General features: G+C 36.0%; 1 protein-coding gene and 1 long non-coding RNA gene across 2 annotated transcripts; both read right to left on the bottom strand.

Moving 5' to 3' along the window:
- Nucleotides 1–130: 130 nt before the first annotated feature.
- On the bottom strand, nt 131–6,640 carry LOC135156612 (uncharacterized). Its single transcript, XR_010295655.1, has 3 exons — nt 6,443–6,640; nt 2,437–2,703; nt 131–1,665 (listed from the first exon to the last, which is right to left on the bottom strand). It is a non-coding gene; the product is annotated as an uncharacterized LOC135156612 (long non-coding RNA).
- A 21,540-nt stretch (nt 6,641–28,180) lies between these two features.
- LOC129253560 (uncharacterized) lies at nt 28,181–44,316 on the bottom strand. The gene is made up of 5 exons (XM_064106167.1): nt 44,296–44,316; nt 42,346–42,664; nt 34,755–34,856; nt 32,751–32,993; nt 28,181–28,230 (listed from the first exon to the last, which is right to left on the bottom strand). The coding sequence occupies exons 1-5, from the start codon at nt 44,314–44,316 to the stop codon at nt 28,181–28,183; spliced, it is 735 nt and encodes a 244-aa protein (XP_063962237.1).
- Between the last annotated feature and the right edge of the window lie 24,892 nt (nt 44,317–69,208).

Here is a 69,208-nt window from a genome sequence, read left to right as displayed (position 1 = left end):
CTTCGTTGGCGGAGGCATAAAAAAATCATAAATATTCTAAATAAATTAAGAGTTAGCACAGATATGTCAAGCTTAATTAAGTATGGAATGCAGAATGATGTCATATACTCCTGAAAACTGTTTTTTTTTTGCTGTTGATCTTATAAGATTTGGTTTGACTGAGAAGACAAGGTAGAAAGACTATATGTATATACAAAAAAAAAATCCCTGAATAAACTAAATAAATTAATGTACTTTTCACACACAGAGGTAGCACAGATATGGCAAGATTAAAGGACAAGTCCACCCCCCCAAAAAAAAAAAAAAAAACCTTGATTTGAATAAAAAGAGAAAAATTCAACAAGCATAACACTGAAAATTTCATCAAAATCGGATGTAAAATAAGAAAGTTATGACATTTTAAAGTTTTGCTTCATTTCACAAAACGCTTATATGCACACCTCAGTCGGTATGCAAATGAGGGAACTGATGACATCACTCACCCACTATTTCTTTTGTATTTTATTATATGAAGTATGAAATATTTTGATTTTCTCGTCATTGTCATGTGAAATGAAGTTTCATTCGTCCCTGAACACGTGGAATTCAATTATTTTAACATTTTGTGCTTCAGGCAAGGAGGTCCTAATCATCAAATTCGTAAAAATTGAAATATTGTATAATTCAAACAATAAAAAACAAAAGAAATAGTGAGTGACATCATTGGCTCACCTAGTTGTGCATATCACTGTTTTGTTGAAAATAAGCGAAACTTTAAATTTTCATGCTAGTTTGATTTTTCTCTATTTATTCAAATCAGCATTTTCCTGGGGTGGACTAGACCTTTAATTTGAAGATTAGAGACATTGAGTCAAATTTTCAAAAACAGTCAATGAAACATACACTACTCAATGCATCCTCTTCCCAGTGATACATGCTAGCAGGTTTTACATCCATATTTCATACTGTTAAGGTGACATTGCATTAACAAAGATATTACCTGAATTTCACAAATTTACTTTCGAGCTACATATTCCAAAATATATCCAGATCATCTCCTATAGTGGTACATGTTAGCACCAAGTTTCACATTTATATTTCAAATTGTTAAGGTGACAATGTGTTTAAACAAATAAATTTCACAAATTGACCTTTGACCTACATATTCCAAAATCCATTCAAATCGTCTTCCTAATGATGGTACATGTTAAACACCAAGTTTTTACATCCATACCTCAAGCTGTTTAGGTGATATTGCTTTGACAAGAAAATAACCTGAATTTTACATACAAGGACCACATATGAAGTTCACACCTTACGCAGTCTTGAATAAATTAAGTTTATGAGCAAGTTTGGATAATCCATGTGGAGTTAGAAGTTTCCAATACATTCTGTAAATCACTGTAATAGGGAAACATTGAGTATAAGCAACTCTATCAACGTCCGTCAGCATTCAATCAATCTCGGGATATTCAGTATATTTCAAAATCTGGTGAGAAAACTCTGCATAGATTACCTGATCCTCATCAAAGAGCCAAGGATACTTCAGTCGGTCATCAGTGATCCTTGGCCGAGGGACAGAATTTATGATCCATGCCCTTCTGTCTGCCAGTGTCTTCTGCATGCAGAACTCAACTCTCTTGAAGTCTGGCTGCCTTTTTTTCAGTGCTCATCCACTCTATGTGCCTTGCAACAGTGTCAGATTTGGAAAGAATAAAAAATTATACTTAAAAAAAGAAAAAACAAAGAATAAAAAATTATACTTAAAAAAGAAAAAACAAATAGATTTAGAATCCTCATTCATTTAGTTTCTGTCAAATCACTTTTCATCCGAGTCCTTAATAGATATTTACAGCAAATTTTACTATAATAGCAAGTTTTATGCAACGACACGCCAGTCTTGTTGCCAAAGACAAGAACAGAAAAGCTCCACTTGGTCACACTTTGCGACTATCTGTCACAAACACACTGTACCAGTTAACATTTGGTGAAAGACCATAGCAGAACCATATACATGCGAATTAGACTAAAAAATTAACTTTAGGTAAAATCTAACAGAGAAATGCATTACAAAATGTCACAACAATGTAGCCACTGTAAGATTCCTGCATCAATAGTGATACTCAAACATTAGTAAGTTATAATGCAAGAAATATTCTCATATTTTATGCATTTACTCACATTTACTTAATTCATCAACTCTTAAGGTGCCCCATACACGTTTAAAGCGTTTTTACTGGCCAAGTTCTAATCCTCTTTAATAATCCTTCTGGTTGAGTCTCATATATAACTATGTCATGTGAAAAAGAGAAATGCCTTTAAGTTTGGCCATTATCAAGTAATATATTTATCTAGAAGGATGAATCAATTGCCAAAGAAATTAAATGGCATGCACTTGGGCAAGACTATGGCACATTGAGAGTTAATTGGGGTTTCTGTTTGGTACCAGATACTTACTCTCCACCATTCACCAGTTGCTGTGCACCGAGGACCACAGGTAGTTTGTAATTTTTACTCTCAATGGCCCTGTCACAAGTTCGTCCTCTTCCATGTCTGCAAAATCGTAGAATTTGTCTTGCCATGTCTACAGGAAAAATATCTTCTTCTTTCACTCCAAATGTTGTGCACACCACCCTAAGCAGCTCCTGTTTTGAGGTCTCCTCTGACTTGTTGGTTACCAACACCCTTCTTTGATTTTGGCCATATATCAATAAAAATTTGTACCTGGAATGAAAAGTAATTGATTTTCTTACTAAACCTGAATTTTGAATAAATAATGTATGCAAAGAGCTTTCAGGATAAATGTGTGTAATCAAAAGATATTGCATGTACATGGACACAAATATTCAGTTTTTGCCTCGATGCAAGAGGCAAACAAGACATATTCCAATGTTTGTCTGGGTTTGGTGATACATATTCCATTCATTTATCTTTTTTTCTAGTATTAGTTTCCTGTCTTCGAATATTAGTAAAATTGAAGGGATGGTCCAGGCTGGAAATATTTATATCTCAATAAATAGAAGAAAATTTACAGAGCAAAATGCTAAAAATTTAATCAAAATCGAATAACAAATAAAGTTTTTGAATTTCAAATGATATTATTCCGGTGAAACAGTTCTAGGCATGTCTTTATGAATATTCATTAGGTTGGCTGGTGATGTCATATCCCCACTTGTTCTTTTGTGTTTTATTATGTGAAATTTGGTTTAATAAAAAAAATTGCTACCAAGAACTAAAACAATTGGATTGACAACTGATTAAGTGGACTAGTTATTTATTGCCTCAACTTATTTCATCATAATGGAGACACATCATTTACACATGTATGAAAAAATGAAACATTTACGATGTCATGTAATGACATAAGAAAAAATTGAGATGTGACATCATCAGCCCACCAATTGAATATTCATGATGATGTGCATATTCCAAAAAATATTGCATATCGAAAACTTGTATGCAGTGTACCGGACATGTAAAAACATAGCAGACGACGTTTGCAGACCTCGCGATCATCGTATGACTAGTGGTGCGGAATGTTCCATTGCGGCTTTATGGGTGAAATAGCATTACAGAGGGATAAAATGTATACACAGATAATGTTTCAGCGTTGATTCGCAATATTTTGAGTCAATTTTCATGAATTATCGTTGTTTGAACATTTAAACATCATTATAAAATGAAAGAAATAAGCAAAACTTAATTTTCAGACTTAGCTATGCAGTGGTAAGCTAGGATGCACCCCTCGTATACATAATGGACCCGTCACGAGTGTAGGTTTGCTCTTCGGACATCACTATCACAAAGAAAATCTCCTCTGATTTGATGATAAAAGTGCCCTATTTCCTTATTAACCAATCTCCATGGTTCTTTCATGAGTATTTGCCTTACAATGTGCCCTTTATTGTAATCTGGGCGGAAATTCATGATACCACCACCCACCGATGTGACGAGGGATATAATCCACCCGGGTACTATAAAAATGTCCCCCAAACCCATTATCCCAATACATATTCCTGACTATGGATGGTTTTTAGTGATTTTAATGTAATAAAGTGCCATATTTCCCACCAATTGAATGTAAAGAAAATTATGGTCATCTGATAGAAGAAGTTGTTACCATTCATTTCAGGGGGGCGGAAATTCTATCTGAATCAACGCTTGTCCTTGATACACATTTGTTTGTGAAAAAAGGGTATAATGCAAGGGAATTCTGCGTGTTATAAGGGTGCGCGCGTGCAGCGAGGACCTTCTGTCCGCTAGTTTTCCATATGTAAACTTTGAAAATCAATAACTTTGTTATTTGATATCCAAGTTTGATGAAATTTTCAGCATTTTACTCTGTGAATTTTACTCCATTTATATACTTTTAGATATAAATATTTTCAGCCTGGACCATCCCTTTAACTTCCCGCTACCAGGAAAGAAAATTGTATTGTAGTCTATTAAAAATTTTGATTTGAAATTAAAATACAGTACTATTACGACACAACGGTCCAGCGATGGTATTTCCATTTTTCATCACATGAAATTTCATTCATTTCATAATAACCAACCATACTTAAAATTCATACAAATTTCAGACAATTCCACTATTAGTGACACATATGGAACAACACTTCCTAAATTAATAACTTAACCCATTTGTGACGAAATTCCACATTACGTGGTTTGGCCTCGGATTTTTCATGAATAGTTGTAGGGCCTATATATGAAAATACCAAGGAGACTCGAAAGTAAACACTAGAACTATTGGCATTACTTTTCTTTTGGTAACAATCATCGCCGCTATGGCTAGGGAAATGCGCATATCTTTCAGTTGTGTACAACTGTGTAGATCTACTATCGTAATGTGTATGCATGCTGTAGAAATCGTCGAAACAAGGAGCCAGCCACGTTCCCACAACCACACTCTGAACTTACCAAAAAAAAAACAGATTTTCACATGGAAAAACATATAGTATATACAGACATATGAATTGTACTCCCGCTTAAAAATAAAGGATTTATTAAAACATACTACTTTGCAGCTAGCTGATCCATTGATCAAGTATTACTAATTAAATGAGGACTAATTAACCCTCAGTAGCAGAGTCTGTAGCCTAGGCCAAGAGACTAGACCCATCAAAAAAAAAAGAATACAGATCAGTGGACTGAATGCTGTTGCCGTTCAAAAGTATAACATTAATTAGGACCACCGACACCGTACTCTAACCGTTAACGTAAACTTTAAAAAGTTAAAGTATAGATCTAGATCTAGACCCTAGTCGATAGTCTACTCTAACGTTAATTAAGCCAGTAGGAGATCTAGTACAAAATTTTTCTTCATACTCGATGGCAGCCAACAAGTTTTTTTTTTCAGGTAGGCCAAGCGCTAGCCTAAGTTAGGCCTAGGCTAGGGCCGGGACTAGGCTACGAGTACGACGTGTTCCACCATAATAATAAATCTAGTCCAAAGGCAAAGTCCAAGGCAAGCTCAAGCCTATAATATATAGCCATAAATAACTTTTAGGCCCTACCGTATGGGTACTAGTATTCAACCCGGCATAATTCAAAGATTTTGACATATTCCCCAAAATATTTAGAAATGGGGAATTTATCTTAATTTCACACCTTTGTTATTTCCAGGGTAATCTGTTGTCGATATTTTCTTTGTCAATCTGTCGACTGTGTGCGCGGAGGGTCGAATTATGCGGCGATGGCCTTTTGCACTGAATGGTACTAGTATTCAACCTAGTGAGGATTGATAGCAAATCTCAAAAGGGTTTAGATTGCTAAATTAGATCTAGATCTATGTAAGTCTCTGGCTTTGATTAATTCCCTGTTTGGTCTCATCTCAAATGGTCTAGTCCATAGTCGGATGGGACAAGGGCAGATTGAGAGACAGGGCCATCTTTCATCGCTAGGTTGAATACTAGTACCGACGGGTTGAATACTAGTACCAAAATCCGTCGCCGTATAATTCGATCGCCCGCGCACACAGTCAACTGGTTGAAGAAAAAAATAACGGAAAAAGAATAACCAGCATTTGCTCTTGGAAATAAGACGGGTCTGAAATTCAGGTAAATTCTATATTTCTATATATTTGAGGAAACTCTCCAAACGGGTTGAATACTAGTGCCCTTACGGTACATGTAGCCAGCCTTAATGCCTGGCTTCAACTTCAAGTTGAAGTCAGAATACATTTCTAGACCCATGCAACATTCCTAATCAAAATAAATGCAGCAACATTACAGACTAAGCCTAGGCAAACTCTTGAAATAATCCACTGCACTGACACTACAGTAACACTGCCTGCTGCAGAGTGCAGTACAGTACGGTACTACTAGGGCTAGGCTTGGTACGGTACGCGCACAATCCGCCGAGTGTTCAATTTCCGAGTCATGCAAGGCCAAGGAGGTGCCAGGAGTGGACTAATTCACGAGAATGCCCAACAGATTACTGATTAGATAAGCTTACTTACCGTTAACTATCTCCTGACAGTTCCATAATTTGTCTGTTCTCCTATAGTTTCAGTTAAAAAATTAGTTGAATGCAGTTAATTGCCTGAATTTCATGAACTTGAAGCTTAGCTAGCCCTTGGCATGGCCTTCGAAGCATTATTAAGCTGATTGTATCTGCACGCGCGGCGTACGTGTGTGTGTGCATTTGTCTATGGTGTGTATAGCATACATGTGCGGGTTGTGCGTTACACATGTGGTACTCGGTGGTACTAGTACATCGACGCGCATAAAAAAAAAGGCGCGAAAATGAGCGGGAGGGGTGGGGGGGGGGGGCAGGCGGGGAATGCGCGAAATTCGTGTCGAACACAATTATAAAGTAGACAGGTTCAAAATGACAAATGATATATATGTACGTATAGACAGACAATGTTTAGTGACTGCATGGGCAGACATATTTTGAAATTATACAAAAAGATAATATAGTCCTATTAAAAAAAAAAAAAACACCAGCGGCCACCCCCGGCCCGACTACCTTCAAGATCAACAACAACGGCCCTGCTTAGTTAGTAATTCAGGTCGCAGGCCTTTATAATTTTAGTCATGCCTTTGGATGGCCGAAAGTTAGTCGTACAACCAGTGGCGTACCTAGGATTTTCCACAGGGGGGGCAAAACCGTCCGCCAAAAAATTGACAAGCAAAAAAAAAAAAAAAAAAAAGAAAAGGTCTTCAATCACAAATATAGGATTTCGTACCACAAATAAAAATTGACAAGCAAAAAAAAAAAAAAAAAAAAAAAAAAAAAAAAAGGTCTTCAGGCTTGTCAGGGGGCAATAAAGGTCTTCAAGCTCGTCAGGGGGGGGCAAAAAAGGTCTTTCAAGCTCGTCAGGGGGGGGCAGGGATACGTACTTTGCATGGGTTGGGACTCGTCAGGGGGGGCAGACTGCCCCCCCCCCGTAGGTACGCTAGTGCGTACAATATTATGAGGTGCACGTATGCCTCATTTAGTCAGAAACCACAAATGGTGTTAGTCAAGCCTGTCTTTTTACGAAATACGAGTAATGAAAAACCTTCGTTAGTCCACAGCTGAGTTAGTCGTGACAAGTTTTATAGGCCCAGACTAACAAAGTTAGTACCTTGGTAAAACGGGAATTTAATCATGGTTTTGTAACCAATGTTTTTACACTTTCATTAAACCACGGTTAAAACCATGGTTATATAACAATCATTTTCAAACTATCATAAAACCATGGTTAAAATCATGGTGTATAACCGTCGTTTTCAACCTTGGTAAAACGCAAATTTAACCATGGTTTTGTAACCACTGTTTTTACACTTTCATTAAACCACGGTTAAAACCATGGTTATATAACCATCATTTTCAAACTATCTTAAAACCATGGTTAAAATCATGGTTTATAACCGTCGTTTTCAACCTTGCTAAGACAAATGTTTAACCATGGTTTTGTAACCACTGTTTTGACACTTTCATTAAACCACGGTTAAAACCATGGTTATATAACCATAATTTTCAAACTATCATAAAACCATGGTTAAAATCATGGTGTATAACCGTCGTTTTCAACCATGGTAAAACGGAAATTTAACCATGGTATTGTAACCACTGTTTTTACACTTTCATAAAACCACGGTTAAAACCATGGTTATATAACCATAATTTTCAAACTATTATAAAACCATGGTTAAAATCATGGTGTATAACCATCGTTTTCAACCATGGTAAAACGGAAATTTAACCATGGTATTAATTGTAACCACTGTTTTTACACTTTCATTGAACCACGGATAAAACCATGGTTATATAACAATCATTTTCAAACTATCATAAAACAATGGTTAAAATCATGGTGTATAACCATCGTTTTCAACCATGGTAAAACGGAAATTTAACCATGGTATTGTAACCACTGTTTTTACACTTTCATTAAACCATGGTTAAAACCATGGCTATATAACAATCATTTTCAAACTATCATAAAACCATGGTTAAAATCATGGTGTATAACCGTCGTTTTCAACCTTGGTAAAACGGAAATTTAACCATGGTTTTGTAACCACTGTTTTTACACTTTCATTAAACCACGGTTAAAACCATATAACCATCGTTTTCAAACTATCTTAAAACCATGGTTAAAATCTTGGTTTATAACCGTTGTTTTCAACCTTGCTAAGACGAATGTTTAACCATGGTCTTGTAACCAATGTTTTTACACTTTCATTAAACCACGGTTAAAACCATGGTTATATAACCATCATTTTCAAACTATCATAAAACCATGGTTAAAATCATGGTGTATAACCGTCGTTTTCAACCATGGTAAAACAGAAATTTAACCATGGTATTGTAACCACTGTTTTTACACTTTCATTAAACCACGGTTAAAACCATGGTTATATAACCATCATTTTCAAACTATCTTAAAACCATGGTTAAAATCATGGTGTATAACCGTCGTTCTCAACCTTGGTGAAACGGAAATTTAACCATGGTTTTGTAACCACTGTTTTTACACTTTCATTAAACCACGGTTAAAACCATGGTTATATAACCATCATTTTCAAACTATCATATAACCATGGTTAAAATCATGGTGTATAACCGTCGTTTTCAACCATGGTAAAACAGAAATTTAACCATGGTATTGTAACCACTGTTTTTACACTTTCATTAAACCACGGTTAAAACCATGGTTATATAACCATCATTTTCAAACTATCTTAAAACCATGGTTAAAATCATGGTGTATAACCGTCGTTTTCAACCTTGGTGAAACGGAAATTTAACCATGGTTTTGTAACCACTGTTTTTACACTCTCATTAAACCACGGTTAAAACCATGGTTATATAACCATCATTTTCAAACTATCTTAAAACCATGGTTAAAATCATGGTGTATAACCGTCGTTTTCAACCGAGGTAAAACGGAATTTTAACCATGGTATTATAAATACTGTTTTTATGCTATCATAAAACCATGGTTTAAATCATGGTTTTATAACATTGATTTCCAACCTTAGTAGAACGGGAGTTAAACCAAGGTTTCCTAACCATTGTTTTTATACTACTGTGAAACCATGGTTACAACCATGGTTAAATTACTATGGTTTTTTTCACCAAAGTAGAACGATGATTTTGTCATGGTTTTATAACTATTGTTTTTTAACTTTCTTAAAACTGTGGTATAATGATGGTTTTTATAACCATGGTTTTAAAATCGTCATAAAATGACATTTTTATCATGTTATTATAACTATGGTATTTTAACAATGGTATTACCACACTTCCGCCACACATTTACCTTGGTTATGAATTTAAAACCATGGACTACCATCGATCCATTGTAAAACCGCCCCTAACCATGGTTATACCATGATTACGGTTGTAAAACCATGGTTTTTTTTTATAAGGGGTACCATTCACCAAATGTAGACTTTGGTATATATAGAGTTTAAAAAAAAACAAGCACGGTAAATAACGTACAGCATTGATTACAAATAATTCATTAATATTCTTAATACAAGATAATGACTATCGATGAATTTACCTTTATATCTATTGTTGGGTCTTGAACTGTATTGCTTTTATTGCTTGCCGATTGACGAGTGAACTGATGAAGTAAATACTTTACTCACTTTATATAATGCTATGGTTTTGCCAATTTTATTGCTGTATTGTCTGGGGGTAAATTCAAAGAAGATACCGAAAGATTTGAATAAGTTGCAGAAAAGAGCCGCAAGAATAATTTTAAATGCCCATTTCTTGACCCCTTCGGAAAATTTATTTGCCCCGGCTCGATCTTATAGACTGGAAAAGATTTGAAGATAGAGTTCGCATTTTTAGATTTATTTTAATGTTCAAATGTATGAAATGTATTGCTCCCACATGTTTGTCCAAGTTATTTACTTTTAGGAAAGAAATTCATGCATACTGCACAAGAAATTCCTCTAAAAATAAGTTACACTTCCCAAAATGTCATACTGAATCATTCAAACGCCCATTTCATTATGAAGCCGTCTCATTATGGAACAGCTAGTCTTCAACCTGAACCTCAAAACATATAAATTCCCTCTCAATTTTTAAGAAATATGTAAAAGATAACCTTTAATTACGTCCAATTGCGGCTTAATTTTCCAATATTAAATATCTCTGATGTCAATTTCAATTGTTTTATGCATGTATATTCCTAATTTCTTCCTAATGATGTGCGTAGATATTTTGTTTATCTGACTTCAACTATTATGTTCTATCATAATATATATGTATGCTTTTCTCATGTTAATTTTACTGTGTATAATAAGATATATTTTGATTGTTTTTTTAATATGCAGGACCCCAAGGGAGAGTAATTTTTATGCTGATTGGGCATCCTGTTGAAATATTGTTAATGAATAAATCAATAAATAAGACTGAATAAATCGAATGCTAGATTTATTAGAGAGGAAACAAAGAAGCTGCGACCGATCTCAATAAAAAATCTAGGCTAGCTTTTTTATTGAGATCGGTCGCAGCTTCTTTGTAAGCATTCATTCTCGAGAAAAACTTCTAACTGGTCTTTCAAATACTAATCATCGGATCTCCCATAACCCAGTCCCTCATTTCTCTAAGTCTATTCCTTCTCTTTATCTTTCTCTCTCCATCGTTGTCTCTTTCAGTTTACTTCTTCCCTTTCCTTTTTCTCTCTACTTCCAGCCCCCATCGTACCCCTCTCTCTCCTTATTTACTGAATCAGGCAAATAACAAAAAAAATAAGGAACAGAATAAACAAGACGGCGAATAAGGCAGAACTCTCATTTATTTGTTTAGATAAGCTTATCATATATATACATATATATATATATTGATTCAAGTGATTAATTTACATTTCCAAATTCAAAAAGTCAACTGCAATTTATTTTATTACTGCACAATAAGCCAGTTCGTAGTTCCTTTCTGCGCATGATCAAAAATTCTACGCATGATCAGAGGAAGGTAATTTGTACTAAAGTGACATGGTGGGGGTGGTATAAAATCTAATGAGATAAGCACCAACTTTGATGTTTTGATTATTCATATATTCTTTTGAATTGTGGTTTTCATTTACATCCACAAAAACAACAATGCGTCCACGAACGACTGGTATTTCACAGTTTGCCAAGTACATTGTGCAACATGCTATGATATGCATTCAAAGTAGGAATGCAACAAATACCTTCATAAAGTGTTCATTGGTGTGCTATTCTAGTCACCTGGTCTATTCAATTTCTTCATCCTGCTATGTAAGGCAAGCTTACGTAATATTTTGCTTTGAAATCTGCATATCATAATGAAAGAAATAAAAGGTCATTTGACCGAAAATTGTCCATGAGTAACTACGGTCTATCATCGCCATTGAAAGCAAATCTCATAGTTTGAAACGTTTAATTTTGTGAGATTTATTTTTTTCTCACAATTATGTGATAAGAATTTTACTTTTATTCACTAAATTTTATTTAATTCTATATACTTCAGCAACAAAATACAATCTCATACACATAGACCTTATTCAACAATTTAACGTGGAAATATCACACAAAAGGTTAGGATTCCCTAACCTTTGTTTAAGTGAAGTACATTTATACAAAATTGAGGTTGAAGCATGAAGTATTCAGAGCCAGAACGACAAGAACAATATATTACAGTTAATGAAATTTCACATGTGTTGGTTGAAAATAACATAAAGTTGAAACTTTTGATCTCAACACAAAGAAAAAATTTGAAGAATTACCTCGAAATTGGACAGGGAGCCGCGGTACTTTGAGAGAGGTGTTTGTGAAAGAAGGGATTTACATCCGGGCGTTCAAACCTTCTCTCAATAGGGACAGTGGCGTAGCTCTACGGGGGGGGGGGGGGGCGGGTGGCACGTGCCCCCCCCCCCCCCCCCCGAGATTTGGTGCGCCCCCAGGTGCCCCCCTTGAAAAAATTGGCGGAGCTAAACAAAAAAAACAAAAAAGGGAGAAAGAAATAAAAAAGGAAAAGGGGAAAGATAAAAGGAAAAAAGAAGAGGAAAGTAAAAGGAGGAAGACGAGTGAATAAAATAAGGTGAGGGGAAGACTTGCAACAAACAAATCTTTCATGTCACTATAAAACTTTTTGCTCGCGCTTCCGCGCTCGCATTGATGTCCGATAAGATTCATATCTTGCTCAATATAGGCTGATATAGAGCTTAAAATTTCTAGCTTTGAACTCAATATACAAAACTTATTTCAGCTCGGACATCAAGCACTCATATTTTTTCATTTACAAGTTGATGTTTTAAGTGCTCTGTAATATATTTTTTTTATGGGCTAAATATCAACAAATTCCACGCTGTCATTAAGCATATTAGCTTAATAAATAAGAAAATAACATTTTCATGAATTTCTAATAACTATACTGGCCTTTTTCAAAATGTAATATCGACAAGTTTCATATCGTGCTTAGGAATAATAGAAAGATAATTATCATTTTCAAATTTCAAAAGAGGACTAACCGTCCTTAGAATGTCCCGGTCCTTGGTCAAAATAATGATTTTAAAATATCAGCTCGCGCTTCACGCTCGCATCATTTAGGCCTATTAAGTGTGATCCCCATTCACTTCAAAATTTTCCTACACAGTGCTTGAAATAGTGCTTAAAATGACCCTTGTTTTTTCAAATCGGAATATCAAATGTTTTCAGCTCACGCTTCGAGCTCACATTATTGATCTTCACGAGTAAAAGAAATGTATTCAGAATACCCAGATTCTAGGTCTAACTCTAAAACACGTGCACGCATTTTATTGAGATAAGCAGTTTGTTCTTTATTTCAAACGTGCTTAAATAAGTTTCAGATCAATCAGTTTTAGGTCTAAAATCTCCGCTCGCATCATTGTTTAGTTACATTCATATCCCTTTCATGCGAGGGCGGAAATCTCTCCCCAAAGGTAGGGGGATCAGGGGCTGGAAAATTTTACAAGCAAAAAAAAAGAGGGGGGTTATCACCCCAAATGTAAGGTCGTTTCGACGGTTAGCAGCAGAAAATTTCGAGGCAATTCTTTAATTTTTTCTTTGTGTTGAGATCAACAGTTTTAACTTTATGTTAAGAATAACTACAATTAGATATAAGAAAGAAGCCAAACAACTTAATTGGTTCATCTTGCTTCTTTTTTTTTAGTTACGATTTCATGCGGTGCATCCAAAGACGTTATAATGTACTTTATACACTGTAAAAAAAAAACATTGAATCAGTAGTTAACACTTAAAGGTATAGTGTATGATTGGTTGATCTCAGACAAGGGCAATGAATCAATTTTGAAATTATTACATTCATTAAATACCTATATTATTGCTCTATTTTATCACGGAAAAGAAACTTGCATAACTTTTATATTCTCATGATATTGAGGGGTGAAACATATATTATAACAAATCTCGGTTAAACGATAAAAGTTTGAACTTTCTTATTGACGCCCTCTCGGGTTAAAAAATAAATTGATATTAGAACACCGTTCGAATCATGCATATTCATTACGACTCATGCATATTGATGAAATACGTCATGGCGCATGCGCAGTATCAAGAAATCCCCGTATCAACAAAGTGCAGTACTCTGTGTGTGTAGCTGAGTAGAAAGCAAACATCGAACGGTGCGTGCAAGCTCAATGAGCCGATGCTAGGCGGCTAGCGACATGCTTGCGCTCTGCATTAGTTTCAGATATAATCCACTATTTGCGATAGCACACACAGGAGAAGAATACTATATTGAGCTATATCCATAAATGTATCGTACGCGTGAAAAAGGATTCAGACACGTTGATTATCTGACGTGAATGACGAAGCAAAGGATTGCCCAATACGGCTTACTTTCGGACTCTTATGTCATGAATCTGAAAGTACTCCAAGACTAAAAGAGATACGAGAATCCCAGAGATGGGCAAGGGCTGAGTTCCGAGTTTGATCTTTATTCATGTGGATTGTAGCTCTTTTATGCACCTTTCCCTTCATGTATAGCTTGGCGTGATACATATACGGGAACTACAGCGAGGCGCTATAGCGCAGCTCACTGTATGTATACTCTGTATACTGACTCCTTGGCCCTCCCCAAAGGAAAGGGGGAGGGAGGAGAGAGAAGAAAGAAAGAAGTGGATTGGTGAAAGAGAATCAGGAGAGCCATCATAAAGGGATATGGATACAACATACCCTAATTTGATATTTTGGTGTTTTTTTATCTTTCCTGAATGTTTCAGTCAGTTTCAGATTATTTAGATCCACTCGCAAAGTACAGAGGAGAAATTGGAAAAAAAAGTTAGACCAAAAATACTTAAAACTCTAAACAGACGGCCACCACCATTCTGTCTACAGCCAAGCATGAAGGGAAAGGGCGAAGAGAAAAACGATTACTTTCAGAGCAGGTTCTACGATATAAAACAGGGTTTGTTTAATACGGGGTTAAATATAGGCCTATAGTAAAACATAACGAAGATGCAATCATATATGCCTATAGTAAAACATAACGAATATGCAACCCCAATGCGGGGTTAAATATAGGCCTATAGTAAAACATAACGAAGATGCAACCCCAATGCGGGGTTAAATATAGGCCTGTAGTAAAACATAACGAAGATACAATCCCAATGCAACACTTGACTACTCTTCGTTTGTTTAGATTGAACTCGCGAGGTCAAAAGGTGAGCTGAGAAACCTGTTGTTGCGAAGTACGTACGTGTAGTCTACATTGTGTAGACCGTGATAGCATGAATGTGACCAACGTACGCATCAAGTTGCTAATTTCTGTTATTTCTGTGCCGAGGTTTTTACCTGACTGCTAAGAAAGCACGAATGCCTGTGAGCAAGCAACCAGGGGACCAACGGCTCAAGGTCGAACAAGCAGAGTAAAGGCGTCATGAGTCAAAAAATGAGGGGGGGCAGACATGACGTCAGGGACAAGATTTCTGGGAAAACTCTTATTTTTGCATCCACACAAGAAAGCTTGCATCGAGATATGGAAAAATGAGAAGTTGAGTATTGCGCGGTGCACGTGCTTCAGAGTTGTGATTTCCAGGGCCGACCAGCATGTAGAGTCTTACAACAGAACTTTACAAGGCACGCCGTGGGGCAAAGTGCAACAACGTATGTGAAAGAAGACTAAGCAAACCTGGAGAAGCAGCAAGGTGCAACATGTACAAGGGAATTGTGCATGTACATTACGTCTGCTTTGAAATGTGTACATGGGTCGCCGAGTTTTTATGTAGTATGGGGAGGGGGTGGGGGGTAGCCTATAATGATATAGTAGGGCGCTTTATACTTTATACAATCATGGACCTATTAGGTCCATGCTATAATCAAACCATCAGCACGACCGGTGGATGGATGACTGAAAGAATGGATGGATAGGCATATATAAATGGATCATCCAATTGATGTATTTTCCCAAGAAATGGATGGTCAAAGAGAAATGGATACAAATGATGCAGCAATAGATAGGGGCACCCCATGGGAGATCAACTTGCTACCCCTTCATAGACAGTAAACAAGTAGAAAGAATTGATAAAAAGATGAAATTTTATAACAAATGAGAGGAAGAAAGGCCTCCGGGAAAGGCCTATACGCATACAGAGTGTGCACGAGCAGTTCAACCGTTGAAAAAATGTGAATGACTGCGACATGAGCAGGACAAAGACATTACTTGCATCCGGGACTTGCATCTTGATTGGCATAACATTTTAGACTTATTTATCAATGGAATTGTAACTCCCATTTCCCTGCTATAACTATAGGAAAAACGAATGATAACTGTTGTTTTATAGACGTGGAAATTTATGCTTCATATTAGGACCAAAGAGATTCTGGCGTACGTGTCAATATTTCAAAACTCATGCGGGAAAATAATATAATCATTTTTTATGATTGAAAAAAAAGTGCCAAGTTCACACTGTCACGATTTTTTTTTTGGTGGCGGTGCTGAGGAAAATTTGACAAAGCAAAAGAAAAACATTAAAAAAGGTTCCAATACAAAATGTTGGTAATTTTCCTACATTTATCCAATTCGACACCTATACCAGAATTCCAGGGGGAGCTGCCTACATGGAAAATAATGCACGCCGCACCCCATTGTAAAATCTTGGGGGTGCTTTGCACCCCCGGTTCCAAGGGCCTTAATTATAATCGCGGAATAATTAATCGTATCAGATCAGTCGAGGCGATCGTATTGATCGTATAAATAGTTGGAATGGTTCAACTATGTGGTGATGTGGCTTTTTTTGCAGGATTTTTTTGCATTTATTGGAATAATATACAAAACAAATTTACAATGCTTGAGACATGATCATAATACAAGTGACAATCGTATATGTAGTGACTGGAGAAATACAATATATAAAAAAATATATATATAATGAGTAAAATGCATAGGCAAACTATATACAGTAAGCAAATATGTGCTTGAAGCATATAGCAGCCAAAATAAAAATGAAATTTCGAAACGAGACAAAAATAAAATTTTTATTTTGGGACAAGCCCCATCTGGCGAGGTTTAATGGGTATACGCTTTTTCTGATCATGGACCCTGATGTACTTAATTTATGATGATGTAATTAATGCACATGTGCTGCCGATGAAAATATAATATTTTGCCTTTATGGGTTTTTTACAACTCCAGGGGGATCAATGAGAATACAGTAATAGTTCTGAATACGCACTGAGAGAAGTGAAGGCCGGGGGGGGGGGGCACTTCCATTGACGAGTGGATACCATGCGCGACCATGGGGTCTCGAAAAGCACCCAAACACGTATTTTCCATATTCTCAAACTGCACCCCTTAACAAGTATTGGCGTCTCAAACCGACCCTTAACAAGTATTGGAAACAAAACGATACTCTTGGCAAGTATTCCCGAAATGAACCCCTAAACAAGTACAGCGATATTTTATTGTTATGTCGGGTCCGTCGGTCGTTGGTTTTACCTTTACACATCATTATTTTGGTTTAGTACGGCCCCATGCACCTTCCACAACTCGCGCAAGTCGGACTCTAAACACGTAGTGTTGGGGCAAAAAGGACATCCTTTATAAAACATTTTAATTTTGTTTCATCATCCCCGAAAATATTACCCTAAACACGTAGCTTTCCTAGCAACATAGATACCCTTTTTTTAATATTTTTGTGTTTTTGACAAAAAGACATCCTTTTTACGTGTTTTTGGGGTCGCGCATGGTATCCACTCGTCAATGTAAGTGCCCCCCCCCCCCCCCCCGGAGTGAAGGCAAAGCGGTCATGGAGCATGCAAGCAAACGAGTAATTATAATTCCTTGAATAGTCATACCATAATAAAGTTGGAGAGGATAATATTGAAATAAATAGAAAAATAACATTAAAAAATGCGAACATAAGGAATACACACAACCCCCAACCCAAGGCTAGGAATTGTGTAAACATCGAAAAATACAGAAAGATGTTAGGAACCTTGCTTGAACTATTGGCGTAAATAATAAACGTAAAATATATGAATTAAGGGGCCAGATATATGTGTCGGGCACAAATCATTTTTTATCGGTGATAGATTTTGACATAATATTCAGATATTAGTTCCCCTTCTCGCTTTCTTTTTGTATTGGCCGTGACAAATTTGGGAATCCATATAGCCCCAATCCTTCCCCATTATTTTAAACGCCACTGATTTCAACTGGATATCGTCAAAAAATATTGATTGATTGATTTTATTTCGCAAGTCACCATAATATATATACAGTAGCATTAAAAACAACAGGCTTACACAGGATGACCCACGAAAGCTCTAAAGCTATTTTCCAGTGGGGAAATAGGCTTTACCTTGTAAATAAATATTACCTTGGAAATAAGCTTTACCTTGTAAATAAATATTTACAAGGTAGTCAAACTGACAGCAGATGCAGCGTGTAAACACAGTATGAATTTCATTACATGATAATAATAAAATGATAATTACGTAATGTCATGGGTGGTGAAACAAGGATGGGACGTTTTGTAATTCGCTACGCAGGCTTTTGATAGTAAAGCTGATGAAATACAGGGTTGAAAGTAAAATAATGTGAAAGACTGAAATGAAACGATCTACTCAAAATATAAATTCCATGAAAGAGAAGCGATTCAAACAGAGTATGATATTGCGTTTACATTCCCTTTGATTCATATTATTTTGATTCCCTTTCAACAATCTACTTCTTTCTTTATTTCTTCTCTCTCCTCCATGCCCCCCTTCCCTTTCTTGGGGCGGCGGGGATGGGGGGGGGGGGTATCGGATATGAGAAAGCCTGCAGTTTAGGTGTTATGGCACACTCGGACAAGTTCAATTTAGTGGCCTAGTAGGTCCATTGGTAAATTGCCAAGTCGTCGACTGCCAAGTGCCAACTTGCACTCACCACATGGTCTGATTTAATTTAGTCCATATCCATTCCGTCCATCAATATTTCGTCGAACAACTATTTGGTCCAGTATCCAATTCATTTTCATTCATTTTGCACAATAGCACGTTGTCCAATTAGACCAAATGGTATATGGACTGAATGGCTATTGGACCAACTGGTTACTAGACGATAGTGGATGAACATAATTATGGTAGACTTTAATGATAGTAGGCGAGTTGGCAATTTGACGATTTGGCATCAGACGAAATGGAAGTAAACTGATCCATGGACTTATATAGTATCACACCGGTATAGATAAAGAGGTACAAAAGTGGAAACGATGCCCGACGGACATGCGCATATCCAGGATTTTGCACCATGAGGGGGTCACTATTTTTGCGCCCCTGTGAACTTTTCGGAAAATTGCACCCCGACCCGACCACTCAGGCAATCAAAGTGCCTAAATGCATTTTGAATTGTCTTATTCCACAACCACGTGAAAAAGGCAATCGAAAACCATTTTTTTTAATGTGTCCATAGTGTGTCCATGTAAAAAAAGATCAAAGTTGTATCCACTTCTTGAAAAGAATAAATGCGACCAGAAAGCATAGAATTTTTAAGCGTTTTGGGGTTTCAATTTAGTTCAACTTTTCATCAGAGTGGTAGACCATATTAAAATTATGTGCGGGAGCTGTAATTTCTTAACCGGGGCTAGATCCAGCTTTCGCCAATAGGGGAGGGGGATATTTTCATCTGTTTTCCGATCAAACATTCTACGCTTTTTGCAACCGTGAACATGATATGTATATGAATTATTTAAACAATTATTATTGATACGAGCGCGAAACGTGAGCTGAATTTTTTTTATATTCTGACCTAAAATTTGAGGGGAAAAAAATCTATGAGCACTTTTGGCAATCAAGAACAGGATGAGTATCTATCAACATTTTATGCGATCACGAAGTGCGAACTGACAATTTTTGAATTCCCAATCCAACACTGGACATCATAAGCACTTTTTATAACCATGAACAGGATGGGTATATAGCTAAATAATTAATGCGAGCGCTAAGCGCGAGTTCAAATTTTTTGATATTCAGACCTCGTAAATTTGTGCGAGTGCGAAGCGCGAGCTTAAAAAGTGATTGATATTTTGACCTAAAATGTGGACATTCTAAGCACTTTTGGTAATCATGAACAGGATTGTCATCTAACTAAACATTGATGCGTCCGCAAAGAGCGAGATGAAATTTTTTTCATATTCTTACCTAAAATTTGGACATTTGAGTAAGCATTTTCGGTTATCATGAAAAGGATGATCAGTAACAAAACATTTTATGCGATCACGAAGTGCGAACTGACAATTTTTGAATTCCCAATCCAACACTGGACATCATAAGCACTTTTTATAACCATGAACAGGATGGGTATATAGCTAAATAATTAATGCGAGCGCTAAGCGCGAGTTCAAATTTTTTGATATTCTGACCTCGTAAATTTGTGCGAGTGCGAAGCGCGAGCTTAAAAAGTGATTGATATTTTGACCTAAAATGTGGACATTCTAAGCACTTTTGGTAATCATGAACAGGATTGTCATCTAACTAAACATTGATGCGTCCGCAAAGAGCGAGATGAAATTTTTTTCATATTCTTACCTAAAATTTGGACATTTGAGTAAGCATTTTCGGTTATCATGAAAAGGATGATCAGTAACAAAACAGTTTATGCGAGCGCGAAGCGCGAGCTGAATAAAAATCTATATATTTTGATACAAAGTCAGACATTCTAAGCACTTATCTTACCATGAACAGGATCGCCACCTTACTAAACAATTAATGCGAAGAGTAGGATGAATTTGTTTTTATATTCTGATCTAAAATTAGGACTTTCTAGGCACTTTTGGTAATCATGAACATGATTGGTAATTGATGGGAGCAAACATGAGTTTGGCACCCCCTCCCCTCCCTAGGTAAATTGAACCTGAATTTGATGCACCGAGACAAATATCAAATTGGCGTGTGGTGAATATCCATTCGGCACCCCCTAGGTTGAACATCAATTCGGCGCCCCTATATGTCAAACAGCAACTCGACAACCGTATATAGAAAAAAATTATTCGGCGCCCCATCCCCAAGGTTAAACATCATTTCGGTGCCCCTATGTCGAACATCTATACGGCGCCCCGAGGTAAAACATTAATTCGCCCCCCCCCCCTAGGATGAAGATCAATTTGGCACATCCTAGGTCGAACATCAATTCGGCGCCCCTTAGCAAAACATAAATTCGGCACCCGCTATATACATACTCTAGGTTGAACATCAATTCGGCGCATCCACCCCGGCCCCCCCCCCCCATGTCAAACAGCAATTCGTCAACCCCTTTTCTTTCCTTCCCTTTTCTCCCTATTTTGGCGCCCCCGAATACGCACATGGTAGAGCTACGGATATAGAGAAATAAGGACAAAGATGTAATGAAAATATAAAAACTCTTGAAATACTTTACGTTTTCTAGGCAAACAAGAATCCAAACTCCAAAGCGTATAATAACGTCCGGCTGAATAGACCTCCATTTGCATCCTGTTTGATATGCTTTCCTGTAAGTTCCATTGTGGGCAAAATAAAGGGCAAAAGTAAGTCTGCTTTCTTTGAGAGGGTGTAAATGATGATATATTCAAATACCAGCGAGTGCCATAGGTGACGGAATCATAGGCGACGGAACGTATTTTCAATTTTTTTTTTTTTTTTTTTTTGGGGGGGGGGACAAAGCGAAAAAAGGCACTTATATGCAAAAAATTGCATTTTTTATGCAAACTTATATTTTCACCATGAGATTATCATCTGTGTTAAGTAGTTGTGCGTTTTGTAGTAATTAAATTGAGCAAAACCTTTTTAAAGTCTTTTCTGATTGATAAAATATCTATTTAGGCTTTATTTTTCCGGGAGCGAGCGTAGCAAGCAAACAGTTTGAACATTTTCAAATCTGAAGTTGTGAAACTCGCCGCTTTTTGGTCAAATCGCGCAAATTATTGTTAAAAGAGCATTCTTGCGAGGTGTTAAGAGCGCAAATCGCGAGCTATAAATTCTAGACATTGCTTGTACTAACATGACTAATAAGACATGAAAATCAAACATTCCGAGCAATTTTGTTATGAAAAAGATGTGCATCTAATTGAAGAATGGACGCGAGCGCGATATTCCAACCAGAAAACTGGACATTCTAAGCACTTTTTTAACCCAAGAACTTAATTGTGTGTCTTAATAAATAATAATTGATGCGAAGCGCGGCGAGCCGAAAATTTGTAATATTTCAACCTGAAAACTGGATATTCTAAGCAGTTTGAAACCAAGAACATAATGTGTACCTTTGATGCGAGCGGAAAGCGCGAGCTGAAGATTTGTGACATTTAAACCTGAAAATTGAACATTATAAGCACAAGTTGTAACCAAAACAAAGTGAGTGCCTTCCTAAAAAATAAATGATGTGGGCGCGAAGCGCGAGCCAAAAATTTTGTGATTTCCAACCTAAAATGTATCGTTTGACTTCAAAAAGGGTATTTTATTTTGAAAAGGGACATTCATGTACATCATTTTGAAATAAGTGCACTCTCCATTTAAAAAAGGCATTTTTTCCTACTGGGATTTTTTTATGTAGGGGGTTAAGTGCCCCTGCCGCCCCCCGGTTCCGCCGCCCCTGCTGCTAATATAGCCTCGGGTTATAATTTTTATCTAAGTTCAAACTGGTATTAACAAAAATATGTTGGTATGACTGCATTTTATAACGATGGTTTTCTTTAAAATATATATTTTTTACCATTTCGATCCATCACATTTTTGCATTTTTTTGTCCGTCGATATGCCCAGCGCTGAGAGGTCATGCCAAAACGTGATTTTGCATGAAGTACATTCTCTGAACCATCATCGGAACTTCGGAATCACACAGAGATGGAAGACCCCTTCCCCCAAATAGTTCCGCCTAGCTGTATGTCCTCGAATATATATATATATATTTAATAAGACATCAGAAATGCGAAACACAAATTCACGAGTAATGCAGTTTTTGCAATAAAATTTGCAATTTTATTATATATATATCACCATGATAAGTACGTAATTTTATTATCCGAGCACATGCAGCGGACCGAGGAGGAGTGGGTGGAGGGAGAGGCACCTAGGAGACGTCATACTTGTTCTTGTTCAGTATACTACCATAACAAGTTGAAAAGAAAAATGCAAAGAGAAACTTGGAGGGGGATCGATGTTACATGGTTATAACATACAGACCTACGCACCGGTATCATAGGCGGATCCAGGAGGCCGACGTTACGCCCCCCCCCCCCCCCCGATATTGGCGGCGCAAAGTAATATGAACGAAAGCAGAGGGGGGGGGGAATATAAGAGGAAGAATGAATAAAAAAAGGTGAGGGGAATTCAGACTTGGGGAGGGGTGGGAGCCAATCATGTCACTACACAAGTATAAAAACAATTTAGCCCGCGCTTTGTGTTCGCATTGCCTGTTCGATGGAACATATATTCATCTATACCAATTCATTTATTGATTTATTCATTCAGTCATGGTTAAACAGGTTCACAAGTTCAGAGTTATTAGTATATAAAATCATAGTAACAAGTACAATGACAAGGTATAATTCATATCGAAATAGTATGAGACATAAAGACATATTAACTGATCAATGTAATACAAAACACGGAAACATTGTTGAAGGGCTTATAGTAAAACGAACAAGGGAACTAAATAGGCCTTTACTTATTCAAATTTTTGAGCACCTTATCCGTCAGTGTGCATCTTAATTGTTTAATGATCATATTGCTCAGATCAATTTTCAGGACACAATACACAGTCCGAAAATAATACCTCACGCTCGCATTTTTTATAGGGTTTAGTACTGTTACGACTATAGATTCCAACAAAAACTAGCTTTGAGCTGCCGATCGATCGGGAAAAATGTGGATGAAAATATTGTTCACCCCGGCCCCGTTATTAGTGAAAGCTGGATCCGCCCCAGAATATATTGTTTAAAAAAAAAGGCATAGGCCACGCGGTATTTGTCATTTTTTTGTGATAAATACATTGAGGCAGTATATTGACAAATAATCACTGGAAGAGAAAGAGCATCTTATAGGCCTATATAACGCACAAAGCAAAATAATGAAGAATGGCGGCAAAGCTAGTTCAATACAAAATGATTTCCTTTTCCTTTAAAAAAAATGTTACAACACGTTATAATAATGAACAAATCAAAATACAGAACCTGAAGAAATTGATAACGATTCAGTGAATCGGAATCGAAACAAAAATGCGTATGTAAATATAATTATAAAATAGAAATAAAAAACGGGGAAAAAATAAGAATAGCCCTTTCACAAGCAACCATAATTCTCCCTCCCTTCATACCCTGGACAAGTAAAGAAAAAAAAATACAGCTAGAGAAACGAAGCAAAGATGAAAAGCAAGGAAAGGGAAGGAAGCCGTCTCTCGGTACCTGGTACTCTGCCCAGATATCAAGATGTACGTAGGACCTATTCTCCGCGATTTGAAAAACAACGTGCATAACATCACAATTATTATGATGGTCATTTAAAAAAGTTCCTTGGTTGTTTCCAAGTTATTTAATTTGCCGTCGAGGGACTGCGCGAATGCACACGCTCCTACAGGATATGAATGAAAAAGTCGCAAACAGACTCCGCCGTTCAATCCGATACTGTACTGTATAGCCGGTATACAGATCGGCACGTGAGACAAGCGCAGAGGCGATGGATATGAATATTCATGAGCAGGTATTGATGTCATTTGGTCTCAAGGTGGCGCTCTTCATTTTTTATATCAATTTCAAAATCTGCATCAAAAGAAAGCTCACTTGGCAAAATTTCTCTTCTTTATATATTTTTTTGAGAATAAAAACAGTTCTTTTGGCCAATGCAATACATTTTATGGACTCAGAACTTGTTTATGAGTATTTTGAAAAGCGAAGAGTGAAATCTAAAAGAAAGTTTTGAAATAAACCAATGTCACAATTTACCTTTAATGTATTTAAGTAGAATTTACAATTTGTAATTATTTTTCGTTGTTTTTAAGTAGTTTCAACTTGTCTTTTAATTTACTTGATTTACTTGATTTATTTGGGTTCAATATACATTTAAGAAAATTCACGTATTGATAGCTTGCTTTGATTGAGTAAATCTAACTCAATTAGGCAAAGATGATTATTACTTATAAAATCATGTTGAATGTACTTATATTTTCAATTAACGCCATATTTAAATAATGCATGAATATTCATTAGAGCAAGTAAATGTTTTTTTTTTTTAATAACTGTCATTTCTATTTGTGTTTGAAATTGTTTTGGATAAGGGTGTGCTAACTATTGTATTCTTTTGTTGAATCAAAGAAAAGGCAACATTAAATAGTCATTTAGCAGAAAATTATTCTCACTGTTTTATTTGTAAGAATGAAACGATCGCGTATAAATATCAATGTCAGTACCTATACATGTACAGGTAAGTGACAATTCACAAAGTCTAATATTTGGATAAAACATGTATAAAATGAAAATGATGCCACCAAAAGTGGGACGATGGGGGAGCGGACTTTCGAATCACGAAAGTCCATCCACTCCCCCATTTGATATTTTCAAATATTTTAGTGATTGTTTTACTTAATTGAATTAAGTTATTGTAACTTAATTTTCTTGAGTAAAATGGAAGCAAAGAAAATAAGTAAATTTTACTTAAAACTGCCAAAGTCATAAATACTTGAAAAAATTAAGGCAATTTTTTGCCACAATTTTATTAAGTAATTTCTACTAATTTTTTTTTACAGTGTAATAGACCCAACCAGTTAGGATAAGACTTTGTGAAAAATATATACAATAAAACTTTATGTGTTACTTAAATTTTACAGGTCCGTGAAGTTAGTTACTTATTCCTTATTCAAAGTGTGAAGTTAGTTACTTATTCCTTATTCATAATGTGAAGCTAGTTACTTATTCCTTATTCTTTATTCCTTATTCAAAATGTGAAGTTAGTTACTTGTTACTTATTCGAAATACGTAGTTACTTATTCGAAATACGTAGTTACTTATTCGAAATACGTTGTTACTTATTCGAAATACGTAGTTACTTATTCGAAATACGTAGTTACTTATTCGAAATACGTAGTTACTTATTCAAAATACGTACACTGTAAAAAATAAAGTGCTAATTTAGCACTCGTAGTGCAGTCACTATGCAAGCACTGTAAGTGCTAAATTAGCACTTTATTTTTTTACAGTGTACGTATTTCGAATAAGTAACTACGTATTTCGAATAAGTAACTATGTATTTCGAATAAGTAACTACCTATTTCGAATAAGTAACTACGTATTTCGAATAATTAACTACGTATTTCGAATAAGTAACTACGTATTTCGAATAAGTAACTACGTATTTCGAATAAGTAACTACGTATTTCGAATAATTAACTACGTATTTCGAATAAGTAACTACGTATTTCGAATAAGTAACTACATATTTCGAATAAGTAACTACGTATTTCGAATAAGTAACTACGATAAAGTCACTTGATAAAGAGTTGCAGCGGCACTCGAAAGCTCGTGAACTTGTAAGCTAGTGAACACTTTTTGCGAGAGTGATCACGAATTTCCTAGAAAGCCAGTGAACACTTTTTGCGAGAGTGATCACGAATTTCCTTGTTGACCATAGTAGATTGCGAGACAAATGAATACCCTCTAGCGATTAAGTAACTACGTATTTCGAATAAGTAACAACGTATTTCGAATAGGTAACTACGTATTTCGAATAAGTAGCTACGTATTTCGAATAATTAAGTAACTACGTATTTCGAATAAGTAACTGGGCGTTATTGTGGCGTGTGCCTGTAATCCAAGCTGTGGGGAAGTTACAAATTAATGCAGAGGTTCGAGCCCTGGTCACGTCTTTCGGATGGTGACGTTAAAGGTCGGTCCCAGACGTAAATAATCATATCTGATTGATACACATCTGACAAAACTCAAATACACACACGTATTTCGAATAAGTAACAAGTAACTAACTTCACATTTTGAATAAGGAATAAGGAATAAGTAACAAACTTCACATTTTGAATAAGGAATAACGAATAAGTAACTAACTTCACACTTTGAATAAGGAATAAGGAATATTTAACTATAACTTCACGGACCTAAATTTTACCAAGTTCCTGCGTTGTGTACTGCCATACAAATTGAGCTAAAATCGCATGTACACACGGACATAAAACATTCAGAGCAATAATTACAAACAAGTGGAGCGCCTCTGGCAGTCTCAAATGCATTACGCGATTCAATATAGCAGCAGTGCTGACTTTGAAAACTACTATAGAATAATTATTCACAAAAACACCATTCATAATGATAATGATACAATACTACATGTACGTTCATTGACCCTAAAATTTGTTCTTGATCATTTTCAACACTAATTTGTATCCATACTTTGGCGACCATTTTGAAATTAAAAATGGCTGCCAGAGTCGGAAAAAATTGTCCCAGAAACTTCTGGGGACCGTTTCATCAACATTCTTGTCTGACAAGTTGTCAGATCTGACATCTTTCCTTGATTCTAATTGGCTGAGAGGCACTGTTACTATAGTAACTGTCGGATAAAACGTCCGACAAGTCCTTTCATAAAACGCTCCCCAGGTCTTGTTTTATTAAAAAAAAAACATAAAGTATTTGACATGAATATCAATTTGATTTTTTAACATCTGTGTCCATCTGTGGTGGAAATACCCCCATGCATACGAGATAGCAAAGCCAGCAAGAAAACGAGTTTTAAATTTTCTGGTTACACTCGTACGTAATATTGAAATACTTGTATGTCCTGTAACAAGGGTCGATCCCAAATGTGTCAGAATTTACTGTTATGTTGAGTTTTGATTCTGATTCTGTGAGACGCTCCTGAATCGTTGTGGTCACATTCAAATGACAGTTGGTGTTTTTCATTGTGTTAGGGTCTGAGTGACAAAGGCATGTTATGATATCATAGCGACCGTAGTTTGCAGATAATACTCTCATGGTGTATCCTGATAGACAAGTGATGTCTAGCTGCCTGTGTTCGCATATAATTATGTTGTTCGATCCTCCAACTGAGACAAAAAAAAAACAGAGACAGTGATAATAATGTTTGATAAAATTTCACAAACATGGGGAAATCCCAGGGGGACATGAGGACGCGTCCCCATCCCTACTTTTTTGAAAGGGGGGCACAATATCAAATGTCCCCACTATTTGTGGCCTTTTATGATGGAAAAAATACAACATTCAAAATCGTAATGCAATGTGCATATTTGAATTTCAAAATAGAACTTGGGTAAAAGCAAAATAGTTCGACTAGTATCCAACTTGAGTCTCATCTAGCGCTGGTTTGAAGGATCTTTCCTCTGAAAATATTAGTGAATATAAAAGATACAGAAATGTTTAACATGTAGGCCTATTATTAAAAATGCAACGAAAACATATTATTCACAAAAATTTGAAAATGCTAAAGGAGATATGTCAACCACTTGGAAAAATATTAACGATATTATTGGGGAAAGCAAAGTATGCTAATTTAAATCATAAATATTCACATGGTGATTTTGTATATGAATCATTAGATGATATTGTTAACAGTTTTAATGATTATTTTGTTAATGTTGGGCAGGAACAGGCATTAAAAATACCACTTATCACAACTAATTTTGCAGATTATCTACACGATTCATGTCAATATACATTGTTTTTTAATCCAACGAATTCTGAAGAAATATTGAAAATCGTAAACAATCTTAAAAACAGTCGTTCTTTTGGACATGACGAGATAAGTAACTTTCTCCTAAAAAATTATATTAACCATTATAACTCATTTCGTTCATATATGTAATATTTCAATGTCAACTGGAATTTTCCCACTTCATATGAGAGTTGCGAAAATCATTCCAATCTATAAAAAGGACGATCGGACACTTATTGAGAATTATCGCCCTATCTCCGTTCTTTCGTCATTTTCAAAAACACTTGAACGTCTTGTTTATAATAGATTAGTTTCATTTTCGTCATTACATAATTTATTAAATCCATCCCAATATGGTTTTCGCAAATTTCATTCTGCTGATTTAGCTCTTGTTGATCTTTATGATAAAATTCCTTCCCTCTTAGCAAATAAGGAACATGTAATTTGTGTTTTCATGGACTTAAGTAAAGCGTTCGACACCCCGGATCATTATTTATATTGCTTTACAAATTAAAATATTATGGAGTAAGAGGTACTTCTCTTAATTGGTTTAATAATTATATTTCTAATAGGCAACAATTTACATGTATAAATTCAGTCAGTTCTAATTTACAGTATATTACTTGTGGTGTGCCTCTAGGCTCAATCCTGGGACCGCTTTTATTTCTTCTGTATATAAATGACATTATTTATTCGTCACCCTTAATTATTACAATATATTCATTATGCTGATGACACAACAGTTATTTCTTCAAACTCGAATAAAAGAATGCTTTTTGAAATGTTGAATAATGAATTGCCCAAAATATCCACATGGTTCCAAAGTCAGAAATTGTCTTGAAATTTGCAAAAACATATTATGTTAATTTTTAGCTCCAAAACAATAGCTGATCATTATACAGAAGAAATAAAGATAAGTGGGATTTCTAGTGGACAAAAAAATAATGTGAGATTTTTAGGTGTCGTTTTAGATGAGTTTTTAACATGGGATGACCATGTATCTAAAATATTGACGTCTGTATCAAGATGTATAGGTATAATGTTTAAAGTTGAATACTATTTACCTCCCCAAGCATTACTCTCAATTTATAATTCTATTTTACTGCCACATGTAACTCATTGCAATATTGTATGGGGCTCATTGAAATAAAAAAAAATCACCGTATCCTTTTACTTTAAAAAAAGCCATTCGTTTGAGTTCTGACGCTGGTTATTATGAAAATACTGGTCCCCTCTTTAATCGTTTCAAGACTTTAAAAATTGATGGTATACTAGTACATAAATTTCAAATTGCTTTGTTTATGTTTAGGTTTCACTGTCGCCAATTACCAATAACATTTGATCATATGTTCCTATTGAATTCATTTATTCATAACTTTCCTACGAGAACCTCAACAAATTTACATTTATCAAACCCGCTAACCGCCTTAGGCCATAGGTCAATAAGACATACTGGTCCAGATACCTGGAATGATATAGTCTTTAACAATACGTGGTACCCCTACATTGAATAAATTTAAGTTTGAGTTTAAGCATTCCATTATTAGCACTTATTTGAGTTAAGATATTGTTCTATCATTATTTCATCATACTGCATACCGTATATTTTTTTTAATACTGTTACGATACTGCTGCAGCAACAAATAACAATGAAAATTTACTTTTAAATTTGATTTCCTTTTCTTTTATTACAGGAAATATAACAATCATAAACTAACAAAACATAAATAAATATTTATCTTACATCTCTTGAAGTGACAGTTCTGAATTTATTCCAAATGATAATATCCAGGTTGGCTGGCAAAGGTTCCTTAAATAAATGTCCACAATGCTGGCGATGATTAAATTGATGTTGAAGCACGATGAATAACAAGAGTCACTGTAACAAGTTGAAATGACTGTGAAGACGATGTTGATGATGATTAAACAGTCAATTTCAGCAATCCATGGGTTGAAAAGCGTTCATTAAAACAGCTTGATGGTCTTGATGAGAACTGATAATTCCTCTCTCAAAGTAACTGCAAACAGTTCATTGATGGCGTGCAAATAATTCCACAGAAGATAAATGTTGTATTCCAGGTGGAAATAAAATATGCTCTGACATAAAGTCTGGCATGAAACTCAGAGTTCTGATCTGATGTGATGATATCCTTGAAGAAACTGCCAGCTTATATATACAAATTTCAACTATTTTGGAAGTTTCTAGTACTCACTATTCTGGAAGCTTCTTGTTTTGTCTTTAAAAAGAACATTCTCCTTTCTGGAGCAGTCAAATTCTAAAAGACTCCTGAATGACCTTAGTGAAATTAACAATGTCAACAAAATAGCTAATCCTATTGTTATTTTCACTGCTACTAGTCTATTGTCTACATTCCACTGCCTGAGGAATCTATTGTCTGCCTTACTCTATTTAGAAATAACAAAATTCCTCAGCCTTTAAATAGGTGTAGGCATGCCTATTGTCTTTGGACATTCCAGTAATAACAAAGATTACTCAAAGATTACTCATGTCTAACAAAGCCTTACCATAGAGCCTTATTGAGACATTCCGGAATATTCTTAATCATTCTATGCTATGAATATCCTTAAAGAGAAAATAACTAAATAAAATTAATGTAATTGCTCTTAAAATTCGTATATATAACAATACGACGTATCTATACATAGTAATATTAATCGATACGCGGCTGGTGCGTTATTATCATTATATTATTCTTGACATGCTTGATGTGTTTTCCTTTTGGCCCTGCTTTTATTGTAATTTTTAAATATGGACTTTATTGATTTATATTCAGGGCCGTAGTCTTTCTTGAGGGGCGTCCTTTTTCAAGACTTTGTGCTTATGACTGTCCCCTCCCATGAAATGATTGCCTTTTGTTATTTTACCGTGAAATATTGTCAATATGTTTTATGTTGTATGATCACTTTTTTGCATAGAAATAAAGAATCAATCAATCAAACTACATCGATGCCTGCACACATCGAGCTGAAACTATTGCACCTAGCCTATAAATTATGATGACACACAAATCGAACAAAGTTAGGCGTTCGGACATAATTCCCTTCAGGGTAAGAACCTTGCTAATTGTTTTAACTAGATTTTGCGTCATTATATATTTTTTTCCAAATTGTAAAAAATAAACTAAGAATATCACTTGTTTGGCCTAACTTCAATTAGGACCTAGATGATGCTAGGTCAAAGTGGTCTAACCTAAATGTACTTCCAATCCAGAATCGTTCAAGTTTACAAAAAAAAATCGGCTCGCGCTTTGCGCTCACGTTAATAGTTGAAATATATTAACCCATGCATTCTGTTCAAGATTGCAAAGATCAATTTTCAGGCCTTAGTATTATGAAATTTCGCGCTCTCACTAGGTCTATAAGATTATGATAAGTGTGTTTTCGCCCAGCGTCGTACGACGCTATCAACGACGTAGAACGATCTCTTGGTTCGTGCGTCCGTCGCGCTCAACTCTCGCTTGTAAGCAGTTTCGCAAATCGCTGATCGCGGCCGGATCGTTTTGAAGCTTTCAGCTATCAGTGCAGTGTAGTCAGAGTAGAGTACAACATGTGCATATGCACGCGATGGGCGAATGTTTACATCGGCTCAGCTTGCTCACTCTACAAGCGATCTGATTGGCTGTTGACGGCTGTTGACAAATCCTACGTTCTAATGCGGACGCCCGCTAATTTGCGGAAGAACCGTCCGTGATTTGAGCTCAAGATCGCTTGGGCCTCTGTTTCCATGGAAGTTGGCAATTTTTGCACACGACCCTTACGTTCTACGTCGTACGACGCTGGGCGAAAACCAGCTAGCATCCTTTTCATGATAAACCTAAGTGTCCTTTTTTAAGATCGAAAAATCAGCAATATTGAGCTCCTTTTCATATGAAGACAAGCTGTGCTTAGAATTTCCCGTTCCTAGTTCATAATAATAATAATAATAATAGTAATAAAATCACTCGCGCTTCGCGCTCGCATCATTCATTATCTCCGATCCATATCTTCTTCACATTTTCCCCTACCAAGTACTTGAAATATACATTCATACATATATATATATATATATATATATATATATATATATATATGTAAAGAAAACAATTGAGAACTATATTGAGTCCCCCCACCTTCGAGGAGAGAATAGCTGAATACTTTGATGACCAGTCATGTAATTATTCGGCCTACCTTCAATTATCGATGTATCTGATTTGCATTTATCCTCATTCGGCATCGTGGTCACTGTTGTCGACATTACCGCTGTCGCCGGCGCTGTCGACATCAGAGAAGTGAATGCAGACGACAGCGAAGCCCACATAGAAGATGATGACTGGGTCGTCTGTGGTGTGGAAGTCGGGCTCTCTGTAAACACATTAGACTGGATGGACACGTTTGAAGTATGAACCGACGAATCGGTAGGTGTTTGGGCAGCTGGATTGAAATATTATTGCAAGAATTAGGTTATCTTGTGTGAATTTCGCATAATACAATAGCAAGTATAATGGTTTTAAAAAAACTTATTCTTTATAACAACATCTACCTACTTCCAGGATCATAACATTTACTTTCATATCAAGAAGAACGACAACCAGTGATAGGTAGTAATCCTATCCCATTGATGAATGCCCCAGCAGACAGTTAAAAGTATTATTTTGCTTTCCAAAGCAATGTACATGCATTATTATTTTACACGATTATTTTATAATTTCCCTCTGGACCAGACCTAATCCGTACATGTGTTCTTATCATATTTGCAATATGTATATAGGCTTTACTTTATGATCACAATGATGACAATTCAACAAATTCCCCAAATATTACCAAAGTTCTTTGACCCTAAATGACCTTTGACCTTGGTCATGTGACCTGAAACTTGCACAGGATTTTTAGGAATACTTGATTGCTCTTATGTTCGAGTTTCATGAACTAGGTCTATATACTTTTTATGTTATGACGACATTTCAAAAACTTATCCTTTGTAAAGATTTTGATATTTATTCCCCATCATGGTCTAAGTTCATTGACCCTGAATGACCGTTGACCTTGGTCATGTGACCTGAAACTCAGGAAAAATATTGAAAAATACTTGATCACCCTTATGTTCAAGTTTCATGAACTAGGTCCATATACTTTCTAAGTTACGATGACATTTCAAAAACTTAACCTTGGTTAAGATTCAATGTTGCCGACGCCACCGCCGTCGCCGCCACCGTCGCCTCTGGAAAAGCGGCGCCTGTAGTCTTGCTCTGCTATGCAGGCGAGACAAAAATGACAGAATTTGATTGAACATATACATTGATTAGGGCCTATGTGTTCACTCCTCACGGCGCACGCATTGCCTGTTCAATGAGATACATAATATCCGTCCAATAAGATGAAATTCATTCAGTTTTTAAGTCGATGTTAATAACATATGCATCTTTTTTTCAGGATTACTAACAGTGCCTAGAAATTTCCACATTTTCTAGATACGTATGTTCTTCATGAATAACTCAAAACAGCCCTTTAAATGTCCATTTATAGGTCTGAGTATCAGAAAATTTTCAGCTCGCTTCGTACTCAAAATGTTTGATTAGTGAGATACTATGCTCTTCATCAATTCCTTCAAAAACATTTTACAATGTGTCCCTTTTCAGATTTGAATATCTAAACCTGTCTAGCTTGCGCTTCGCGCTCGCAGTATTTGATTAGTGAAATGCTTCTTCTGTTCATGATAATAATGCTTAGAAGTGCTTATAATATCACTGTTTTAGGTCCCAATCTAACAAATAAAAGTCACCTCGCGCTTCGCGCTCTAATTATTGTTTAGATATGTATCCTCTGCATTAATTCCTGATGTCAATGAGTGCTTAAAACGTTCCCTTTTCGGGTAAATACATTTTAAAACATCAGCTCGCACTTTGCGTTCGCATTGCTAATGAAGTGAGTTACGTGACATAATAATAAAGCTAGTGCCTGTACAATGATATTTTCAGGTCTGAATATGAAAAAAAAAAACAGTTCGCGCTTCACGCTCGCATCATTTCAGCAGTTCTTACAAACAGTCCTTAAAATGTATTTTTTTTTTCAAATCAGTGTAAATGGCTATTCCGCGCCCTGTAGATGTGAAAAAACAAGTAGAGAAAGATGATGAGATAACGAAGATGGTAGAAATGAAGCAAAATGGCAAATTTTGCAGTTTATGTGACAAACCTATGGAACAGTCTTTTCCAGAGAACCCTTCCGGGCAATGACAGTGATAAGCTTCCATGGTCTCTTCACACCATCCATTTTTACACGGTCCAGATAGACAATCTACGGATAAAAGAGGAAGTAACTTATTCTTGCGACATTATTGTTCAAATTTCTGATATTTTTAGTCTGATTATAGCTGGAAACAGGGCGTCGATCTATTTTTCGGATGGGGGGGGGGTGAAAATGTCAAATTTCGCGCGCCAAAATAATACAGAATTTTTGCGCACCGAAATACATTTTTTTTTTCGTAATACCGGTAGTATGCATTGTATATTATAAATAAAGTGTCCAAATTAATGGAGGCGAATCGATATGTTTGCGAGTCAATATTGTCATTGCGCGCCACTCCCCCCCCCCCCCCGATCGACACCTCTGGCTGGAATCACCTGACGGCCTTAAAAACCCCTCCCTTAATCCAGAGATCAAAGCCAATAGTAAGTATAGTAACAATAGGTACTATGCTGATTGGTTTAGTGCAAACAAATTGATCGTATTGTCAACCATGAAAAAAAAAACATTCTTACATATATTTCTCAAATAAAAACATCATGCATTATCGACTGAATATTAGCTTAACTATGGATAAAGTCAAACTTACAATGGCCAGGAATGTTAAATTTCTTGGAGCACCCTTGCTGCTAGGATAAATTTCAGTGAGCATCGATTGGAAATATCTCGGAAAGTATTTATTCTTCCCGAAAAACATGTCTTTATGCTATAAAATTTACTTATCCTTATTTATAATAATGTAAAATCGCTTGGGCAGAAACAGGATCAACAAAACTTGAACCTTTACTCTAACGTAAAAAAAGGCCTTGCGAATTCGTACATCTTCATATTTTTTTGCTCATACTCAACCGCTATTCTTTAGACTTAAAACTTAAAATATTGTTGACACTATACTTACCGGACTGCTATTTTAATATAAACATACAAACGCAATATTACCTACCAATATCTCTTCTTTTTTCAACTAAATAACTATATCCATTCTTACAATACCCGGTAAAATTCAAAGTTACGCTATTCAAAAGTAGAAAATGATCGTTCTCTGAAATCGATCCGTCAGCGAGGTTCTCGAATATGGAATTCTTTGAATGTCAATGTCACATCATTAAACGAAAATGTAAAGTCAAGCTTGCTATCCACTTATAGTATGTATTCCTTTTTCCTACAATATTAATGTGCCTGACTGGTCCAATTCCATTTTGTATTCATTAACTTATATGTATATCAGGAGTGACTTGTACTAGTCATGATTGACTAGGCCCTATTCTTACCCCCCCCCCCCCCATCCCTGTGTGATTGACTGTGTGATGTGGATTTGTTGTTGTTTTGTATTTTAATATTTTTTTTCTTCTGCTTTGTTAAAATACTTTTTGTCTTTTGGTGTTACGTTCGTTATTCCATAGATTCGTTTTTCCGAAGGTTCGTTGTTTCGAAGATTCGTAAGTCCGATGGTACGTAATTCCGAAGGCTCCTTAATCCGAAAACGAAACAAGTTTCGTTATTCCGAAAATTCGTTAGTCCGAAAACAAAATAAGATTCGTTAATCCGACAAATGAAATTATCTGTGGCGAAGCCGGGAAAACAAGAAGGGCAAGCGTCGGTGGGGGGGGGGTAGAAATACCGTTGCTGTTCCACTGTTATGAGGATGGGAAGGCAGAGGCGGCGGATTTTTTTTTTTAGGCAAAGCCAAAAAGGGCACTTATATGTCAAAAATTTGCAATTTGGGGCCAACGGATATTTTCACCATGAGATTAGGGTCGTTGAGTCCTTGTGTGTTTTGTAGTAATAAATTTCAGCAAAGCTGGTTGGTGTTTTGCCCCGCCCCAGCTAAAAAAGGATGATCGATGTCCCTATTTGAGGTCTTAATCGCTACTGATCTGGTCCAAACAATCATCACCCCACCTTTTTATTTAAAGGTTTGTAAGTGGTTAACATTTAATCAAGAATATCTTTTAGGAACTTGGACAAAATGATTTCAAAATGCATCAATTCTGCCCTAGTACAGGTCTGAGCCTCAGATAAACATCATGAACTAGCCTCATAAGCCAACGACCACCCCTCTGAGAGAATTCTGCGTACATGAATGCCCCTGGTACCGATAGATCAGCCTCTTCCCTCATGGGCGGCGGAACCGGGGGCAGGGGGCACTTGCCTCTCCCCCAAATTCCCCGTAAGAAAAAATGTCATTTTTTCAAAATGGAAAATGCCCTTTTTCGAAACGAAATACCCTTTTTGAAGTCCGACATAATACATTTTAGGTTAGAAACCACAAAGTTATTGTTTAGCAAGGTATTCACCCGGTTTCTAGATATAGAATTGCTTAGAATGTACCGTTTTCAGTTTAGAATATCGCAGATTTTTTAGCTCGCACTCGCATTATGCGATTGGTAAAATATATATCCTATTCATGAGCCATGAGCGCAGTCCTTAACATATTTCTTTTTCCAGTCAGTACATTTTAAAAAAATCAGCTCGCGCTCGCGTTAATTCTTTGGTTGGATACAAATGCTTTTCATGATAACCTGCTTGGAATGCTTAATTTTCATTTCGTATTGAAATTTCCAAAAGCTTGAGCTTGCGATCCGCGCTCGCAACATATCGCAAGGTTACCATCTTAACATAAATTAGGCGCCATATATTAAAAAGTTAGTTTTACAACTTCACAATCCAAATCGCTCGCTCGCTACGCTCTCTTGCGGAAAAATATAACCTAAATATACATCTCATCATAATCAGAAATCACTTCAAAAAGGCTTTGCTCAACTTAATTACTACAAATCACACGACTTCACGCATATGATAACTTCATGGTGAAAATGTCCGTTTGCACCAACATGACCTAAATGCCCATTGTGACATAATTATAAGTGCTCTTGTTGGCTTTGCCCCCTAACAAAATGGTCCCTGCCCTCTCATCCTCATAACGATTGAACAGCAACGGTGTTTCTACCCACCCCCCCCCCCCCCCTCCACCACGCTTGCTTTTTCTGTTTTCCCGGCTTCGCCACAGATTATTTCATTCATCGGATTAACGATCCTTCGGAATAGAGACCTTATTTCGTTTTCGGACTTACACGCTTTCGGACTAACGAACCTTATTTCTTTTGGGACGAACGAACCTTACAGCAGCGTACCCAGGATTTTTCAAAGGGGGAGGGTTTCAAGTTGAATGAAATGTTATGTATGTGTGAAAAGTGTGTGTGTGTATAATTATGTAAATGTGTGTTGAAGCTTGATGTAAAGTGGTATTAGGGATGCAATGATAATATGTTTTTTCTGCAAATCTTTCAATATTGAGTATTATTAAGTTACATAGAGTGTTTGGGCATCAGTTTAGTTTTCTTTTTTTTTAAGGACAAGTCCACCCCAATAAAAAGTTGATTTGAATAAAAAGAGGAATATCCAACAAGTATAACACTGAAAATTTCATCAAAATCGGATGTGAAATAAGAAAGTTATGACGTTTTAAAGTTTCGTTTAACTTCACAAAACAGTTATATGCACATCCTGGCTGTTTGGCAAATGAGGAGACTTTGACGTCATCCACTCACTATTTCTTTTGTATTTTATTGTATGAAATATGCAATTTTCTCCTAAGTGATACAACGATTAATTCCTCCCTGAACATGTGGAATTAGCGTTGTTTTTAATACTATACATGGTTCAGTCAAGTTGGTCCTTATTGCCAATTCTATAAAAAATGAAATATTGTATAATTCAAACAATAAAAAGCAAAAGAAATAGTGAGTGATGGACATCATCGACTGACTGACATAGTAATTATGCATATCACTGTTTTGTGAAAATAAGAGAAACTTTAAAATGTCATAACTTTCTTATTTTACATCCGATTTTGAAGAAATTTTCAGTACTATGCTAGTTTGAATTTCTCTATTCATTCAAGTCAGCATTTTCCTGGGGGTGGACTTGACCTTTCAGTACAAAAGTATCTTTAAAACATTTCATTCCATCGTTATTTGCTTCAGTTTTGGGGTACTACATTTTGTATATTCTTGTTGATATAAAGTGAAGATTTGTAATTTTTGTCAGGTAATCAGCAGGTAATCATTGATGAGTGCATGAATTCGTCCTTCATTTTATTGACAAATAGGATGCGTGAAGATTTTTTATTATTAATAGAATTAGCAAGTGTTTGTGGTCGTAGATCACAAAAAATATACCGGTAGTATAAAGTCGATGCAGAATCTTCTTAATTTTATCTTGTATTTTTTTAACCATTTGAATTGAATATGTCATTTAGAAGTCGTATAATGGCCTTTGTAAAAGATATAGAAAATATCCATTTGAAGGTTGATCGCTCCAATTCCATGGAAGACGGATGGCATAAAAACTCACATTTTGATTAAAAGTTTGGAGTTAATTGCTTCAATATTGTTCTCTTGATTTATTCAACAACCGAATTGTTGAACCCACACACCCACGCATTTGTGAAGGGCCCAACATAAGTACCTGTTTCCAAACCAGGCAAGCGATATTGAAGTTAAACAATGGGACAGTTGGTCACTGTTAATCAACGAAAAACACAACCAGTGAGATAAAGAGATGAGGAAACACTGCTTTATGAAGGGTTTATACAGATTTTTAAGGAGCGTATGTGTGGGTGGAGGTGGATGTTTGGGTGGAGGGGTGTGTGTTTGTGCGCGAGAAAGGTGATGTGTTATGTGTGGATGTGGCGATGTGAATGTATGTGTGTGAGGGTGTGTATGTGTGCCGGAATGATGGTTATGTGTCTTTCTGCGTGCACAAAATTTAAAATTTTCACGCTTTGTTTGATTCTTCACCCAGCAAACTTTTTGTGCATAATTACATTTCATCTGATTACAAATTGCACTCTGGAGTACTTTTGTATCAGAGCAACATCCCCACGAAATAATTGTGAAGAGCAAAATGAATTTGTCAGGTAATCAGCAGGTAATCATTGATGAGTGCATGAATTCGTCCTTCTTTTTATTGAAAAATAGGATGCGTGAATAAATTTGTTTGAATAGAAAAAGCAAGTGTTTGTGGTCGTAGATCACAAAAAAATTTACCGATAGCATAAAGTCCGTACAGAATTTTGTACTTTTTACCATACAAAAATCGCAAAAGTCATCATGTAAAACGCGTTTCTGTGTATTACATAATCTTCATATAATAACTCTTTGGGGGCATACACGTTTATATAATTTAGTAATGAATTAAAAAAAAGTGACAAGCACAATGGATATTTGCCCCATTAAGTTAAAGCCAGCCTGTGCTGTTCATCAAAAACCCTTCATCATTCACCCTTACATAGTTGCATATCCGTTTAAAGCTTGTTTTTCACTTAAGGCCAGTCAAAAATACTTTTGATTCAATGAAATATGTACTACACATGATTTCCCTGTGATCTTCAATTCCACCCAAAAATGAAATTGAAAAAAGGCCTTTTAATTCTTTCTAAAAGAAAAATTCAAGGGACTCTGCGCGGCAAAAAAAAAGTGTATGGTTTGTCCTTGCTATATATTCTTTGTCTATATGTTTCACGTAGCATTTCGGATTTTTTTTTTTTTGGGGGGGGGTCATGTGATTATTCATTTTACATGGTGAAAATTTCAACCAAAAAAATAGAGAGAGTGAGAAAACAGAAAGGGGATGGAGAAAGAAAGGAAGTTTAAGTGCAAATCAATTAACAAAACTTTTTTGTGTGTTATAAATAGCCTCTAGAGAAAAGCTGCAAATGGACTCAATAATAATTAGCTTAATTAGCCGACTACAATATATGTGTATGAGGTTTTCATCTAAAATCCACAATTACTGGATATGGGTTACATTGTTAAGCGGCCTTGAAGTTCGTGGATGAGTGAGAAACAACAATCAACTTTCCACCCAGAATTTTACTAATCATATTCCTACCTAGAATGATAACGATCATGTTTGATTTAAACGAAAAGTCCACCCCAACAAAAAGTTGATTTGAATAAAAAGAGAAAAATCCAACAAGCATAACACCGAAAATTTCATCAAAATCGGATGTAAATAAGAAAGTTATGACATTTTAAAGTTTTGCTTAGTTTTACAAAACAGTTATATGCTCATCCTGGTCGGTATGCAAATGAGGAGACTGATGATGTCACCCACTCACTATTTCTTTTGTATTTTATTATATGAAATCTTAAATATTCTAATTTTCTCCTCATTGTCAAGTGAAACAGCGATTAATTCCTCCCTGAACATGTGGAATTATCATTGTTTAATACTATATTGGTCCTTATTGTCAAATCTATAAAAAATGAAATATTGCATAATTCAAACAATAAAAAACAAAAGAAATAGTGAGTGATGGACATCATCGACTTGCATGACATCGAGTTGTGCATATCACTGTTTTGTGAAAAATATGTGAAACTTTAAAATGCCATAACTTTCTTATTTTACATCCGATTTTGATGAAATTTTCAGTGTTATTCTCGTTGGATTTTTCTCTGTTTATTCAAATCAACATTTTTTCTGGGGTGGACTTGACCTTTAAGAGTAACGGAGTGAACTCCTGGTAGTGGGTGTGGTCATCATTCTGATTTATTGTACGATGGCCAAAAATTTGATATGTATAATGTATTTGAAACATTAATATCAATTCAATTTATGTCAGACAATATCAATGTGAAAATATGAAAATTTCATGTACAATATATGGTAAGCCTATACGGGTGAGGGAGAAACAGAAATTAAGAAAATGGGTTACAAACAAAATAAACATCGCTGCGTTCAATTTCATGAAGGGTTACATTTTTACGATTGATGAGAAAATTGGTCTTGGACTTACATTCTAGCGATATATCAAGGAGAGGAAGTTTGATGACTGGATGACGATTAGAATACGAAAGGACCAAAAAAACACAATACGAGAAGAACGCAAGTAAAGACAAAGGCAGAAGGGAAAAGAGAGGAGATATTAGGAGAACATTTACAAGAATATCAAAAATTCTTCTTTTTTCCTGCTCTCCTTTTCTTTTTCTGTTTTCTTTCCTTGTATGATCTCTTATCCACAGCCCTCGTATTCTCTCAGATTCAGTTATACACACTGGACACACACTACCGACATACAACCTTATCCACATTCCTCATCACAAATCTTCACATGAATGCACTTTTAAGGTGGAAATCGAGGACACAATTTACAGAAAGGTATGTCACAACATAATCCAGAACTTCTGTGTCGTTATACCACGGTCACATTTGCTCTACGGCGGCCGTACGGCGAGTCGAAAACAGCCGTTTTGTTCATTTTTACTCAAACCACCTATATGTAGCTGGTACAAACAAATGTTAAAACGGCTGTTTTCGACTCGCCGTACGGCCGCCGTAGAACAATGTGACCAAGGTATTATGAATCACGTACCCCCCAAGATCATTTTGACATTTTATTATACAACCGTGGACATCTTCGTGGCCAATCGATGACTTTTGAACCGTGTTCCTGTATGTCCTCTTTTTCCATCTTGGGTAAGTGCAATGTTAATTTTACACTGTATAGAGCCATTTTATTGTTCTCTCTTACCTGGTGTTCTGCAGATCCGATGCCCAGCCGGAATACCATCTCTCCTACAACTCTTAAAGAATGGTGTAGGAAGCAGTTTAGGGATCTTGATTATCACCGAACCGTTGCCCATCGTGAACTCTCCACATGCCGGGTAGATAGGTAAAGTGTAATTCAACTCTATATCTCCCGCCATAGATGGAGGGCGTTTACAAGATGTCGGGGCCTGTGTACTAGTGAATTCGCTCACTGAAACAGAAAGCATAGATGACATAAGTGAGAGAAGAATCCCATACTGAGTACCACTGGTGTACAGGTTGGATGTCACCGTTTGGGGGAGCTCACGTGGGGTTAATTACTTTAGCATACTGGCAACACCACAGTGTATATCGAATTTCTTTGAAAATATTTTAGTTTCGTTAATTTTTTTTTTTTGGTATTTAGTAGTTTTTATTGACAACTTCAATTCATATACAAAATAAAATATATATAACAAATAGAAGTTTGATGTCTTTACAAATTGATAAATACCTTGACAACTTATAAATTTAACATCATCTAAAACATAATTATAAATAACATTGATAATAATAATATGCATTAAGAATAAACTTCTACAATAAATTCAACATATTGAATTTTTTTTTTCAGTGTCAAATACACAAAAAAAAAATTAATAAAACCTAACGAATTGAAGCCATTTTTTTTTTTAATAAAACCCATTGCCTCGGCCTCTTCACTCAAATAAAATCAATCTCAACAACAAACTCAGCCCTGGACCCTACCCCCCTCCCCCCTCCCCTCCCTAAAACACCCCCATCCCCTATCCGGTGGAGAGCTGGCTCTGGGCTCCAATAAATGGTCTAATAATTAAGTTTTCCCATTTAGAGAAATGGATTGTAAGAGTACCCCTCTTTGTTGCTAAATTATTTTCTTCTCTTTGGTCCCCCCTAATACTATTTTTTTTATTTCATTCAATGAAGGAGGTTTTTTTAATTCTCGGTTTTTGTAAATAAGATATTTAACTAAAATCAAAACATGATTAATTAATTGATATTTACCCTTACTTTTCTCCTGCTTCCCGAAAAGAATTTCCTGCCAACTAAATTTATTAATTTCAAAATTTAAACTTCTTGCACACAGATCCCAAAGTGATTTTGAAAATTCACAAGTATAAAATCGATGTTCATACGTTTCTTCTTCCTTTTCACAAAATGAGCATAAATTGGTCGAAACAAGACCAAAACGGAAAAGGTGGTGGTTAGTGTATATAATATTATGCAAGAGTTTATACTGAAACTCCCTTAATCGACTATTCAGTGTGCAATATCTTAATCTTAAAAATATACTTTCTACTTCCTTATTGGTAAGATCATAATTCGTTCTAATTTTGTCGAAAATAGAAGGTTTAATGTAGTTTTTATTCAACAGCTGTTCGTATGTTTCTTTTGATTTTAAAAGCATTAAATTAGTTGTTTTCTTACCCAAATTGAAATCGATTCCGGAGTTATGCTTTGCATTTATTTCGATATTGTTCTTCCAACTAACGGGTAAACAGGCATATATATGCTTGATTTTTTCAACATTATTTGCATCTAAATTCAAATTAAGAAAATGTGTATCACATTTTAGTTTACCATTATTATCCAAAATATGATGCAATTTATAAACCTCTTTATCGTATAGAATCTTATCAAATATACAACTCCCTTTATATCGAATAAGCTTATTATTAAAAATCGCCACTTTCCCAAACTCTATACTTCTAATATGTCTTATATTTACCCACTCTCCTAATAAGTCCATGTAAAATTTGGAAGCTGTTACTTTCAATAAACCTGGTATATAGTCACATGAAAATATCAAATCTCCACCCAAATGTTTAGTGGCAAAATTAAAGTACTGTTTCCATTTCATATCTTCATCTTTATTTAAAAGTCTTTTAATCCACATTATTCGCTGTGCCTTTACCTGTACAGGGAAGTTTAACATCTTTAATCCTCCTTGCTTATAGTCTAAAAGCATTGTATTCCTATTAATTTTGTCTTTCTTACCTTTCCATAAGAAATCAAAAGTTAATTCATCCAATGATTCATAAACCCACTTAGGAACAGGAGTAAGAGACGCTCGATAGAGGACTTTAGAATAGATATGCACCTTTAATAGTTGAATCTTCCCCATAAGCGTTATATCCCTTAGCTTCCAAAAGTTCAACAGTGTTTTAATTTTGCTTAAGATTTCTTTGTAATTTAGATCTTCTTTCTTATGTTCATCTAGGGTGAAAAATACTCCTAAAACTTTAAGAAAATCAACGATCTCGCCGAAGGAGAAGTCATAATCCAAATGCTGACATGAGCCTAATTTAATACTTTAGTTTTTTCATTATTGATTTTTAATCCAGAAAGTTTTTCAAAATCTGCAAATAAAACTTTTAGTCTTTCAACTGATTTTACATTACGAGCAAAAACTGTCATATCATCTGCATAAAGTGCTAATTTAATTTCTTTATCTCCAAATTTAATTCCTTCAATCAGATTATCTTTCCGTAATTTATGAGCCATTACTTCAATACACAAAATAAAAAGGTAAGGACTAAGAGGATCCCCTTGCCTCACCCCCTTGTTATTTCAAAATAACCGGTGGAATTTCCTTCATTTAAAACACAACTTAGAGTATCAGTATACAAAACTTTGACCCATCTCTGAAAGGATAAACCAAAACCAAAAGCCGTCAGAGCCTTTTGAAGAAAATTATGTGATAACGAGTCAAAGGCCTTCTCAAAATCTATAGCTAACAAAAAACCAGGTAGATTAAAATGGGATGTATGAAAAATAATGTCATCTATAGTACGAATGGCCTCACCAATACTTTTACCTTGTATGTAACCCACCTGATCCCCCACAACGATTTCATTAAGTATTTTCTTGATTCGCTTAGCCAAATTTTTTGTTAAAATTTTATAATCCACGTTAAGAAGGGATATAGGTCTATAATTTTTCAATAAAAGAGGATCTTTCCCATCTTTAGCGATTAACGTAATAACTGCTTGTTTTTGCGACGATGCTAATTCCCCGGACAAATATGCCTCATTTAAGGCATCTTTAACTAAATCTCCAATATCCGGCCAAAAAGTATAGTAGAACTCCGAAGAAAGACCGTCATTTCCAGGTGATTTATTATGTTTCAATTCTTTTAAAATTTCTAGACATTCTTTGTTACTTATTAACCCTTCACAGAGTTCTCGAGATGTCTCCGCCAATTTAGGTAATCCTTGAAAAAATTCATCAAAGAGGTTATCCGAACACACGCACTCTACTTTATCATACAACCTACTGTAAAATTTTATCTGTTACCTAATCGATAGAGACAGTATATAGGAATGAACAAAGCTTAATGTAAAAATTTAACATTATTATCGGCCGGATTATCGGTTTCAACTACAAAAAGAAGAAAAAAAAAACGATAAAGGAAAAAATATAATACATAGACAAAGAAGTTCAATATTCAGCATATTACTAGAATAAAAGAATTACTAGCATGGGAGGGAAAACAAGAAGGAAACGAAACAAGTAATGGCCAAAGGTGACGCGCATGTTCCAACCAATAAACATTTTCAAATTTATGCAGATCGATCACAACCACGGTGATCCAATTTTTTTCATTTTTTTTACACAAAGAAAAACATCTTAATGCTGAGAATTTCAACAAAATTCGATGTAGAATAAAAAATTAATGACATTATGACATTTTTAAGTTTCGCTTATTTTAACAGAACGGTTATCGGTCTGAAAATTAGGGAACCATTAACTATTTATTTTGCATTTTATTATATTACTCTCTTAGAAATTTAAAAACCTTCCTTAATCCTGTATTTGACACCTTTTAAGGTTTTCAACTGTAGCAACTGTGAAAAACACTAACAGTTACTTTCTTTTAATACCCAAGGACAAATTGAAATTTACCACTGTTGTCTTTTAAATGCCCCCCCCCCCTTCCCCACCACCACCACCACCCAAATGGATCGGAAGTACCAACACATCTTGGCGCATACAACCAAATTAAAATACTTTTCTGATGAAAGAATTTTGTCAAGATGTTTTTCTACTACATGATAAAAAATATCAATGATGATAATGATAAAGGCAGGGTGTCTTAATTTTCTAGTCTTTGCTATTGGTCGACCAGGGATCGAATCTACAAACTCCCGTTTCATGAGCCGGGCGCTCTTTCACTGGGCCACGGTACACTCTAAAAAATATTGGATAACTTATTTACCAACACGAGGGTAATTATGTGTCCAACCAGTGGCGTAACTATGGGGGGCACGTGCCCCCCCCCCCCCTAATCGGCTGGCGAAAAAAAACGGGGAAAAGGAAAAAAAGAGGGAGAAAGAAAAAGAAAGGTGGAAAGAAGAAATTATCGTTCGCATTGCCTGTTTAACGAGATATAAAATCCTGTTGTACTAATTCCTCACGTTTTCAAGTCAATATACACCAAATATATTTCTTCGCACTTCGAGTTATCATTGTTTATGTAGTGACATATGCTTCTTTTTCATGGCTTCTTAAAGTGATTGCCCCATTTTAGGGTCTTGATGTAAAACATTTCCTGTCCGTGCTTATGTTCGCATTAGTGGATTGGTGAGATATGTCTGCTTTTCATGAATTCCTAAAATCAGTCCTTAAAATGTCCTTTTTTTCCTGGTCTGAATATAAAAAATTGTCAGCTTGCGCTTCGCGCTCGCATCATTTGGTTAGTGAAATATGTATGGTCTTAGTGCTTTCCTACAAACAAGCCTTAGAAGGCCCTCTTCACGTCTGAATTTGCTAAATTTTCAGCTTGCGCTTCGCGCTCGCAATATTTGATAAGTGAGATGCGAATGATAATCATGATTACAATGACTGCAAAAAGTGCTTCATGTGTTTAGATGTAATTCTCGCAAAATCAGCAAGCACTTGGCAGTCGCATTCGATGACTATGATGAGATATGTATACTCTTAATAAATTCCTAAAATATAGTCCTTAAAATGTCCCTTTTGGGGGTCAATATATACACAAATTTCAGCACGCGCTTCGCGCTCGCATTGTTTGTTTAGCGAGATAGGTTAATATCATGATTACAAAAATTTGCTTATAATTCCCATTTTAGGTCTGAATATAAAAAAATTTCAGCTCGCGCTTCGCGCTCGCATTATTTGATCAGTGAGATCCATATTCTTTTAATGGCACTGTCCTTGAAATGTTTTTATTAGGTCAGTATACCTGGCAACAGCGCGCTTCGCGCGCTCACTGAGTGACTCAAAATTTCTGATGGTGCCCCCCATGCCGTGACGCATGGTACGCCACTAACAATTTGGGGCAGTATTTTACTCAATGCGGGTAGTGTATTGTCCAGTATAAGTAAGGTTAAAAAATAAGCAGCAATTACTTTAGAATGGGCAAAATTTTCATCACACTGGATAAATAAAAATGCCCAAAAGAAATGCCTCATGTTGGTTGGACACATAATTACCCTCATGGAGCACTTTTATCCAATATTTTTAGAGTGTAGGAGATGATGTATTCAGAACGCACGGAATTATTTAGAATTTGTGGAAGAAGTCGATATTCCTTCAATGTAACGTGATTCACGGTGGAATTGCCCTCTGCCATTAAAATTTTGCACATTGTTAATTGGCCCTATTGTAGATGAGCATGGCTAAAATTCTGACTTCACCATATCTAAATAAACTTACGTTTATATGACAGTTGTCAAATCCTTAATTTCATTTTGGTAATGATGCCTTACCACAAATTTTCCTTTCTTTAATGTTTGTTTTATTTAATTTCTAACGAAATTCGTAATGACTTCAGACCGGACCCGAAAATGAAATTGACAAAATGATATACCTATCTGAAGCTTATTAAGGTTTCGGAATTTTCAGCGCTTACCAACTGAGTATTTGACTTGAGAATAATTCAAATTAGCAGGCTTCGAAAATAGCCTTAGTGAGTTTTCGACCGGCCCCATGAAGCGTTGGAACCGTCGTGATTCCTTGGACACATAAAAACTGGATGATTTTTTGTTTACTTTCCAGATTATGCATTTGATTTCCTTCACCTCTATCTAATATTATATAGAGATACCAAAGACAGATTTTCTCGTAAAACCATGTTTATTTGCTGTTTATTTTGGCGTAGGCTTCCATATCGTTCTGTATTCAGATATTGTAACATCTTTCCTGACATAGTAATTCAGGCCAAATAAAACAGAAAAAGAAGAAATCACACAAACATGGCAACGAACTACATGTCCTTTAGCCATTTGAAAATTGATATAATTGATAATGTCATTTTCCTCTGCCAATTGTAATGGACCACATGGAAGGACGGTATTGTCATGTTGACAAAACTGCATCGGCTATCGATCCGTTTTGTATTATTTGTTGTTTTTGTATGGAAAATAAATACTATACTATAACAGAAGTAGAATTCATAATCTAGGAATCAATAAAAAAAAATCTTTTCTCCGTACAAACCCATGTAATCACAACCATCTCAACACAAGATGACGTCATGTAATCCTGGCCGTTAAGAAGCACGATAAAGTCTAATTTCCAAGCCCACTAATTTGTTTTTTGTTTGTTTGTTTAATTGTTTGTTTCTTTTTTTTTTCATTGGCAAAATTACTCAGGTGGCAAGCACTTAATATGCATAAAACTCACATTGTTGTGCTTTGCAGCTTATATGATTTCCATTTGTCATTTTTACTTTTACCACTAATTTGGGGTCTTATTTATTCATTAATTCAATCATTCAGTTAAAAACAGGGCAGTCTTTTCAGCGCCCAAAGGCCTGCTTTACAAAATAGTCATATATATACATGCAATGATAAGTAAAATACAATTATACTGTATACATAAAAAATTAACAAAATTATGTAAAAGTGAATACAAAACACAAACAAAATTTAATACAATATTGATGATATCACATTAAGTAAATGTAGACAAATTGACACCTAGATTAAAAGATAATTTCTTAGTACTTATTTTATTAATGACGGATCAACATGTAATTCTTACTGGCGAGTTATAGGTATAGTAGGATCAAATTATTCATGAGAAAATAATGAATGCTTATCAAAATTGAACGTTTCCAATGATGAATTTCGTCATTTGGATAATAAGATTTGGGTAAAGGTTCTGGGGAAAATAAATGTCAAAGATAATAACTGTTATGGTGCCTCATGCTCAGCTTATGTAAAAGACAAATCTTGATTTAAAACGCGTGAGAAATCAGGTGGAAATGGCATACGCGATTTCTACTGAAATTTGGAACACATATCTAAAAAAAATGCCTGGAACCTATAAAACAAATTATTGGACATCCCTGCTTCAGGGAGTGCTTTTCCATTATACTCACTAGTTTCGACCAATAATTCAGTCAGTAGAATAGATGCAACCAGAGCAAACATCAGAAGTCGCTTCATTTTGACTAGAAATAGAATTCGCTTTCAGAATGAGACAGTAGGCCTGACAGTAGTGTATCCTGTCTCTCCCTTTCCAATAAGTAAAATGACACTTCTATTGCATTTTAATGAGATATATATCCAATCGATCTCGGGTACGCTTTGCACAGGGCCCTGGGAACGATTTTTTTTTCAGTGGGGTGCTGACATGGCTGGAGTCTCTCCTCAAGGGTGTGGGGTACAATTGAGTTTTCCATTGTTCCTTTATGTACACACACGCAATGGCACACACACACACACATGTATGTATATATATATATATATCACAGTCACTATAGCTTTAGTCTTATATAAGAACATACCAACACAATTAATACTGCGAGCCCGAAGCGCGAGCTAAATGTTTTGGAAATATCATGTATTTTTGACCTGAAAATTGAACATTTTGAGCAATGTTTGTGTTCCTGAATCAGATGCGTATGTATCAAATAATTGCTGCAAGCGCGATCAGACATTTTTAATATACGTTCTGGCCTGATCGAAAAGGGACTTGCTATAAGGACTGTTTGCAGTTACCCGTGAAGACGATACATATTTCAACAATTAAATAATACGAGCGCAAAGCGCGAGCTGAAAATTTTTGACATTCCGACCTAAAAACTGGACATTCAAGCATGTTCATGTTTTGAAAGTTAGGAAAAGGATGGTTAATTGGGTATCTTCCTACATTAATAATTTGAGCGCGAAGCGCAAGCATAAAATGTTTTGACATTTTTTTTGCTTTTTTGCGAAGTGACGCTTCGGATCGGCGCGGCGGTGCCACTAAAATAAATGCAAAATTATTATTTTAAGTGAGTTTTGCTAGCTTTTACTGCTATTTATTCGGAAAACAAATTCTATAACTTGAATTTCCATGTTTTCCTCTTCCATATGAGACCTTACGCGTAAAATATGAATGACGCAAGGTCAAGAAAAAGTTGCATGAAAACATGCTCGATTTCTACCTATTCGACGGATCGCTGAAAAGCAACCACTTCGCTTTCCCCAACAAAGCAGCAGACAAAGGGTCAGATGCATAAAAAGTAGCAATTGCTTTTGCTATGTTTCTTCTTGATTCCGTATGCATAAAAATGAGCGAGCAAATGTTTTTGCTAGTAAGTTCAAGCAATCGCTTTCTGATTGCGAGAATTCCCTTGACGGTTTAGCTATTGCTAAAAAGCGTATGCAGAAAGCGAGCATTTTGCTTGTGCGTCTAAGCACTTGCTTGGGTTTTTTTCAAGCTCCGTCAGAGCAGCTTGAGCGTTTGCTTGATCAAGGTATTCGCGTTTTTTAATCATATCATGTATGCACTTGAGAGAGAACCCCAAGGTGTAGCGTAATTTACATGTCCTTGTTTTCTTCCTAATAAGTGCAATCCAAATGCCACATATGACCATGGTGATGTCGACGTCAGTCCGGGTTATAATTGAGCAAGGTGCCACTTGGAGAAGGAGAAAATTTTATATAGTGCTTCTAGACCAGTTTTTACGCTGAATATGAATATATGAGATAAACAGGCTGTATCCTGAAAATTAACCTGTGAGGGCGCTTTTTTCAAAATGGCCGCCCAATTTTCATAAAATTTGAATATTCGTACATAGATTTTGACATAAGCATTCAATTGCCATTAGTGTCATATAAAAGCCAAATAAATTTCCTACAATATGGTACTATTTAAAGGGGATAAGTAGGTCATTTTGCTGAGATTTTAAGTAGTAAACTGCATTTTTTGTAATTTTTTCCCCAAAATTTGAAATTTTGCAAATACATGATTGTACATAATTCTTAGAAAAATGAATGGATTACCTTGAAATGTTCCAGAAAACTTTATTGATATACTATTATCATGTGGATGAAATTCCAACTCTGTTTCATTTTTTAAAGCAAATATATAAGGTATCAAACTTGATTTCTTTAATATCAGAAATGTCGCTTTTTGTATGCATTTACATAGACTAATACGTACAACATGTATAATACATGTATGCATAATGTATACCGGTAGTTAAAAATTAAATGCAATTATCTCCGCTTTTTAATCACTTGGAGAGTTATACCTTGGTCACATTTGCTCTACGGCGGCCGTACGTCGAGTCGAAAACAGCCGTTTTAACATTTATTTGTCCAACTACATATAGGTGGTTTGAATTAAAATTAATAAAACGGCTGTTTTCGACTCGCCGTACGGCCGCCGTAGAGTAAATGTGACCAAGGTATTAAGAGTAGGCTTTTCTATATCAGCTACATAAAAAAAAAAATTGGCACATCAAGGCCTGACCCTCTCATGGGAGTGGGGGCGTCGAATGTCGAAGTCACCCCCCCCCCTGCCCTTTGCTACATGTATATCATGTTGTCATATATTGCCTATTTATTGGGAAAATAACTGTTTTTGGAGCACCCATGGAGGCAAAAACAGGCATTTATGCTATACAGTACAGCCACTTTGATTGCTTTGAAACCACTTGGAGAGGATAGAGTAGGCTTTGTTCTACCAGCTACATCTAAAGAAGTGGCATATCGAAGCCTACCCCTCTCGGGGGGGGGGCATTTGCTTAATATTGCCGATTTATTTGAAAATTCACAATTTTGGACCCAACATTGAGGCCAAAAAGCGTTTGTGCTTTGTTGTACACCCCATTTTATTGATTTGAAACCACTTAGAGAGGAAAGAGAAGAGTTTGTTCTATAAATAAGCGCTGGTACGTCGAACCTTAGCCCTCTCAGGGGTTGTCTAAGTCAGCCCCCCCCCCCCCCCACCTCTATATCATGTATATTGCCTATTTTATTGGATATTTCACCATTTTGGATCACCCATTGAGGCAAAAGCACGTTTCAACTATAAAGTACAGCCAATTTTATTTTCTTGCAATGACTTTGAGAAGAAAGAGTAGGCTTGCTCTATCAGCTACATTAGAAAGAAGTTTTGGCAAATCGACGCCTATCTCCTTCAGTCGGCTGTAAAAGTTACCCCACTAATTTTCGGTATTTGGCTATTTGTTGAAAATTCACCAATTTGGAGCCCCCATTGAAGCAAAAAAGCGTCTCTGATATATAGTTCTGCCATTTTTATTGTCTTGAAACCACTTAGTGAGGAAAGAATAGGCTTTGCTCTATCATCTATAAAGATGTGCTGGCAAATAAAAGCCCACCCCCTTCTGGGAGCTGTAGAAATCACCCCCTCCCCCTTTGCATTATTATCTATTTATTGGAATATTCACCAATTTGGAGCCCCCATTGGGGTAAAAAGGCATCTCTGATATATAGTTTTGCCACTTTTACTGCCTTGAAACCAATTAAGGAGGAGAGAATATGTTTTGCTCTATCAGCTACCTATATATAAAGAAGTGCTGGCACATTGAAACTTACCCATCTGGGCGGCTGTCAAACCATCCCACCCCTTTTGCATTATTATCTATTTATTGGAATATTCACAATTTTTGAGCCCCCATTGAGGCAATATGTACTTCTGCTGTATAAAACACCCGATTTCATTTTCTTGAACACACTTGGAGAGGAAAGAGTAGGTTCCCCTCTTTCAGCTATATATGTCGAGTTGCTGCCATATCGAAGCCTGACCCACTTCAGGGGACTATAAATGTTACCCCACCTCTTTTACGATTCATTGGAAAACTCACCATTTTGGAGCCCCGATTGAGGCGAAAAAGGTGTTTCTGGTATATAGTAGAGCCACTTCAATCTTTATATATATATATATAGCTGATAGAGGAAAGCTTACTCTTTCCTCTCCAAGTAGTTTCAAGGCGGTAATAGTGGCAGAACTATATATCAGAACCGCCTTTTTGCCCCAATGGGGGCTCCAAAATGGTGAATTTTCCAATAAATACGCAATAATGAAAAAGGGGTGGGGTGATTTCAACAGCCCTCTGATGGGGACATGCTTTTATTTTCGAGCATGTCTTTATATCATGATATATGATTGAAATGAATCCAATGACCGGGGTAATAATATGCTGTAACGCGCTTTGGGCCATTCTGGGAAAAGCGCTTTATAAAAATTGGCTATTATTATTATTATTATTATTATTATATGTAGCTGTTAAAGCAAAGCCTATTCTTTTCTCTCTAAGTGGTTTCAAGGGTGAAAAAAGGCAGAACTATATCATAAATGCCTTTTTGCCTCAATGGGGGCTCCAAAATGGTGAATTTTAAAGGGGAGGAGTAATTTCGACATTCCCTGAAGGGAATAGGCTTTTATTTGCCAGCAAATCTTTATATGTAGCTGATAGAGCAAAGCATATTCTTTCCTCTCCAAGCGGTTTCAAGGTAGTAAAAAAAGCAGAATTATAATCAGAAATGAATTTTTGCCTCGATGGGTGCTTTAAAATGGTGAATTTTCCAATAAATAGGCAATAATGCAAAAGGGATGGGGTAATTTCGACAGCCTCTCGGAGGGGGTAGGCTTTTATTTGGCAGCACCTCTTTATATGTGGCTGATAAGGCAAAGCCTATTCTTTCCTCTCCAAGTGGTTTCAAGGCAGTAAAAGTGGTAGAACTATACATCAGAACGCCTTTTTGCATAAATGGGGGCTCCAAAATGGTGAATTTTCCATTAAATAGGCAATAATGCAAAAGGGATGGAGTGATTTCAACAGCCTTCCGGAGGGGATAGGCTTTTATTTGGCAGCACTTCTTTATATGTGGCCGATAAAGCAAAACCTATTCTTTCCTCTCTAAGTGGTTTCAAGGCAGTAAAAGTGAAAGAACTATATATCAGAAACGCCTTTTAGCCTAAATGGGGGCTTCAAAATGGTGAATTTTTCAATAAACATGCAATAATGCAAAAGGGATGGGGTGATTTCAACTGCATTCCGGAGGGGGTAGGCTTTTATTTGCCAGCACTTGTTTACATGTAGCTGATATAGAGCAAAGCCTACACTTTCCTATCCAAGTCATTGCAAGAAAATAAAATTGGCTGTACTATTTAGTAGCCTCAATGGGTGATTCAAAATGGTGTAATTTCCAATACATAGGCAATATACATAATATAGATGGGGAGAGGTTGACCAAGACAGCCCATGAGAGAGCTAGGTTTCGATGTGCAAGCGCTTCTTAATAATACGTAGCTGATAGACCAAAGCCCACACTTTCCTCTCCAAGTAATATAGCAAGAAAATAAAATTGGCTGTATAATATGATATAGTAGAAACGCCCTTATGCCTCAATGGGTGATCCAAAATGGTAAAATTTCCAATAAATAGCCAATATACATGATATAGAGGAGGGGGTGACTTTGACAGCACCTGAGAGGGCTAGGGTTCGATGTGCTTGCCCTTATTTATGTAGCTGGTAGAACGAACTACGAATGGGGTGTACTATAAAGCACAAACGCTTTTTTGCTTCAATGCTGGGTCCAAAATGGTGAATTTCCAAATAAATTAGCAATATGCAAAAGGGGGTGGGGTGACTTCCACAGCCCCCCCCCCCCCCCGAGAGGGGTAGGCTTCGATGTGCCACTTCTTTTGGTGTAGCTTGTAGAACAAAGGCTAGTCTTTTCCTCTCAAAGTGGTTTTAAAGTAATTAAAGTGGCTGTACTTTATAACAGAATTGCCTTTTGCCTCAATGGGTTTCTTAAAAAAATAGTGATTTTCCATTAAATAGGCAATATACAACAACATGATATAGCCACGGGGGGATTCGACACCCCCACCCCCTGAGAATGTTAGGCTTCGATGTGCCAACATTTTTTTTTATTTAGCTGATAGAGAAAAGCCTATACTCTTAACTCTGCAAGTGATTAACTAGTGGAGATAATTGCATTTAAGTTTTAACTATACATTATACATACATGTATTATGTTATACGTATTAATCCATGGAAATGCATAAAAAGCGACATTTCTGAAATTGAAGTATTCAAGTTTGATACCTTATAAATTTGCTTTAAAACTGATACAGAGTTGGAATTTCATCCACATGATAATAGTATATCAATAAAGTTTTCTGGAACATTTCAAGGTAATTCATTCATTTTTCTAAGAATTATGTACAATCATGTATTTGCAAAATTTCAAAATTTGGGAAAAAATTACAAAAAATGCAGTTTACTACTTAAAATCTCAGCAAAATGACCTACTTATCCCCTTTAAATAGTACCATATTGTAGGAAATTTATTTGGCTTTCATATGACACTAATGGCAATTGAATGCTTATGTCAAAATCTATGTACGAATATTCAAATTTTATGAAAATTGGGCGGCCATTTTGAAAAAAGCGCCCTCACAGGTTAATTTTCAGGATACAGCCTGCTTATCTCATATATTCATATTCAGCGTCAAAAACTGGTCTAGAGGCACTATATGAAAATTTCGCCTTCTCCGAGTGGCACCTTACTCAATTATAACCCGGACTATAGCAATTGCTTTCTGAAGGCAAGAAAAGGGTTCATGCACGAACAAGGGGTGATGCGTATGAAATAAAGCAATTGCTGAAGCATTATCCTTTGCTTGGCTAGCTATTACCTGTGCTTGAAGCAATTGCTTGCCAGAAATTGCTTCTTTTTATGCATCTGACCCATTTGGCTAACAGTAAATGCTGTTCGGGACGACGGGAAAGGAAATCCCTTTATTGTTGCGGACTGGAGTCTATGGCAATGTGAATTCAATATTACAATGGTAATAATTTAGATAAGCTTTATCTCAAACCTCTCTCAGTAGTTTCATTCGACGCTACATTCCACAGGAGTGGCAGAATAATGTTTGAAGGGGGCGCAACAGAAAAGGGGGTACGCTTTACAATTGAAGGGGAGAAAGCCATTTTCTTGTTTTTCTTTAAGTGGATCCCCCATTCAACATTCCACCGCCCCTGCCTCGTCTTATCATTTCAAGATTTTTTTTTACAAGTTTTACAAAAAGAATTCAAACATAACATTCAAGCCAACCATAAAATCACATTCATCGCCACCGGTAGCCCATTGTCGCTTTGTTAGAAATGCTTATTTTTCAATGATCCGTCTAACACGTGGAAATCAAGCATGTTTTCATGCAACTTTCTCTCGACAATGCGTCAATCATATTTTATGCACGAGGTCTCATATGAAAGATGAAAAACTAATATTAATGTTATGGACTTTGTTTTCCGAATACATAGCAGTAAAAGCCAGAAAAACTCACATTCGTAATTCGCTTGTGCAAATTGACATTTGCTAGCACCAGTTTCAATTGTTTTAACTTTGTCATGCGTGCACAATGAAAGTTGCGATGGGCTTCAAATGAAAGAGGGGAAGTGTATCTTTTCATTGATGTACATCTTATGAAGCAAATTTATAGTTATGATGGTAAAACAAAAGTACAATGGATTATGATTTTCTTTTTTTTTCTGGGGCACACTGTACAATAAACAGACTTCACAATAATGACCAACTCAAGTGAACCACATAATGTTACAATGACAATTCCGCATGTTTAAGGAGGAATACACCCTGTTTCACGTAGCAATGAGGAGTAAATTAGAATATTTCATATAATGAAATACAAGAGACATAGTGATTGGGTGATGTTGTCAGTCCCTTCATGTGCATACAGACCAGGGCCCCGTCTTACAAAGAGTTGAGATAGATCCGATCAATCGCAACTATGGTCGGCCAGCAACGTCAACATATCAAATGCATGTTTGTTCAAAAGAATTTCTAGATATGAATGTATATCCATAAATTCATTGATTTCTTGACAATTTGGTGTGTTCTCCCTTGTTTACAAAGGACATTTTACAAATTTCCTATAGAAGAAATTATGACACTGATGGATTTCCATAGAGTTACGATTGATTGGATCGATCGTAACTCTTTGTAAGACGGGGCCCAGGATGTACATATAACTCTTTGTGAAATTGAACGAAACTTTGAAATGTCATATACTTTCTCATGATACATCCGATTTTTGATGAGATTTTCATTGTTATGCTTGTTGGATTTTTATCCTTTTATTCAAATCAACTTTTTGTTGGGGAGGCCTTGTGCTTTAATAAAGACTGCATTATAGGACACGTTTCCTATTTTCATTTTTGGAACTCAAAAGAATAACCACAAGAAAATTAAAAACGCATATCCTTAATGTCGCTTGATTTATTATTTAGTCTACTGAAATGATTGGCACTCTAACAATCATTGTAGCTCACATCAAATAGCATTTTAATTACCTATACCACGATGATATTTAATCGTTGTGGCCTCGAACATGCATCTAAAGTAGATGTGTAGTTCATTTTTCTCTGACAGGCTCCATTACTGATGGTTAGTGTTTGCAGATAGGCGACCGCCTTCTATGTTAGACAGATATTTTGTTTAAACAGGTCGTTTCGTACGAAAAGTGAAGAGTCAAACTCAGTTATGCCATTTGCGTCATCGATGCTAGTCAGTTTGATCGACCTGACCTTTTATCTTAGGACCTAAAAGTAAAAAAAGATTTGCTCCTTCTTATAGCTGAGTGATCTGTTTTCTCTCAATCTATGACTGTTTGCACTGTTCAAAGATGATGATGACCAATATTTCGTCTTATACTGGACAGCAAATTGACTTTGCAATGCAATGTGCAATTATTATCCAAGGTCCGCTCTGTGTATTGGGCAACCTTTTCACGCTTTTTGTATTGAAGCGAGTAAGAGACGATTTTGATGATATCATGAAGATTTTGCTTTTCTCCTTAACCTGGACCTATCTCCTCCTCGGTATCGACATGTCTCTCGTACCAGCGCTCCAATTTTTCTTACCAGGTACTTCATTGCAGTTTTTCCTGTGCAAGTACAACGGATCTTTCATGTATCCTTGTGCGTTTGAAGCCATCATCATCTCAACTTGCCTGAACCTCAATCGGTATCTGATGATTGTGATGCCACTAAAGTATCAAACATTTATGACAATCAAACGAGCTAAAGTAATCATTGCTGTATGTACAACCGTAATCCTGGTATTATCACTGGCCATGTTTCCCTTTCCAGGAACATTGATGGATACCTTCTTTGACCTTTTGTGCAACTACACGATTAAGGAGTACCCAACCACTTACAACATTATAGTCTCCCATGTCTTTTTCATCTTCTTCTGTTCCCTTGGTATCATTGTAGCATCGTTTACGAGTATTCACACTGTCATTATCACCAGAAGACAAATAAAACAGATAGACATGGCCCTTGGCAATGTATCTACACTTAGCTTTCAAGGAAATGGGGAACAGCTTTCAGATTTTGAGAGTCAAGAAAGAAACAAATCACGAAGTGGACGTTCTCGCTCAAGACGCATCTTTATCACCCTTCTCTTGTTGAACATTGTAGTCTTTCTCGGTTGGAGTCCAATATTCTTGATTATCACATCATTCTATCATAATGGATTTAATCTCAACCAAACGATGATTCAAGTAAATTTGTTTATCTCTAGTTCAGTCACATGGTGGCACTGTTTTGTATATATTGTCACAAGTAAAGGCTATCGTAAAGCTGCTCTTCAGGTTTTAGAACAAATTAAGTCACTATTCAGATGTTTTTTATTGTTGTAACTAGCATTCTTCGAAATGGGTTTTTTGCTGGTCGCCTTATGAAGAAGGAGGGAGGGTTTTAAAGATGAAAGCTCTTTGGTCTCTCTATCAAAGACTGTCACACTTGCTATAGACTAGGAACAAACTCTCGTAAGTTGATTTAATGGTTTTAAAATGTGAATATAAATTCAGTGTTAACTTATTAAATAAACATGTTCATATGTACTTCATAACATTTGAAGCGTAGTTGTTAGCACTTGAAGTTAGTTCTATGAGAGTATTGTAGTAGACACCAGTGCTGTAGTCAAGTCATCAAGAACAGACATTGAAACCCTAGTCAAGGCCAAGGCATGACAACAACCTTAAGGCCAAGATCAAGAGTGATACAAGAAACGACGAGCGCTCTACATAAATTAACATTCAATGTGGTGTTCAAGTATAAAGAAGCACGAAAATAGCAGTTTGCGTGTTTTAACCTGTAAAACTTATAGTTGTTCGAACTTTCGACATGGTGGCCTATTACAATAAGGCATGATAACCAAGGTGTATTTATGGGCGCAAGGGGAACATAGCGACAGAGTGAGCGAAAATAACTTGCTAATTTTTTTTCAATATAGGCGAGCTTTTGTCAACGAGAGCGTGGCGACAAAGCAGGTTTTAACATTATCACCGGAAAAACGTGGCATTGTGAACCTAAATGTAAAATGTACATTATTAAATTACCATCCTTTTTAAATTAAATAAATAAATGTAAATATATGTGTACATTCTTTGAAAATGTCTATATTTTTTAAGGCATCAAATCCTCAAAACCAAGACATGAAATTCGGCATTGAAAAGATGCCTTAAGGCAATGTTTTGGTGCCTTTATCGTAAGTCAATTTTAATGGAAGTTTTTCTTTCCTCCTTTCATTTACTGTCTCATATGAGTGGGGCAATCCCTCCACCACTTTACTGATTTTTCTCTGTAATTGTAGATCCTTTTGTTGTTGTTGTTCTCAATTAAAAGGAAATAAATACAATACAATGCAATCCAGCAACTGTCTTGCTATTTTTAGCTGTCGTCGAATCGGTGATGAACATCATAAAACCAAAGTTTTTTAATGTTTGAATCATATTGAGATGGCAGTGACAGTAACATATTCACGAATACGTTAACTAACCTCTGGATAATGAGTGTATATACTCGAGACGAACCGTGACTCGCGCAGATCCTAAAGTCCTGCGCTTGAAGGAGTCCCAACATGGAAGTGTGCCATTTCGGACCTCGTTCCCACTGTCGCGCATCCGTTACCGATCTGCCTTTCGTAGTTGATCGGAAAAATGTTTGATCAGTCCGATTTTTTTCTCTAGGCCTACAATCAAATGATTACCACGACCTCTACAATCTACAGTGCGTATCAAAAAAAATTTACACTTATAAAAAAATCCTGTAAAATCATACATTGGTAATATCCTGGTGATTTTTCCACATTTTAACATTGGTAGAGAAAATGACGATATAACTGTCGAAAAATATTTCCGCTTGAGTGAGCACCACTTACTTTTGAAAAGTTAGTAAAAAATGATTTGCGCATAACTTTGAAAAAGTTATGCGAATAAAAGTAGACCTTAATCATGAAGAACACGTAGAATTCGGCTAGTAAAATTGATTTGAAGATATCTTTTACCTTTTTAACTTGTTTCTTTGCTCAAAACACTTCGAAGAGTGCATTGCACCCCACCTCGCTCCCCCCACACACCGAGGCCATCGTGACGATATTTTCTATACACTGAGCTGTGATTTACATAAAATGGCTTAGGCTTGATTTCCATTTTGTTAATCATTGTCAAGCTTGGAAAAAGTGTGGAGAAACGAGTATTAAATGGAAAATGAAATGTAAACCAACTTTAAATGATAAAAACTTAGTGAAACAATGCTGGAGATGTCTGATATAAACTTGTCTTCAGATTCAGTTATATGTCCTCAGATCCAGTTGGCACAAAAAGGGTAAAGGTTGTGCTTACTAAGTGTTGAAATTTCAGTTTGGGTGGCAAAATTATTACAAAATGCTTGAATGTATTCGTTTTATTTCAATTGACTAAAAGGACAAGGGAAATGTATGAGAAATGTTTCACAGGGTAAGTTTGATTTCGCCCTTTCCCCTTGACACAGCGTGAAAACGAGCATTTTTGCGCAAACAGATTTCTGCGAGCTTTACAAAAAAGGACAGTGCTCACTCAAGTGTAACATTCTGTCAAAACTTCCATTGGATAGATGAGACCCAAACCCAAGAATATATGTGAAAAAATTACCCTCATGTTGTATATTTTTCAATTCCTAGGTCTTTTTCAAAGTGTAAACTTTTTTTGATACGCACTGTAGAGCACAGTTTCAATCGTCGCGCGAATTGTGACAGTGGGAAACAAAGTATAAGTCAAGAATATTGCTCCTAATTGATAATTTGCACACTCCTATTACATTATAAATTTGAACCGCTTATGACCATGACGACATGAACAATTATTGTTACAGTCCAGACTTCAGCCTACTTGTTTTGCAGTTTTTCCCTCCATTTCAGTTAATAATGATAATTCAATATTTATATAGCGCCTATCAACATTTCTCTACTTAACTTAATAACCTAAACTCACGTATCAACTTAACTACCTTACATAACTAATCATCCAACGTAACTGCCTTACATAATTATCTAAACGATACCGACTTAACTACAGACCCGAATCACCTTTTGATGTACAGTGCGTCCCAAAAAAAACTATACACTTTTGAAATGGCTGCCAAATAAAAAAATGTACCACTTTGGGGGAAAAGACTTATAGATATGGAAAGCCTATAAAGTCAACTTTCAAATGACACCAAAAAGTTGGAAAACTTTTCATGCTTGAGCGAGCACTGCCCACTGAAACAAAGGGTATGAAAATTAGGGTGGGCTGGAATTAGCCTTCCAATTTCTTTCAGTTTTTTTTTGTTTGGTACTTGCAAAGTTGATGGTTATTTGGTGAATTAAAGATCAGTTGTGATCAGTTTGTTGTTTGTGAAAATTTAATGCGTTATTAAATTGAAATTTAATGCATGAGTGATCATGAATTGGGTGCAGCATTTTGTCTTATCATGTGGATCTCAACAATGTGTTCACGACAGTCAGGAGAAGAGGGGGTAATATGACTTAGGTAGGTGAAGTACGTTGATGGGATAAAGGTCAACAGAACATTTAGCAACCCCTCTCTCAATCTCACCCCCCCCCCCGCTTCTCTCCTCCTGAGAGACTAAGCTCAGCTAAAGTAGGATGGGCAGGAATTAGCCTTACAGTTTTTTGAGTGGTTAGTCCTTTGGAACTTGTTAAGCTAAATTAATGAGTGAGATAAGTTTTGGTTTCTTAGGCAAATCTCATGAGTTACTAAATTGAAATGTAATGCATGAGTGAACAGGAATTGTAATTTTATTGTAGCATATTCATCTTGTGAACCTCAAAAGTGTGTTCGTGAGAGTCAGAGTAATGTGATGGTACCCGTTACAAGCAAGAGGGCGAGATATGCTAAGACTTGGTTAAAAGGGCATTCCTCTTCTTTTTTTTTCCTTTTACAAATTAAAAGTCATATGTACCCTCCCCTCTCCACCTCCATTTCCCAGCCCCCCCCCCCCCTCTCTCTGTCTCACTTCCTGCATCATTTGTAGCCTATTCAAAACTTAACTGCCAAGTGACCGGTGGCTGATGGTCAGTTTTTTTTTTCAATGACTACCAAGAAATTTAATGATTATGATGATTAATGAAATAATTAATTGAAAAAAACTGAATGTTTGATTGATCACATTGCACATTGAATAAGTTGATTTACTGATAAATTGTTGATTAAATGATTGATAGGAAAAAGTTGATGTCCCAATTCAGAATTAATCATTAAATCAACATTCTGCTCTGGACTTCACGCGTACATGACAATAGCCATCAGTCTCTCAACAGGAGGGAGGGCGGGAGAGAGGGAGGGGGCGGGGGCTGAATGTTCTGTTGACCCTTATTCCATCAACCTACTTCTCTCACTTAAGTCCTATCTCACCCCCTATTCTCCCGACGCCCATGAACACATTGCTGAGATCCACATGATAAATTTGAAATGCTGCCCAAAAAGAGATCCAAATGATAAAGTTTAAATGCTCCCCAAAAAGTGTACCTTGTGTTCACTCATGCATTGAAGTTCAATTTAATAATTTATAAAATTTGCTTAAGCAACCAAAACTGGTCATGGTTGATCATTAATTTATCACATCGCCCTTAACTTTGCAAGTTCGAAAGGATTTGCCTCTCAAAAACTTACATAAATTGGAAGGCTAATTCCAGCCCACCCTAATTTTCATACCCTTTGTTTCAGTGGGCAGTGCTCGCTCAAGCATGAATAGTTTTCCAACTTTTTGGTGTCATTTGAAAGTTGACTTTATTGGCTTTTCATATATGTAAGTCTTTTTCCCCAAAGTGCTACATTTTTTATTTGGCAGCCATTTCAAAAGTGTATAGTTTTTTTTGGGACGCACTGTATATTATGGCGTACAATAAACACAAACTTTGCCGGGATCCAGTTAAAATATTAGCAGACTTAGAATTTTCACACTATGGTTCAAGACAAAATGCAGTTGGAGGGACTTAAAAAAGGGAAGGGTTGCAGATATTACCTTAATCATCTTTGCTGATGGGCTCGTAATATTTACATGATCCTCTTCGCATACAATAACTGTGAAGGAGCCATCTGCATGTGAGACAGAAGTTATAAATAAAACTTAATACATTCATATTATAGCTCTTTACACAAGCATAATAATCTAGCCAGCTCAATCCTGACAGTTTAAATGGGAAATGGGCAGGGAAGTACCTTTGATAGAAGAAAATGTCTTTCATCATGATAATTGTTTGTCGTATAAGACATACTGTATTCCTACGTAGAATCGGTAATTTCATTCAAAGGATCAGTTTGGTTTCTAAAAACCATGATGTAAAATACTCGTATTTGTATCTTGCTTGTTGAACCATTTGTCTTCATACTATAAAAAGAACAAAAATGTAAAATTCTCCTAAAATTATTATATAAATAACTAATATAATATAACTAAACAATATAACTAAATTATTATATTGTAATAATTATATCAAAATATATAATAAAAAATCAATTAAAAATTATATGTATTAAGATATAATATTGCTAAATGTTTTCGTCACGTGGCCTAGCAATCTTGTTTTATTTCCGAACCATCTTGTATTTCATTGAATACGAGCGAGCGCAGAGAGCGAAATAAGGAGTAACCGTCTTTGTCAGTCAAAATTATACCATGACCTGTGAAATGTTGTATTCATATGATTTTAAAACTTATTTAAAATTCATTTTAAATTACGCTTACGTATCCATAGAATCATGTCAACGTGTTTGGATTTAAAAAAAATATTTATGGAATTAGGTTTTTTATACTGATGAGAACCTTAATAAAGACATGGCACTCTGATCTCGTAATCCTGTTAAAACATTTTTTGTAATTTATAAAACAAAAATAAATGAATAAAAGAAGAGAACATTCCACTGAATTGAGGCTAAAAATAAAAAAGACACTATCAAAAGTTTGATTTGGAGATCCCCACCTTCCTCTTGCGACGCCCTTGTCAGTTTAAAGACTGGCAGGATAAGAGTCTATTGTACCTGGCACTTTCGTTGTAGTAGATAGACTTTCTGAGGTGACTTCATCAACAATCGCAGTCATTGCACTTGACATTGTCCCTATAGCCATATACAATAGGATCATTTTTATTAGTCTGTGAAATGCTGATACATCAGATTCAGAAAATTTACTTATAACTAAATTGGTAAGTCATTATTAGTTTTGATGGAAATAAAAACAAAAGCAATTATTATCATTATTATTATATCAACGTGTCATGTTATTGCAAAGTGTAGGCAAATCCATAACTTATGGACAATAAATTTGAATTGAGTAGAATTGAATTGAATCATGGATATTTACATTATTGCTATAATAATTATCATCATAATTATAATAATCATCGGATGATTCTCTTTTATATACATTAATAAGTTTGTTTGATGTATGTCTCAATTCCATTCCATAAATTTTCATTTGTATTATGAACGAATGAAGATAGATAAAGAGCAATATTTTATTTTAAATAAAAATATAACAAACTTATTTTTAATGGGAAGTTTACTTTAAAACTCACACGATAAGAAATAGTTAAATATATAAAGATACAATGGAGTACTAGATTCAGACTGTTGCTATCATTACATGCATTTTTCCATTACCTTTCATTTTGGTGCAGGTCGTTTTTAACACAGTGGACAAAGAGGGTCAGAGTTCGGTCATGCATGAATAACAATTCGCATTATTGCTTGTCTCAGGAGCATCTTTTAATATCAGTTAATCTCTTTCATATTTTGAAACCCAAATTTGAGAGCTCTTCCACAAAATTTAACGTTATTGATAAAATTGAGATGCGAGTGCGTGGGGGATGATATCAAACATTGTCCGTCCGTGTGTGAGGGGTCCGTTTAAGGATGTGGGGTGGGTTTGTGTGTTAAGGTGTGCATTGGTATCATTTCTAAACAAAAAAATATATTAATTTCGGCTGATAGAACTGTATAAAATGATATAATGATTTGCGTATTAAATCGGTTTCAAGATATTCAGATTCAGATATCTTTATCGTCCATAACATGCAATCAGCTACAAATGGAAATTCAATTCTTTCTCGCACAAAATAATATCTTAATATTATAATATCATTTTCTTTTATTTTAATACACTCAATAATTGAAATGAACAGAAACGGACATAATATACGATATCAAATTTAAAAACAAATGAGTAAACATTGGAAAGGGAAATTAAATCAGATATTAACAAGAAGCAGAGATGCAATAATTAAGACCTAAAGGTGACATTGTTTCTGAAGGAAAATAACAGGGTTTTTTTTATTCTTGACCTTGACCCCTCCACTATCAAAATATCAGAACGGTGCCCCTGAATAAGCCTATATACCCTGTATAAGACCATTTCAAATTTGGGTTTTACTTTAGAAAAATGCAATTTCATTGACCCTCCTCGGATGTTGTCGCTTTTGTAGACATTAGAGCCAACAGTCATTTTAAAACTCCCGAGGCAAATATAAAACAATTATGATATTAAAGCAGTGGAGCGAATGCTTATACAAGCTTTTTTTCCGAAAAAATCAAGTTAGTTAAGCGAGGATGAACCTTTAGTTTGAGTATGGAGTGCTTCGTTTGATTATCATATAAGCTATATAACAAACATAATAAAATCAAGTGGATCTTTTACATTATCAATGATAACAATACAATTGGCGTTGAAAGTAAAAATGATAATTGACCTCGGTGAAGACTTTTTAGTATTTGAAGGCTTCTGATATTAAAGCAGCGGAACGAATGCTTACAAGCTTTGTGGTTCATATTTGAAGGCATGGCGAAAATAGTCAAATTGACTGGTTGCCTAATAAAAAGAAGACCCCCCACCCTACACGCTTCCAGCAAGTGTCATTCGGAACTGAAATCTGCCTTTGATTTTCCTACTTGCTTTTTTTCTGCATACTTTTCTAATTAAAGCAAGCGGCTGAAGTATACATTTTACTACTTCCATGCATTCGGTCCATCGCGCTTATTACCTGTTTTAGTTAATGGCATTTTTTCAACTCTCATTTATTATGCTTTGTTCAGTACAATATACATCGCTTTGTCACTCTTATAGAAAATACAGGGTGTATCAATAAAAGCGATTCATTTTTGGAAATCTTCCAAAAGATTTGATATTGAAAGATGCCAGGCGCGTAGCCAGGGGGTGGTGGGGGCGGTCGCCCCCCAAAAAAGAAAAAAAAAAGAAGGGGAAAAGTGAGAAAAGGAAAAAGCGAAGGGAGAAAAGGGAAGAAGGGTATAGCTTTATTGTTTTTTTTTTGTCAAACATGTCAAAAGAATAAAAACCTAAATGAGATGTTCTTTCTTTCTTCATACAAAACTCCCCCTCCCTGCACCCTCCTCCTAGGGAGCACGCTTCGCTTGCACTTACCGCCCCCTCCAAAATTAAATCCTGGCTACACGGTTGAAAGATGCTCAAGTCTTTTTTATTAGATGAAACCGATTTTCGCGCGAGCAATTTTGACACCCTGATGAGTGTTCTCTCTAACATAATTGCAAATGCCTTTTAGGTATCACTGGATATAGAATACTTTCGAGAAGCTATCAATATTTAAACATTCTACTGCACTTTTAGCAATAAAAGTTTGACAGATTGTTTTTTATTTGTTGCAACGTTTCTATTGATACGCACTGTATACACTTGCTCGTCGCGATTACTAAAATTTGAAATAATGAATATCTATTATAAATCAGTCACTGTTGTTGCTTAGCAATATGATGAAAGAGGTATATCAACTTTGCTATGTTTGTATTGGCGTTTGAGTGATAAGTGATTAACTGAACGAGCGGTATTCAAACGCAAGCTACTCAGACATATTGCAAAATCTGACACGCTCATTGTGACGGTAGGTTGTTAATAATCTCAAAGGTGTGGGTCAAATTACATTTTAATTGTCTATTTTTACCCTATCGCCGCTATTATAGAGAAATGTTCTTAATACCTGGCATTCTGCATTTACGATACCCAGTCCGTTTCCCATACTTCCTTCAGCTCTGGATCAGTTGTGACGAGATCTGTTTAGGGATCTCGGTGATCACCGAACCGTTGCTTATTCTGAATTCTCCACATGGAGGGCAGATTGATATCTCTTAACTATGGATAACGTTAACGCGTTCTTATGATTATTTAATGTGTATATGACTATTGTGCAGGGCCCTGGTTGACAACAGTGTTCAAATCACTGAACAGGCTACCCTGGGTAAAGGAGACGAATAAAATAAAATAAAATAGATAAAAACGACATATTTGCAATTGTTCGTTCGGTGCAAACTTCAGATGATCTGCTGTCCTAGTCCGTCAACTTTCGACAAAAGTCTCTTAGCTCTCCATTGTGATTTTAATTGCATTTTCAAAGGAGTCGATGCGTTGTAGAGAGCTTCGATCCCCGTAGTAAATGCGAAAACTACCTATTTATTAAGCCCCTTTCACAATTGACGTACGACCTGTTTACGACCACCTGCAACAGTTTTTTCTTGTTGTTGCACGATCGATCCCTTGGTGTCTTGCGAGCACTCGCAGTCGTTGTAGACGATCGCACAAACTCGAGGTGGTCGGAGGTGATCGTGACTGGTCGCATCTGAACTTTGAACATGTTCAAAATCCAAACGCGATCAAATACGATTGATTCACTCGCAACAGGTCGTACCATCGGTCGGGCGATCATCGTGTGAGTGTTGTTCAACGTTGTACGACTTGGTGCGAGAGGTGGCACAACTAAGTATAGTCGCATTTAGTCGACTGGAGGTCGTACAACACTTGCACATGTGCTGGAGACCTACAGAGACCAGTCTTGCGACTGGGTGCGATAATATGAGACTGTTGCAAGACCGATCGAAATTACGGCTTACTACATTCCACTACCGTTGCATTCGCATGTATGCGACCGTTCAGCCCCTTTCACAATTGACGTCCGACCAGTTTACGACTGCCTGCAACAGTTTTTTCTTGTTGTTGCACGATCGATCTCTTGGTGTCTTGCGAGCACTCGCAGTCGTTGTAGACGGTCGCACGAACTCGAGGTGGTCGTGACTGGTCACATCTGAACTTTGAACATGTTCAAAATCCGAACGCGATCAAATACGATCGATTCACTCGCATCAGACCGTACCCGGGGTCGTACCATCGGTCGGGCGATCATCGTGCGAGTGTCGTTCAACGTTGTACGACTTGGTGCGAGAGGTGGCACAACTAAATAGTCGC

The sequence above is a fragment of the Lytechinus pictus genome, chromosome 2 (genome assembly GCF_037042905.1).
Source record: "Lytechinus pictus isolate F3 Inbred chromosome 2, Lp3.0, whole genome shotgun sequence".
NCBI lineage: Eukaryota > Metazoa > Echinodermata > Echinoidea > Temnopleuroida > Toxopneustidae > Lytechinus > Lytechinus pictus.
Note: the sequence above shows the minus strand (reverse complement) of the source record. Positions and strands in the feature narration are given on the sequence as shown.

What these genes read in the sequence shown, in the direction of transcription:
- LOC129253560 (XM_064106167.1), bottom strand. Translation starts at nt 44,316, where the DNA reads ATGTTAAACTTCCCTGTACAG. An exon ending in TCGGATCTGCAGAACACCAG is followed by an intron (nt 34,857 to 42,345) that starts GTAAGAGAGAAC and finishes TTTTATCCGTAG; the next exon opens with ATTGTCTATCTGGACCGTGT. An exon ending in TGGAAAAGACTGTTCCATAG is followed by an intron (nt 32,994 to 34,754) that starts GTTTGTCACATA and finishes ATTTCAATCCAG; the next exon opens with CTGCCCAAACACCTACCGAT.